This window comes from Oryctolagus cuniculus, chromosome 9 (genome assembly GCF_051225735.1).
Source record: "Oryctolagus cuniculus isolate XC-2025 breed Fujian yellow rabbit chromosome 9, ASM5122573v1, whole genome shotgun sequence".
Classification (NCBI taxonomy): Eukaryota; Metazoa; Chordata; class Mammalia; order Lagomorpha; family Leporidae; genus Oryctolagus; species Oryctolagus cuniculus.
Window position 1 is genome coordinate 77,759,902 of NC_142875.1, and position 72,089 is coordinate 77,831,990.

Consider the following 72,089-nt stretch of genomic DNA (forward strand, 5'->3'; position numbering starts at 1 on the left):
CAGCGCTTCCCACACACTGCATCTGATAATGCCTTGATCTTGGACATTTTAGTCTCCTGACTGTGGAGAAGTAAAATTTCTGTTGTTTATAAGCCACCATTCTGTGACAGTTGTGTAGCAGCTAGAACAGTTTAGGGCACCATCTAACGCCTTTCCTCCATATTGTAACTCTCTTTTAGAAGCATGATAATGCAGATTGTTCTGCTTGACTTCATTCCCTAGTATCTGGGGTCTCTCATTATTAGAATCAGATGCAATGAAAATCTGGTTCCCATTCACGAAGAAAATGCTCAAAGCTCCCCCAGTTCACACCCCACCCCAGTGTTTGGGCACGACTCCACCATTGCCCTGTGGTGGTGAACAAACCCACTGCTTTACAGACATTTTTCTAGATGTTCAATTCCTGATTCATCACACAATAAAGAAGCAAAATTCGTTTTTATTAAAATGTGTGCATTGACTCCCAAAAATAATGCAGAATGATCCCGTTAGAAATTTATCGGTACTGTTTCCTTATATCAAAAGCACGGAGAACCGCAGCAATGTTTTTGCATTGCTCTCATGATCTAAATCGGGTTCCCGAAAGGCAGCAGCTGCTGCCACACCAGGAGGCTTGCCCAGAAATGACCCACCTGCCGTCGCGTTTCCCCCAGAGCACTTAAGTAGCCAGTGTTCAAGTGAGATCAAGTTTCTTACCACCACACTGCCAGCGGTGGAAAAATCGCCGCCATGTTACAGACAGGAGAAGGGAAGGATCCCTCACCAGTCCTGGTGCTCAATAGATCTAAGCGTTTAATGAAAGCTCAACAGAGGGCCTACAACAGTAGCCACCGGAATTCTTCCTTATTGTCTTACTTTCTCAGTTGAGAAAACAGCAAGATATTTGTGACACTACGGGACAAAACGAATGCTTCGAAAGTGCTTAATTCCTTAGTGGTTTAGAAAAAAAGCGCCAGGACAGCTTTTCTCTTCCCCATCCTATACGTGTTTGTCTAGGAAAGGGGAAAAAAATCCTAAGGGTTCGCTAATTCTTAACCTTTGAACTTAAAAGACTGCCCCTAAATAAGTATAAGCCCCAGGCTTCCCCAGGGAGGGGTGGTGGCGATTCTGAGTCCTAGTGCTTTGTGAACTTGGGGTGGGCAAAGTGCAAATGCCATGGTCTGCTAAGGCCCTGGGAGCACATTTGCTAGGCACACTGGGAAAAGCCCCCTCAGGCAGAGATCAGGCCAGCTCCTCAGAGGGTCCCAGAGCTGCCCTGGGTGCCCGGTCCCGAGGCGAGGAGAGGCAAGGCCACTTTAAGGGGCGTGCACTCCCACAGCTGCAGCCATTAGCGCGGAGGGCGCGCTCGCGGAGGACGCGGCGGGCTGCCGAGCTCCTCCTGTGGGGAGGCTGCCCCAGGACCCAGCACGTGCGCAGCGCGCCATGGCGGCCTCAATTATCAGCCCAGAGCTCGGCCCGCTTTCAGACCAGGTAAGAGGCGCAGGAGGAAGAAGGGGAGGCAGCTGCGTTTATAAACCCGCGGGCAGGCGCTGGGTTCTGGCGCCTCTACCCTCGAAAGCTGGCCTCAGGTAGCTCCCATCGAGGGGCCCGCCAGAGGGCGGCTTCCAGGCTCTGGCAAGGCCTCCCTGCCCAGGTGCCCTGAGCTGGCCATTTGCGAACGCGGCTCCAGAGAGGCCATCCGGAGGACCCGGCCTCCGGCCTCCAGGGCCTTGAGGTTGGAAGCCGGGCTAAATTACCTCAGCAAAAGAGGCCAAGGCAGAAAGTGAGCTAAGCTGTTCTATGAAAGAAATCCTCCTCCCTGCTCTTGATCCTGGTCGTCTTTCAAGCAGAAGGCCACTTGGAGAGCATTGGACAGCCACTTCTGGACAAAACGTGAATCGTCGTTTTTACTATGGGAAGTTTAATATGCATTCCTGTCGCTGCACGGATTGGCAAGTTCATGTTTTTTTTTTTTTTCACCCACTAGCAGCGTGTCGCCGAGTGTCCTTCCTGGAGCGGCCACCTAATCAGGCAGCTCTGTGCAGAGAAGGGCGCTCTCCGCACGGCCCTCCCACCGCCCTGAAAATCAGCAAGCTCGCTGGCCTCTTCTGAAAGCACTTGTCACCCGCTTAGCTAGGCGCAGGTTGGCGTTGTTACGCTTCTAGGTAAAAAACCAACGGTGAATACTACCGCGCTAGGAAGAAAGGGAAAGCAAAACTCGCCCAGCCCGGAGGCCAGGCCCGCTGGCCTTCATCGGCTTCCTCTTATCGAGGGTTTCTTCCGGGCGGGTGTGAGGGGAAGCCTCGCGTGCTGAGTGCCGTTTTGTTGCCCCGACAAGGCTGTGGGTGTTTAATCTCGAGAACAAGCTTTCCAGAACGGAATCATCACCACCTTGAAGTGGACCTGTGTGGCAGATTTTTCTCTTAATTTCCTTAAGATGCAGAAACTGATTTTAACTCTTCAGGAGAAATATTATGGTACAGGATTAAGCAAAACTGCACAAAATGGAATTCCGAATAAAACAGCTGATTATGTAGTAGTACGTAGGTAATTATGGTCTCCTGCCCGTGAGAGTCAGAGCCCCGGCTGAACCTTTTGTGTGCCTTTGCTGGAAGAGCAGCTTGCTGGATGTTAAATCCCTGGGCTCCTGGGGAAACTGCAGGCCCACCGTGGCCCTGTGCGAGCAGCGGCCCATGCAGCTGCTCCTGATTGTCGGAGGCGCTGCTCCCGGTGATAAGAGTGACATAAATAACAACTCACTAAAATGTGGGAGTGATTTGCTTTAAGCGCTTTAGCACCTGCTGTTACTAATTAAGGATTTAGCCTGCCACAGATTGCAAATGGAAATCCAGTGTTTTAAAGTGCCTTGTGTGTCTGTGACCATGGAAATCAAACAGAATGGATAAGGAATGTTGGTGATGATGATGTCACATTAGTAAAAACTGCCTATACTTAAGGGAGATACCGCAAGGTATTAGCAGTCCTTATTCCTGAGTGGTGGAATTACAGATGTTTTTTATTTTCACTTTAGGCTTTTTAAAATTTCCTAGTATTTCCCAATGAATCTGTATTGCTTTTGTTTAAAAAATAAAAGTTACAGTAAGCAATCTGAATGGAAGAAGCTTTTCTGTCAGAGGAAGCCTACTGTCCTCCAATTGTGCTCACAGGTGAAAATCTTAGATGTACTAAAAGGCAGCTTTACAAAGAAGGAGGTACTGGAAACATATTTTATCAATAGGTCCTTCTTACTACTCATGTTCTTATTACAATTCCAATAAGGTATTTTTAACTGAATTAATATTCAGATTTTTGTTGTTTGTAAAGGTATTTGGTACTCAGTGAATTTGTTACCTTTGGAAAGTGCACTGGAGCAAAGCTCTGATTTGATGGTTGACATTCTGTGTGTGCAATGGCACTGAATTTGTAGGGCAGGGAAAGAAGCCTGTGGCAAGAGAACAAATCAGCTCTGTGCAGAACCACTTTATTTTGTACTCCCTCTGTGCCGTGGCACAAGGCACTGTGCAGAAACTTCAGATTCCTGGGCAGGGCGGCAGGGTCATGATGCTTGTGCCTCCCATCCCTTTCTGGATCTCTTTCCCACCTCTTACAGCTTTCTCCCTACTTCCCAGAACCCACGTTCTACCCCATGTAGCTCACTCTTGACTTTTCTCCACGAGACAGACAGATTCTGGCAAGACACTAGGAGTCAGATCAGCAGGTGCCTGCTGGGAAAGGACTTTAGGCAGGCAGCTGATTACTGCTCTTGCAAGCTTACCGTTTGCTCTGCAAGACACCCTCTTTGCTGAACTCTGTGACTCAAGCAATGCAGGGAGCAGTTCCGATTAGAGCTATTATTACTGCCTGGGCATGGGCCCATTCCCACCCCCCTACCAGTTCTATCCCCCCCACCTCACATCTCTCTTTCTGTCTGGTAGACCTGATGTTTTCTGTGTTCTTTGTGCACAGGTTTGGTGGTGTTTGAGAGAGCATGGCAATGACCTCCTTTAGAGCATTTGTACAAACATTGCTCCTTCTAACAGTCTCATAGTGTAAGCCCAGATGAGGATCACAGCAGTATTTTCTTCAAAGCCACTAGTAGGTGCCTGAGCTAAGTGACAGACACTGGTCTTTCTGCCCTCTCTGCACTGCGTCAGACTGTTAGCAGAGATCAGTTAACAGCTTTGGTGGAACTGAAGCTTGTACCCTCTTCTGTGTTGCAGTGATTCAAAGTCATGCTTTCTGAAAGTGGAGAATAAAAGCCCCATGAGGGCAGGGACCTTGCCTGTTTGTTCACCGTTTATTCCTGGCGTTCAGCACTGTGTGTCCTGTAGTATGGTTCAGTGAATACCTGTGTATGGAATAAATATCAACCATGTTTAAGCAGACACGCGAAGTATTAGGGTTTTTAAAGGAGAAAAATAAACTCTTCTAATGGAAAGGTTTACAAGCCATTCATAGTCCAGGAAACCTTGATTTATAGATATTATATTAGTGTAGTTATCAATAGCATTCCTTTTCATTCTCAAAAGTATATCAGTTTGGAAGATAAATTATATGGCCATTCCATCCATGCTAGGTGGGTTCTTTTGTGGACATTTGTAAGTTGCCTCTATTAGCCAGGTTAATTAAAAAAGAAACCCATAATCACTCCTGTTATGTCCACTTGTTACTGACTGTTCCAGTGCTTGGCTTTGAAGAAGGCAATGTAAGAGAAGAGAAGAATATCATGTATTACAGTGGAGATGTGCAGACGATCTGCACTGGCGAGCAGCACCGTGGGTTAAGGTCCCGTGTTGCTGGAAGAGAGGGATGTTTATGAAACAAAACCACACTAAGGCCCCAGTGTGCTCTGGTGTGGTGCAAAATTCATATGAAAATGTTATGCTGAGAATGAGGGTGTTTGAGGGAAGCAGAAGGAAACAAGCTCAGGTAGGTAGACATCAGGCTATAAAAGGCCGTGCTAAAAAGTTCATGTTTTTTATTTTTATTAAGGTCACTGGGGGCAGGTGAGCGAGACTGGCTCATGGTGGTGGATTGAGCACACATGTCAACCTCCCTGTCTATCCCAAACCCCTTAGCAGGAGATCATTTTAGATGGAATGATACCTTTAGGACATAAATATGGAAAAATAAAGTGATGGGTTAGTATTCTGAAAAGTCCAATGAGACATAATAACAAAATGCAATACCTAGTCCCTAATGGGAGCTTGGTTCGAACAAAGCAGTTTTTCTCTAAACATTAAAAAAAATAAATAAATACACAGGGCAACTTGTAATTTAAAAAGCAGATGGGATCAAAATGCTAGTGTAATAAAAGTAGAAAAACTACATCTTACTAGATGTGAGGAGAAGAAATGCAGAGGCAACACAATTTTAGGGATAGTCTAGGCTCAATGAGACACAAAGATGGAAGGTGTTCACGTCCTATTGAATTAGCTGGATGTACCGCACCTGGGCCAGCAGGCGCCTCCTCCTGGGACTCTCTCAGTTCCTCCTACTGTGGGGGCAACAGTACTTTTAACCCTAGGACAAAAGCCAGGACTGCTTTGTAAAGAAAATGAACTGTGTATGGGACAAGGGCTCCAGGTGTGGGGGATTTCCAGACCTATTTCATTAGCAAGAAAGAGAAAAGGGAAGATGGCTGTCTGCTCAGGAGGGAAGTAAACCAAATTGCTTGGCTTTCGGAGTAAACCTGCCTTTATTTCAAAAAACGTGCTGGCACTATAAGAAGGACGTGTTGTGTCTGTGGGGTTCCTCCCCAAATCCATGATCCCAGTGTAATCATGAGAAAATGTCAGACAAGTCCAAGTATTGGGGTATTCTACGGAATACTTGACCAGCACTCTTGAAAAAATCAGGAAAAAGTGGAAAATCATTACAGATTAGAGGAGACTCAGAGACATGAAGGCTAAATATAACTTGTTGTCCTGGATGGGGATCTAGGACTTGAGTAGAAAAATTAGTGAGACCCAAATAAAGGCTTTCAAATAGCACTGTTTTGATATTAAATTCTTAGTTTTTTAAAAAAGATTTTTGTAAGAACTGCAATTTTTTTTTTAGTTTTAATTAAAATGCATGGTGTGTAAGACGTTCTGAGAGAAGCCGGATGGAGAGGTTATGACAACTCAGCATACTCTTTGTGGCTCATCTGTAAATCTGAAACTATTTCAAAACACAAAGACAATTAGCTACTTAAAAGATAGAACTCTAAGGGATTTAATTTGCAAAGCATTTATAGGAGGGGCAGGATGGGAAAAAATTGATCAGCATACGGAAGACATGGGAGAAAAAAAATATAGTAAATGGGAAACCTGAAATAACAAATGAAAGGAATAAAAGCGTTTTACATTGTTATACATGTTTACCAATTAATTGGCTATTTAATCATATTTGATGTCCTGTAATTATATTCTTCCATTAAAAACTAAAAACTCAAATGGTGGAAAAAAATAAAAAATTCTATATATTATTTTAAAAAGTCACACAAAATGAAAATGAATGGAAAGTTTCAAAATATAGAGATACGAAAAATTAAGAGCTATATTTAGACAAAATAAAATCCCAAATGTATTAAAAAGGGCAATGATGTATATTTTATATGTATATATAATATATATGTTTTTTCTATATGTGATTATCAATTTGTAGTATGTAACATGCCAAATAGTCATTATAAATCATTATATAGTATGTTTTAAATATTATCACTTGATATTAGTTTAAATGTGTATAATTATGAACCTTTATAACATAATTAAAAATAGAACCTATAGTTAGAGAAATTGATAAATTGACAAGACCATAATTTAAGGAGATTTTAACATAACTGTCTCATAAACTGAAAGTTAAAGTGAATTAACGAAGAAAAAATTAAGTTTGCTCTGAAAGACGTATAATAGACCTTTTTGCCCTACAGAAAATAAGCATTATTCTTAAATACCCATTGTACATTACCAAAAATTGACAGTGTTTTAGATTGTGAATAAAATATCAACAAATACTAAAAAGTACATTGTTTTTATGCAGGACACATTCACTGTGGATGATGAATTGAAATAAGAAATGAACTAATGAATAACCAAAAAAATTAAAAACCAAAAGCAAACATACTCTCCTCTTGAAAATTAAATATGCCTATTCATAGTTAATAAACTCTTCAGTTAAAATGGAAATATAAATAGAAGGTGTATACTCTTTAGTAGTGAATGAACATAAATGTACTCTTATGTCAACATCTATGGGATATGCTGTCCAATGGAACTTTCTGCAATGATGAAAATGTTCTGTTATTATGCTGTCTGATTACTACATGTGGATATTATGCTGTCTAACTAATTACATGTAGACAAAATTTCTGATTTATATAATTATAATTAACAAAAGTTTAAATTTAGTCACATATAACTACCAATTATATAACATATAATTGGATCAAATGGCTCTGTTTTCTCCAATAATACATTATCAGCAAAGATAGATTAAAAAATTAAATATTCATTTCTAGTTAGAAACTTTAACTCAATAACAGTAATAAATCTTACATATATTTCAAAGTTATGCATTTTTTCAAAGTTATGGATTTTTTAAAATATACATGAGCAAAATTCACTTCAGGAAAGGCTGAAAATGTTAATTTACCAATAATCACTAAGGAATTGTAAAAGTTAATCAAATTCCCATGTTTATAAATGCCTTCAGGATAAGGTTTTGTAGTCATGTTTTATCTAAACTTCAAGAAGCAGGTAACTCTGTATAAAAGTATTCAAGACCATGGGATCATATTGAAGTGGTCTGTTTCACTATTCAAGCCTGGCATATCCCTGATACCTAAAGCAGGTAAGACAATAAAACAAAATTATAAGCAATTTAATCTATGATCATAGATGTAGAAATCTAAAAATGAATAACTTGAATCCATTACATGCCATGAATAGGTTTATCCCAACATTACAATGAGGGCTTGGCATTGGGAAATCTGTTAATGTAATTCACTACCTAACAGATTAAAGGATAAAAAATAATATAATGTCAATACTGTAAAACCATTTGAAAAATCTGGGGCTCATTTATGATTTATAATTCTTGGTCTTTAAAGAGAAAAAATTTAATTTAATAAAGGATGTTGACCAGAAACCTTCAGTATCATATTTGGTAAGAAAAGTATTTGAAATATTCCCACCAAAAGAACAAGGAAAGAATGTACACTGTCACTCCTGCTATTCATTGTTTTGGATGGTCTAGCCAATTCTTTAAGATCATTTAAAAAAGCCTCAAAAACTCTATGAACAGATATAAAAATGTTATTTTCTTTTTCAAGACAGCATGATTGGAGGCAATACCAGTATTTCATGGGTGCCAGTTTGAGTCCTGGCTGCTCCACTTTCAATCCAGCTCCCTGCTAAAACACCTGGAAGAGTAGCAAAAGATGGCCCCAGTGCTTGGGCTCCTGCACCCACAGGGGAGACCCTAATGAATCTCCTGGTTCTTAGCTTCAACCTAGTCCTGCCCCAGCTATTGCAGCCATTTGAGAAGTGAACCAGTGGATCAAAGATATCTCTCTCTGCCCCTCCCTCCCTCTTTCTCTAACTCTGCCTTTCAAATAAATAAATCTTTTTTTTTAAAAAGTATTATTTTCTACCTAAGAAATTGAGAAGAATCAAAATGTATTGGAACTAAATAGAGAGTACTATAAAGGACATAAAACAAGTTCCTTATATAGAAATCAGTAGCCTCTCTATATGTCAGCTATAATCAGTCAGAAAATATAATGAGGGAGAAAATATATCCCCTCATAATCACTTCCAATGTTGAAATACCTAGAAAGAAAAATGCAAGAACGTAAGCAAAAACTATATGAAAATAACTATAAAACTGAAGAATATTAATAAAACCAAATTCTCTGAGTCATCCTCCTTAATTGGGAGATTTACTACAGAATATTTTCTAGTTAACCTTTAAATTATGTCCAACCATAATCAAAACTTAATAGGGTTCCTGGACAAACTAATGCTAAAATTCTGTTGGAAGAAAAATTGTGAGAGAATATCTAAGAACCAAACTGACAAATAACAAGAAGGAAACAATATTAATATTCTTCAAAAGATTCGCGGAAATGTGTATTATGAAAAGACCATGCATGTCTTTCCAAATTTCTTCATTCTAAAATAAACTCATACTAAATTGTTATAGCATGTCTGAATAGGAGGATATATTTTGAGGCACTAAAAATAAGACAGCAGTTTGAAAAGAGCCTTACAAGAGCAAGATGAATTCTGTTAAAATTGAAGCAAGAACAAATATCAGATTTGTGTTGATGGTTAGGTGGAAGAATAGTGAAATCACTGGTGCTTTATGAAAAGTTTATGGGGACAGTGCCCAACAGGAATCATTAGTTTATAAAGGAATAATTCATTTGAAGAAGGGATGTAATGATGTTGAAAATGTAGCCCCCAGCAGCAGACCATCCATATCAATATGCAAGGAAAAAACACTGTTTTTGTGGCCTAAGGAGGACCAATGATTAACAGCAGAATCAATAGACAAGACCACAGAGTACTCAATTAGTTCCATTTACACAATTCTGACTGAAAAAGTGGAATAAACAGTTGTGCCTGGGTCAGCTGCAGACAAGGGCAGAGCTTTCAATGGAAATTTTAAACAGTTTAGATCCTAAAGCATTTATTTGAAAAATTATGGCAGGAGATGAAATGTGGCTTCACCAGTGTGATCTTGAAGACAAAGCACATTCCAGGAAATGACTACCAAGAAGTAGAAGTGGTCCAGTCAAAGCCAAAACAGTGGCCAAGAGCAAGGTTCATGGCAACAGTTTTGGGGGACATATGCAAAGCATTTTGCTTGTTGACTTCTGTTTATTCTGAGGGTGTTTTGACAAAGCCAAAGGTTTAGTAGAAAAACACTCATGAAAGCTTCCCCAGAGAGTTCTCTCTTCCATGACAGCTACTGCTCACTCCTCTCATCAGACAAGGGCAATTTCATGTGTTTCTCTGAGAAAACATGAGACATCCACCTCACAGTCCTCACCTGGCTCCTCTAACTTTTTTTGCTTCTTAATCTTAAAAGAGTCTTCAAAGAACATGTGTGTCTCTTCAGTAATGTAAATATGGCTTCATTAACGTTATATTCCTGGTACCCTCAATTCTTTAGGGATAGACTGAATGGCTGGTACTATCAATCATAAAAATGTCTTGAACTTAATGGAGCTTATGTTGAGAAATAAATTTTGCATATTTTTATCTCTTAATTCCACTTTTTCATGCAGTTTGAAGTGCCCTCATATGCTCTATCAAATATGATATGCATTGAAAGAACTAGTAATTAGCCATCATATTGTACAGAAATAAATTCATAGATCAGTGGTTCAGAATGAAGTCTAGAAACAGATGGACACACACATTCTATGGTGGCGCTTGAAAACACTGAGAGAGAGCCTGTTCAGTAATGCCTTTGGCACAGTTATATCTACATGTGAAAAAGATGAAATCATATATACCCACCTCATGTTAATTGCCAAATAATTCCCAGATGGCAAAGTTAAATAAAAAATCATTAGAATATACTATCAAGGAATATTTGAACATAAACAGTTGACTGTGAAAACAAGACAGAATTCACCAAAGTCATAAACAAATGCTACATTCATTACTAAATATACTTTTTAAAGATTGATTTATTTGAAAGGCAGAGTTATGAGAGGGAGAGACAGATCCTCCATCTACTGATTCACTCCTCAAATGGCCACAACGGTACTGGGGCAGGTTGAAATAAGGATCCTGGAACTGGATCCAGGTCTCCCAGGTGGGTGGCTTGGGCCCCTTGGGCTGCCCTCCACTGCTTTCCCAGGCACATGAACAGGGAACTGGATCGGAAGTGGAGCAGCCAGGACCTAAGCTGGAACTCATTTGGGGTGCCAGCCTCACAGGCAGTGGCTTAACCTGCTGTGCCCAACATTAGCTCCTGTTACAAATATTAAACATTTATGAGTAACAAGATACCTTATAATCAAAATTGAAGGCCAAATGACAAATTGGAAAAGCAAGTAGTTAACTAATATCCAAAATATTTAAGCTCCCTAACAATAGTAAGAAAAAGACAAGCCTTGCAAAGGAGAGTAGACAAAGGTAGTAAGTGAGCATGTATAATAAGTACAATATGCAATAAATAGAAATACAGATTTACCACTAAGATTAAAAGGTACTCAATTTCACCATTATTTTGAAAACATGCCAATGAGGGAAAATTAGGTGTTTCTTTTTTCCTCACAATACTGGCAAAATTTTTAAAAGAGCAAAGATAATCAGTAAGGGTTTGTGGGAATGGGTACTGAAATATACTGTTGGTGGGGACATGAGTTTTGTATCTTTCACGAACAATTTGACAATAACAAAGTTCAAAAACTGTTGTAGTTTTGACTTTAAGATATATGCTTATTTGCATAAGATTTATTTACAAATGTACAATAGTATCATAGCATTATATTAACATCAAAATCCAGCATTAAGAGAATGGCTTGATCGATTATTATAGAAATGAGGACAGGATTGGCTCCTGGCTTTGACCTGGCCCGGCCCTGACCATTGTGGCCTTCTGGGGAGTGAGCCAACAGATGGAAGATTTCTCTCCCTCTTTCTCTCTTTACCTCTCTTTCTATAGCTGACTTTCAAATAAATAAATAAATCTTTTAAAAAAATGAAATGAGGACAGGATTAAGATTACAGATCACATCACTCTTGATTCTCCCAAAATGATAGGCAACATTTTGAAGAGAATAAATCTACAACAACCTGGAAAATAAAAATATTTCCAGTGAGCCAGAATTTTCAAGACATTGTCAAGCTACATTTTTAAGTGAAAAAAAGCAACTCACCTTTTAAGAATGTAATATCCCATTTATTAAAAAAGCTATAGTTATGTATTATATGTTTGTGAAAATTGTCTGGAAAGATAGACACCAAACTGTGGATAGTGGTTGCTTCTAGGGAAGAGAGTATATTAAGGTTTGACAAGGAAAAGGAGAAGGAGAAAGGAAGGAAGGATGATAACTGGAATGTGAGCTGATAGAAGTGCAGAAGTTTTGCTTACTTTAAATTCTTGCTTAATTTCCTGTAACTCACCCGTTCTTTCTTGTTCCCCTTGGGAAGCCCCACTGTGGACCATCTCCCTTTCTCTCTCTCTCTCTCTTCTTTCCTTCTCTCTCTCTCTCTCGTCTTGCTTGCTTGTTTGCTTGCTTGCTTGCTTTCCTTCTTTTCTTAAGATTTATTTATTTATTTGAAAGTCAGAGTTACACAGAGAGAAGGAGAGGTAGAGAGACAGAGAAAGAGGTCTTCCTTCTTTCTTTCTCTCTCTCTCTTTCTTTCTTTTCTTAAGATTTATTTATTTATTTGAAAGTCAGAGTTACTCAGAGAGAAGGAGAGGTAGAGAGACAGAGAAAGAGGTCTTCCATCCACTGGTTCACTCCTCAATTGAAGCCTCAACTGCCAGAGCTGCACCAATCTGAAGCCAGGAACCAGGATTTTCTTCTGGGTCTCCCATGCAAAAACAGGGGCCCAAGGATTTGGGCCATCTTTTAATTTCCCAGGCCATAGCAGAGAACTGGATCGGAAGTGGAGCAGCCAGGACTTGAACTGGCACTGATATGGGATGCCAGCACTGCAGGCAGTGGCTTTACCCACTATGCCACAGTGCCATCCCCTCTTGGCCGTTTTCAAGGAGTTTTCTTCATTAGTTAAAAGAATGAAACAGAAATAAAAAGTGAGCTTAGGAATGCTATTTTTTCCCAATTGCATGTAGTTGAAAATACCCTCTAGTTGGAATAGTCTTTTGGATTCCTAATATTGGGATTTGAATAGCATGTGTATTCCATTCAAAGGACTTTGTTTCTATAGGATTTAGGAATTTAGATCTTTCTCTGTCCTCTGGAATGTGTATTTCACCAAAATAAATATGCAGGAGAGATACAAGTTTGGTTTTCTCTTCAAAAAGAAAAAAAAAACATTTTCTGGTGGGACAGGCGATTGGGAGTCACAAGAATGTTATCTGTTGATAAATACAAATCTGCAGGAAGATAGGAGTAGAATAGCAGTGATAAGCAAAACTTTTGAAAATAGCATTAAATCTGTCTACCACCCTAGGTGCTGAAGACATGCAATTCATAGCCCTCTCCTTGAGGTGCTTTCAGCCGACCAGCTGTGCAGCAGTCTTTGCATTTGGAGCCTTTATTTATTTGATGTCTGCTATGTGACATTTTGTGCATGCCCAGATACTAATGATGTGGCACGTCTGCTTTCTTCCTTCTCATTCAGGCAAACATCGACCTGTTGTTTGTGGGAGATGTCACTGTGGGCTGCCTGGCAGATAGTGTGCAGCAGTTCTTTTCAAACACAGCAGACGTCACCATCACCATCAGTGACGTGAAGAAGGCAGCCGTGCTCTTGGATGAGTGCACCTTCAACATGGTTTTCCTGAAGATGACGCCTTTCCTAACTGCTGAGGAGCTGGAAGCTCTCAAGTTAATTAGGTAAGGTTGAAAACCCTCGATTCTGGAAAACCTAGTTCTATAAAAATCCTGCAAAGATATATTTCTACTTTAATTTTTAAGAGTAGGGATATCTTCATGGGCAAAATCTATACACTGGTTGTTTTTATTGCCACTTTGGCTACTATTATAGGAATTATGATTTCAACTTGAAAAGTATTAGGTATAAGTGAGAATGGAGAATTAATTAATTGTTCATTGAAATTTATTTGGTTTACAATGCTTACATTATTCCCATAGGTAAGCCTTTTAAATAATCATTAGAATGACACATCTTTTTCAGAGTTCGCTAACTTTATTACAGAGGATTCTAAAGCAAGTGAGTCCTCTCAGCTTTATGTCATGCTGCTTGTAGACCAAAGGTGTCTCTTGGAGAGCCACAGCATTTTTTGGATCCATTGAGTCTGGACACTACCACCTCCAATACTCTTGTAGTTCAAAGCAGTTCTGCTTCTTTCCAACCTACTCCAGCTCCAGAGACCTGGAGTCCGCTGGCAGAAGAGTTAGGTTCTTCTTTGCCTGGGTCTACAGGATTTTGAGGCACTTAGGATGTATTTAAACAAGGTTCTCTTTCTTTAGAAAGATTTGATAGAAAAGTGGAGTTGCAAATAACATTGGAATATATGAGTGCCTGACAAAATTAGGACAGGTCTCTCTAGGCTAAAGGAGAAAATTTGGAGACAGTATGGTGATCCCAAAAATGGGGGTGGGGGGGCATTACTCCTGGGATTTCTTAGAACTTCTGCATTTCTTCTGGCTTTCTACTGGAGCATGAACTGTGGACAAATCAGGCAAACTGTCCAGGTGGATTTCACTTCCAAAACATTGTGAAATGTCCTTCTTGTGAGAATATGCCTATTTTAATTCATATCTTTAAAAAAATTCTATTAGGGTTTGGACATTGATCTAGCATTTAAGACACCCATGTCCCACTTCAGCATTCTATTCCTGCTCTGGATCCTAACTACGACTCCTGTTAACGTAGACCCTTGGGAAGCAGTGATGCAGACTCAAGTAACTGGGTACTTGCCACGCACATGGGAGACCTGGATTGAGGTCCCAGCTCCTGGCTTCTGCCACAGCCCAGAAGATGGAAAGGCTTGCTCTCACTCTCTCTCTCTGCCTCTCAAATAACTTTTGTTTTTTATTTTTATAAAGATTTATTTATTTATTTTGAAAGAGAGAGAAAATAAGATCTTCCAAATGCTGGTTTACTCCCCAATGGCCAGTGCTGGGGCAGACCGAAGCCAGGAGCCAGGAGCTTCATTCAGGTCTCCTACACGGTTGGCAGGGGCTCAAGCACTTGGGCCATCCTCTGCTGCCTTTCCCAGGCCATGAGCAGGGAGCTGGATTGGAAGTGGAGCAGCTAGAACACTAACCAACATGGCGTTGCAGGCGATGGCTTTACCTGCCATGGTACAATGCCAGCCCCTAACTTTGTTTTTTAATTTTAGAAAATCTATAGATAGGGTTCCCCTGGTTAGGAACTCATCATAATATCTCCTTTATATAGTGCAGTTTTCATTATATAATTAGGAAAATTACAACAGGCATGTACGGTGGGTAGAGCAGAATTACTGATTGAGCCCACTTGACAGATGAGAAAGCTGAGGCTGAAATGACGTGCCTGAGACCACGTGGCTTGCTTTTATAATACTGAGACTAAAACTCTAAACTTTTCACTTTAGCTTTTTTCTAGAAGTGTCAAGTTTTTAATGTTTGTATTGAAGCCACCTTATTTACACCTCTGAGAGTCAGTATATACCAAACTCAGTATACACCAAACAGATCCGTGGTGATGGACGAACACCGGCAGATCGGAATGGTGGGTCTCTCTTCATTTCAAGAGTAGGACCCTAGCAGTGCCTCTCTGAATAACATTTTTTATTTGCTCATTACTGAAGCTACTTTTGAACAGGGTAAAAATAAACTTCAGCTTAAGAAGAAGGTTTATGCTTAGCATTAGTTATTAAAATCTAGGAAATCAAAAGAGAGAATTTGCTGATACTCTCATATCTGTAGATTTTCCTCATTTCGGCTTCTGTTACTCCAAATAACTAATATTTCTTAGCAGGGAAAAGAAGGTCGATGAGGAAATGAAGTGTACAGATACGGTAGTTCTATTTTGTTGCAAAAGTATTGTTTGAAAAGAAAAAAAGAGGTAATTTGTGGAATATACTTGGATTTGTTTTTCCTGTGGCACTGTTCCCCAAACCATAGGTATTGACTGGTAGATAGCAGGTGTTTTCTCTCTTGCTGTAGGCCTGAATAAATGACAGTGTGGATGAGAGGGAGGGATTCCCTACTGGGGTGGACACTGTATCCTAGCTTTTGTATTCCTCCCTGAAAGAGGGGTAATATTGTCTTTTGGAAGCTTTGTTTGTGTGATGTTGGCTTCAGAAGCTAGGAAAGTCTCTAAATTTCACTTTTCTGCCCTCAGGACTTACAGGGTTATGATATAGGAATTATTTAAACCCTATGGAGCATGTTTATAGTTTTCAACCTATGTTTTTTCATGGAGCAATGAGTCCAGTATGCATACTGCCCCATTTACATAAACTGTTTAAACCTTCATCTTTTCTAAATCACTGTGTCTTTTGATTTGGGGATAACATTTAATGACTAAACCAAAATGAAAAGTCTAGCTTAGTTTTTCTTATCCTGTATTTCAGATTACCCCCCAAGTTTTTGTTGGTGTTTTGTATAATATCTCAGAATTTGGATAGGTACAGGAGAATGTACAATTGCTTAGCTTAATTGTGTCTTTCTGTCCCCTGCCATTGAATGATGAACTTGCTATTGAGTACAAGTGCCCATATTTATTTTTAATATTGGAACACATGACCATAGATCTTATATATGACATACAGATATTTATTGAAAATAAGTGTAAAGCTTAGCTTCTTTACTGTAACATTAGATTTGTTTTAGAATAAGATGAAATCATTCCCCTTAAAAGATTCTTAAATTTTTTCTTACAAAAGAACTATTTAAAGCTTGATGCTACTCACTGATCAACTTTCATCATTCATTTCATCATAAAATATTGATATTTTATGGACTGACATTCTCAAGAATTAGGGCACATTGCAATTGTAGGTTAACATTCCTGATTGTATCCCCTAATTTGTTTTCAACTCATGAATACATTAAAAGAATGTATTTTTATTGAGCCAGATGAGCACATGCATTACCCAGTGGTAAAATATTTTAAAATAACCTTAAGATTCATAAACTTGGCTCCAGAATCCCAGGATACTTCTCTTTGGCTTAGGTCAGTTTTCAAAATTGAGGCGCACTCAATATGCAGGTATTTTATAATTCCTTCAGACACATTTTGGTACTTTATTTTCCAAAGGCAGGTACAGGAAATTAAACTGTTTCAAACCCATCAGTAATGTATGGATCCTTTCTGGGACTGTGGTTTTTCTTTTCCATGAAATAGCTCCGCAGTTCTTCAAATTCCATAATCCTCTTGAGCTGTGAGCCCTTCAGGCACTAGAGAGGAATGCAGAATGTTGTTCCATCTCCCCAGTCTAGAAGTCAAGTTTGGATCTGATTTCATTTTTCCCCATGTAGTTTCAATTGTCTGAGCAGTTAATTTCTCATTTCACAAGAAAGCCCAGTCTTGTATGAGCCACAGGGATCTAAAAGTTGTCCTTTTATGTCCCAAACTCCAAAATGTCCCTGGTTTGACAGTGCAATGAGATAAATTTTATAGGCTACTTTGCATGAATTAGTCCTCTGAATAGCTGACAATAAACACAACAGTAAAACATCTAAGAGGGTTTTCTGAAACCTTTTTCCTACAGATTGGTTGTGCATGTGAATTAGAGTTGAGGAAAATTCAGGTCTTTCTGACTTCTAGTGCCTCATGACACAGTAAAGCTGATTTAGGAGGTCCAAGGAGGAACTCTTGACCAGCACGGCTGGCGCAGGGCCCACCAGTTTTCACTGTGTTTACTGCATCTTAATACAGATGCTGTGTTAATAGCAAGTGAGCTCATTGTTTTCACAGCATAGTAGAAGTCCCAGTTTTCTTACTTAGGGTGGTGGTTTTAATAACAAAACACAGTATTTGTTTTGAATCTCAAATAGACCACAGCAGGTTAGTTTGGCTACTTTTGGCCAATGAACATCATAATGGATAACTGCACTCAAGATGATCACAACCCCAACAGGACACTGGCTTTTGTCCCTTGAAGTCCTTCTGGCTCTAAATGAAATGAATTTAGGAATTTTCTCCAGCTTCATATGGACTTGGAAGATAACTTCTAGAAGCCAGAGCTTTTCAGAGATTCTTTGGTCAGTGCAGTGTGCAACTCAGCTCAAAACACTTATATGAGGTCCCCCCACCACCACCACCAGGGGACAGACATGGGGCTGGGGGAAAGACAGGGTGGGTACTGCTGCAGTGTGAGCAGCTGGCCGGCTTCTGCTCCAGAGAACGCTGGAGTCACGTACAGGAATGGAAAGTAGAATTGGCAGTATCCAATCTCATAGGTGGGTATAGTCTCAGGAACTGCCTTGACATTTAAGTTGTATGATCTGTGAAGTGTGAGGAGGAATGAACTGTCCCCAAGTGAACGGCAGAATTTTAAATCAAGAGACTTCAACTGAGAAGGTCCTTATAAGGCCCCATGCTTGCAGTTTGTTTTTTGGTAGATGGAAGAAGTGATATTAGTTGGGGGTGAATAAAAGAGAGATTGTTTTGTTTTGTTTTGTTTTGCTTTTGTGTTGCTTAGTTTTGCTTAAAGAACATTCATTCATTAGAAGGAAGATATTTTCTTGGTGATCCTGGAAACTAGAAACTCTTTAGCTTATTGGTTTGTATAGAACGTGAATGAGAAGCTGAGTTGGAGACCAGAGCAGTGGGTCAATTTCTGGAGTCCCTGTCCAGCTCTACAATTAGGGTTTCACTAGCAGGTGGAGCATTTGGGTTGGTCACTGGTTCCATGCTAATGACAAAGCCCAGGAATTCTAACTCTATTGAATGAAAAACTTGAAAGTCACCCAGATATACAAATCTGTATATCCAAGTCTAACATATTTTAGTGTCAGATTGACTTATGTTTTCAAAAATGGACACAGGACTGTTTCTAAAAGCAAAGAACTTTTTTTTTTTAAAAATTCTCTAATTCTAGAGTAGTCTAACTTACGGTAATGTCTTCTGTGAGTGTGATTTTGTGTTTCAATAGTTGGACTACTCAGTAAGCTTCTTTCAGTGGTCCTGTCTACTCAGTCCATTTTTCCCTTCCACCTCTCTCTTCTCATCCTCTTGTCCACTCCTCCATTATATTTCCACACTTTCTTATCACTTAAAAAACTCGTATGGAGTTCTTGCACTGTGGCTGGCAGGCATCGGTTCTGACCACCCTCATTCCCACCGGGACCCACGCCCTGCCACACCAGTACACATACCTTTCTTACCTCTACATTCAGATCCTATCTTTCCTCCCTTCCATACCTGTTTTTGGAATAGACCGTCTCATTTTTTAATAGAAGCCATTTATTCATTCTTTTCTTCCATCGCAGACTCTTCAGATTTCACAGGATGAGATCAAGCCTGAATAAATCTCAGTTGGATGAAAGTTACATTTTAGCAAGAGTCCTGCTTGTCTAAAGTAATTGACTTAGAAAATAATCTGAATTATTCCTCAGATATGCCTGCTTTCTGCACCATAAGCTCTTGCCTGGATAACTGCAATGTGGTCTCTTATTTATTTATTTTTTAAAGATTTATTTATTTATTTGAAATGCAGAATTACAGAAGTGGGCAGGGGGATCGTCCATCTACTTGTTCACTCCCTAAATTGTTGCAATGGCCTAGGCTAGGTCAGGCCAGGGCAAAACCAGAAGCCTGGAACTCCATCCAGTTCTCCCCTGTGAGTGGCAGGGGCCCAAGCACTTGGGCCATGTTCCACTGCTTTCCCAAGTACATTAGCAGGGAGCTGAATTGGAAGTGAAGCAGCCAGAAACTTGACCCAGCGCTCATATGAGTTGCCAGCAGGTGTCGGCTTAACCCACTGCACCATAACACCAACCCCTGCGATGTGTTTGCCCTTTTTTTCCCAAACTGGCCTGTGCCACAGCCATCAATGCACCCCAACTTAGGCAGCATAGTCTTTTGAAAATGCAAATATAATCATTTTGCTCCCAAGTTTAATAGCTTTCCCTTGCCCCCCCGCCTCCCCCTTAAAGATGTGTTTGTTTATCTGAAAGTCAGTTAGAGAGGTAAGAGTCAGAGATCTTCCATCTACTGATTCACTCCCCAAATGGCTGCAATGGCCTAGGCTGGGCCAGGCTGAAACCAGGGCCTCCATCCAGCTCTCTCAGGTGGGTTACTGGCACCTAAGCCCTGAGACCATCTCTCACTGCTTTCCCAGGTATTAGCAGGGTAATATATCAGAAGTAGATAGAAGGTAATATCAGAAGTAGAACATCTGTTACTCAGATTGGCACCCATATGGGATGCTGGTGAAATCAGGAAAAGACCCCCTAAAATCTACACTGAAATGTGGCCCCTTAAAGTTCTCTATAAATGCTATTCAGGGTGCCACATGTGCTACCGGAATTTGGGGTGCCTTACGATTTCATCACGGGCTTATTACTAAATCCCCGATATTAATAAGCCCAAGAGGGTTCTTGCCTAATATTTAGAGAATTCTAAATACCGGCACAGATAAATGAGGCAGCATGGTACGTTTTAAGCTTTTATTTAGTGAGAAAGATGCATAGGAGAGTGAGAGCTTTATTTAATAAGAGAGAGAGGTAAATAGGGGTTCATACCGAGCACCAGGAACCAGCCACATGGAAGAGCATCTAGGCCTGTATCTGGGCCAGGAAGCCTAGAGCACAAGGCCTGAAGGCCATGCGCCCTGGAGGCACAGTGCTACAGCAAGCCCCCTCCTGGCAAGAGGCCAGGGAAGAAGAGCAAGCTGGACACATTGTGTCCTGGGCTTTTAACCCACTTCCAAAGGGGAGTGGTTAATCAACCTGATTGGCTGGTGGGCACCCAAGTGTGGCCAGGTAGGGGGATGAGGTCACACAGGGGTGTGGCAGAGGTATCAGGTAGGGCGTGAGGTCACACAGGGGCGTGGTGAAGGCGTGGTCTTCCAGCTCACAAACCTAATCGATTTTAACCTATATGCCTGCCCACTTCACTGGCAATGCAGGTGACAGCTTAACCCCCTGAGCCAACAATGGCTGTCTGACACCCCCCCCCCCCGCCCTATCACACCCCTGCCCATTTTAATGAAATACCAAACCTTTCCTTTTGCCTAAAAGGCCTGCTGTGATCAGAGCCCAGCCCTCCTTTCCTCTCTGGTCTCCTCCAGCTTTTCTGCCTCCAGTGTCCTGTGCTAGGGCCAGCTGGGCTTGCTTTACCTTTTCAAGCTCCCCTTGTCCTCCCCGACCCCAGGGCAGGTGCATTGGCTGCTGTTCCACCTCCTTGTCCCCCAGCTTTCCTGTCACTGACTCCTAGCCAGCTGCACAGGAACATCATCTGTTTATTTATCATGATATCTTCCTGTGCCTAGCAGAGAGTCTGGCACATGGTACATTCTCAGTGTGTTCGACTCAGAAATATATAGACTGATTTGAAACATAGAATAATACATACTTATTTCAAATGCATATATCAGATAAACAAGACTGTTCATAGGATTCTTCCAGTTCTTGTTTTAATGAAGAAATAATAACCATGTGTAATTACATATGGTACTAATAAATGAAATTTTTAAGTATTTAAGAATGGTTTATTTTTCTTAGGAACTTTTAACTATTCTCTTAAAAGTCTGATTCACACTAATACTGTCTTTGGAAAATTTTATTTCCAAAATATCTGTCAATTTATCATCAGTATCCATCAATTTATCAGATAGTCTGACTTATATACATTCCTAAGCTTTTTAGCTACAATGCCATGATTTTTTTTTTAAGTTTTATGTTGAAAAATTTCAAGCACATAAAAGTAGAGAAGAGTATAATGAAATTTCATGCTCCCTTTTTAGAACTTCTGGCCAGTCTTGGTTCATTTCTGTTCTCTCCCAGTCTCTTCTTGCCACCCTCCCTCCTTGTCCACTGTGGGTTATTTTAAAGCAAATCCACGACATCATTTCAGTTGATCTAAAGCTGCTTTAATATGGCTCTCTAGGATAAGAACTCTTAAAAGTAGCATAATACCACCCTCACTAGGCTAATCCTCCACCTGTGGCATCGGCACTCTGGGTTCTAGTCCTGGTTGGGGTGCCGATTCTGTCCCGGTTACTCCTCTTCCAGTCCAGCTCTCTGCTGTGGCCCGGGAAGACAGTGGAGGATGCCCAAGTCTTTGGGCCCTGCACCCGCATGGGAGACCAGGAGAAGCACCTGGCTCCTGGCTTCGGATCGGCGCAGTGCGTCAGCCGTGATAGCCATTTGGAGGGTGACCCAACGGAAGGAAGACCTTTCTCTCTGTCTCTCTCTCACTGTCTAACTCTGCCTGTCAAGAAAAAGAAAAAAAGAAAAAGAAAAAGAAGAAGAAAAGAAAAGAAAAGAAAAGAATTAGCATAATACCAATATTATACTTGAAAACTAATAACAGTTCTTTAGCATTATTTTATTTTATTTTATTTTTTAATTTTTTGACAGGCAGAGTGGACAGTGAGAGAGAGACAGAGAGAAAGGCCTTCCTTTGCTGTTGGTTCACCCTCCAATGGCCGCCGTGGCCTGCGCACTGCACTGATCGGATGGCAGGAGCCAGGTGCTTCTCCTGGTCTCCCATGGGGTGCAGGGCCCAAGCACTTGGGCCATCCTCCTCTGCACTCCCGGGCCACAGCAGAGAGCTGGCCTGGAAGAGGGGCAACCGGGACTAGAACCCGGTGTGCCGGCGCTGCAAGGCGGAGGATTAGCCTAGTGAGCCGCAGCACCGGCAGCATTATTGATTACTAATCAGTGTTCAAAGTTTCTTTGCTATCTTAGTTAAAAAAAAAACTATACAGATCAGGATTCAACCTTCTCTTTCCTCTTTTTTTAACTTGCTCTTTAATTTATATGTGTATTTTTAAAAGGAATCATTTGTCTTATGGAGAACTTCCCATATTCTATATTTTGCTGATTTCATCCCTATAGTGTTCTTTAAAATGTCCCTCTTTTTTTTTCCAAATTTCTTATAAATGTGATCAGATAAAAAAAATCGGAATAAGGTTTAGGTTCTTTTTTTTTTAATAAATAGAGGTCCATCTTTTCCATCAGTGATTTGAGATGCTATCTTTACTAAGTTTCCATGTTAATGCTATCATCTCAAATTCAAACAAAATAAAACCATTGTTTTTTAGTTCTTAATAAGAAAAATTCTTGAATCCCAATGTCTAAAATGATGATTTTGCTTCACTTTAACATTTTTACCCCCTTCAGATTTGGCAAGAAGAGGAATGCACATGTGCTCTTTATTTTTATAGTCCCTGAAAACTGTAAAGGTATGTACCCGCTAAATATAGTATTTGTTATTTTCTCCAGATAGGAATCATAAGGTCAATATTTAACACAAAGATTCTTAGGTTGTATTTCAGGGCATGGAGCTGATATTACTTTAACTGAACCACTAACAATGGAAAAAATGAATATTGTGGTAAAATACTGGAAAACATATTTCTCCAATACAGGTGAGTGAAAAATAAATTTCCAAAGGTTTGAAAAATTATGGCTAAAATTCTATAAAAATTGTATGTACATTTTTAATTGGTCTTCCACTTTTTATTTGAATATCAGCTGTTTGCTGTCTACAATAAAGAACATGTAATTTTGATTATCATAGTCATAAGAAAGTAGAGAAATACTTGTTTTTTACCTGAGAGGAAAAAATTTACATCTTTAGAGATTTAAAACATGTTGTTCAAGGACACATACAGTGCTTTGGTAGGCACAGGGCTCCCCCACTCCCTTTGGTAGCAAAATTCTGTTACTTTTTTTTTCTGATAGCCAACCTACCATTATTTCTTTGTCATTAAAATGAAATGAATCATGCTGTGTCATTGTATGAATGTCTAAAAGCCAGGGTCACTAGCTTTGGATTCTAATACTACTTTCTGCTTTGCAAAACACTTGCATATAAATTAGTTTACTTTTTCAAGTCAATAGAGTGGTTACCCTTTTCTTTTAGACTTTTAGACAGGGAATTAGTGCCAGTGCTTCCATTAGACCTCACTTTCTTAATCTCTTTACCTTTTGTATTATGTGTATCACTGGCATCTGTACATTTCATTAAATGAGCTTTGCTTGCAAAAGAACAGATTCCAACTTCTGAAAGTAAATTCTGTGAGAATCATTGTTAGACAATGACTATTTTTGGTCTTTTTCAGCCTGGGATATTAGCTACAAAATCTTTTAGAAACTAAAATGATTTTCAGCAGGGAGATATTGATGAAGAGGTGTAAAGTTTAGCTATGTAAGATAAATGATTTATGGAGGACTAATATATAACATGCTGACTATAGTTAACAGTACTGTACTTACTATGTACTTGAAATTTGCCAAAAGGGCAGATCTCGAGTGTTCCCACCGCAAAGAATAAAAAGAAAAAAAGGAAGAAAAAAGTAACTAGGTGAGGTGATGGGCATGTTAATTAAATTGATGGTGGTGATTTTTTCACAATGAATGCATTCATCAGCTCAAGTTGTACTGCGTAAGTATATACAATTTTGAAATCTCAATAAAGCTGGAAATATTTTAAAAATAAAATCAGTATATTTTTTAAATGGGCCTGAAAGGTATCTTCAATTATCCTATATAAACTCATATTCCATAGACACAAGATGAAATGCATCTCCTTTTTTTTTTCTCTCTCTTTTTGTAATGTTCTTTTTAGGATAGATCAGTGAGTCTGTTTTGTAACATTCCAGAGGCTCCTAGCCCTTGCACTTTCAGAGTTCTTCCTGGAAATGGTAACCAAGGTGGCCAAGGGCCTCTCTGCAACCTCTCTTACTTGATCCTCCGTGGAGATAGTGCAGCTGCTCATCACCTGTCCAGCGGCCCTCTGTTGGTCATGGCCATGTCTGCTTCTGCTTGTCTCAGCTTTACTCTGAGGAGGAACAGCTGCAGGACAGTTCCTTTTTCCCAGATGCCATATTTTGACAATGCAGCTGTTGTTGAAGACTCATGCGTATTTTCTGTCTCTTAACATTTACCTATAAATAGAAACTTGGTACACTCAGTGGAATATGTTTTATGCATACTTGTCATTAAATTACTAGAATCTGGTTGAAAGAGGGTATCCAGGGATAAATAATATATAGTATTTTAATTTTGCTTTATAACCTGGGTACTTCTATGCTTCACAAAGAAAAATCTGTGAATTGCTTTCTATTTGAAAAATGCTGCTTTGTAACGTCCACTGAGTAAAAAGTGACACTGCTTTAAAGATTAGAGTTTGTGTGCTCAGCATCATCCTGTGACTCAAATGGTCCCTTTCAAAATGTTCAGTTAGGACTGAAAGTGCTAAGAGGCCTGAAGAGTCTGGATTGCCTCTGAAGAGATCCTGCAGTGAACACCTGGGATATTTTTCTACAGATCTGTTCACCTGGTTAGTTTCTTCTGTATTTGTGTAGAATAGCAGTTTTTACTATATATTTCATAAAAGAATTCTGGAGAACTTATTGATTGTACTAGAGGTGATGATAAAGAAAGAAGAGGCTATTTTGTAGAAGAGGAATGCAACATTTTCTGTATTTCAGAATTCTGAGCTTTGACTAGGGGGATACATAACAAAAGTGTTCAAATGGATATAAGAAAGCATTTCATAAGTTGTTATGTAGGGTTGACCACAGGACAGCAGATCAATTTGTAAAGAGTAAGCTCCCCATCATTGGGGAACTTTATCAATGTTGAAGTAGATTTTGAGTTATCACTCATCAAAGTTAAATAAGAGTAGTGGTGGTCAAACTTTTTAAAAACAGTAGTTTTCTCTTCAAGTAAAATATGTGAAATCCCAATATTAAACAAACAAAGGCAACCTTACCTTATCTATCATTCAGCTATTTAATTTAAATTTTTATTAGTTTTTTTATTAATGTGATTTGTAGATATAGTTCTGTTTTTTTAAGATGTACTTATTTATATTTACTTATTTATTTGAAAGTCAAAGTTACACAGAGAGAGAAGGTGAGGCAGAGAGAGAGTCTTCCATCTGCTAGTTCACTCCCCAATTGGCTGCAATGACCAAAGCTGCGCCAATCTGAAGCCAGGAGCCAGGAGCTTCTTCTGGGTCTCCATGTGGGTGCAGGGGCCTAAGGACTTGGGCCATCTTCTACTGCTTTCCCAGGCCATAGTAGAGAGCTGGATTGGAAGTGGAGCTGCTGGGACTCAAACCGGCACCTATATGGGATGCTGACACTGCAGGTGGCGGCTTTCCCCGCTGTGCTACAGTGCGCGCCGGCCCCTGTAGATATAATTCTAAGAACATAATGATATGCCCTTCCTCACTCCCTCCCCCCTGTCATTCTCACCTTCTTTCTTCACCCTTTCTTTTGTTGTTGTTGTTTTTGAGATAACATATTTTAAATTTACTTTACAGTAAACAGCCTTGATATTTCACCAAATGAGGATTTTAACAAGTAAAAGGCAAAAAGACCATAGTTTAGTGGGAATATAGACAATAGCTATCAATAATAATTGAATGGAAAAATGACCATTTCCCCCACATACAGTAAACTTTAAGATATCCACAGACCATTACAACTATAGTAGTATAACAGTCTTAACCATTTGGTTTGACAAAAGTATAAAACAAAGTTTTACAAAACTATTTACAGCAGTACTGATATACACAGGCATTTCTTTCTTTCTTTCTTTTTTTTTTTTTTGTTTGTGTTTTAAATTTCTCCCACATAAAAGGGAGAACAAGCGGTATTTGTATTTCTGGATCTGGCTTTTTTCATTCAACATGATGTCTACCAGTTGCATCCATTTTGCTGAAATGGCAGAATTTCGTTCTTTTTTATAGCTGAGTAATATTCCATTATGTATGTATACCACATATTCTTTATCCATTCATCTGATGATGGAAACCTTGGTTGATTCCAAATTTTGGCTGCTATAAACATGGTAGTACAGAATACACTGTATTCAAGTCTTATAGGTATATACCCAATAGTGGGATTTAAGTTTTTTTTTTTCTTGAACTCATGAACTTATCTCACCAATTATTGGCAACCACCCTTAAAAGAGGATTTAGATCTTCTTTTACATACTTCATATAGCTTTTATTTTTTTTAAAATTTGTATTTACTCACAAGAAAAAGAGAGCATGCGCTTATACTTCTATATCCACTGCTTCATTCCCCAAATGCCCCACAACAGCTCCAGGATGAGAGCCAAAGCAGGGAGCTGGGAATTCAGTCCAAGTCTTCCCCTGTGATTGGCGGGGACCCAGCTGCTTGTGCTGTCACCATTGCTTCCCAGGGTCTATATTTTAGTAGGAAGCTGATATGGAACATGGGTGGCTAACCACTAGTCCAAACACCTACCCTTTAGGTAGCTTTTAGATTAATCTTGTTAGGATATAAGGCAAGATTTAGTGTGTCTCTCTTTGTGTCTTTGTATCTGTCACTCTCCATCAGAGATGTTAGAACTGGCATTCAAACCCGCTTTGGATAGGGAGTTGAACTAGGGGTCAGACCCTGTCAATAATAACATTGAAGTTATAAAAATTCAATTTTTGTTAATGTCTTCCCTGTAAGATGATTTTTAAGGAAGTTTAAATATAGTATGGGGCTATACAGAATGGACATAACTGCTGAGGTCATCAGTTGTGGTGATGGTGAGAATTTCAGATCAGTCATCTGGAATTTGTAGAATGTGGTCATCTACTATTTTGAACAAGGAAGGGACTTGACAGCTAATAAGTGTAATTAAGCCAAGATGACATCACTTAAGTTACACAGAAAAATCAATAGCCTTCTTAACCTTATTTAACATTTAACCTCAAACATTTACTGTATCTGGAATATGATCCCTTCTTTAGAGTTTGAGGTTGAGAAAGGTTTTAGAAGATTTCATGATATTTTTGTATTCTTTGCAACTGTTTTTCAATCTCCACACATCTTGAATCTTTGTCTTTTGTTAAAATGCTACTACTATAAGTAAAATTTCAAACCAAGTCATTCCCTTCGCGATAAAGGAAATAGGATTAGTCTGCAAGTTTCTTAGGTTAATATTTTCTAAAAATCAACCAAAATGCCTAGAGAAGTTTTAAAAACATCGGGTCCAGCATTGTAACACAGCAGGTTAAACTGCTGTTTGGATGCCATTATTTCATATGAACATCTGTTTGAATCCCAGCTGTTCTACTTCTGATCTAGCCCCCTATGCTAATGTGCCTGGGAAAGCAATGGAAGATGGTCCATATATTTGGGCCCCTGGCACTCGCATGGGAAACCTGAATGGACTTCCAGGCTCCTGGATTTGACCAGCAGATGAAAGGTTCTCCCTCCCTCCCTCCCTCCCTCCCTCCCTCCCTCCCTCTCTCCCTCTCTCCCTCCCTCTCTCTCTCTCTCTCTCTCCCTCTCTCCCCCCTTCCTCTCTCTCTCTCTTTCTCTCCACCTCCTTCTCTCTCTCCCTCTCTCTGTGTGTATATATCTGTAACTCTACCTCTCACATAAATAAATCTAGAAAAAATAGTAGAGCCAGAATATGTACATTAAATGACAATTTTTAAAATGGAAGAAACTTGCTCTTTGCTGATCAAGTTTGATAGAATAGTGAATCTTGGCCTTTTAATTCTGTTTTTTTCATGTAATGTACTTTACTTCTCAAGGGCAGATACAGTTTGGGTAATCATGAACAATGAGGTCAGAATTTTTAATCCTGCTGTTATTTGTTATTCTTTATCAGTATATTTTAGAATTTTGATTAGTCATTGAATTTATGAGGATTTTGATGAATTCTTTTGAAACTTTGAAATAATTTGCATGAAATTTGTAAGGTAAAGTGCTTTGATATTTATTGCCTCATTGAATGAAGCAAAGGAGTTAGGGGGAGCATCCTTTAATTTGTGTATTGATGTTTATTCTTTTATATTGCCTGATAATTTTCTTCTTTATATATGCTATTATTTTCTCTCATTTCTAGCTCTGAACCTCTAAGAATTGATACTGAACTCGAGTTAAAGACTCCGTTGTCAGATTTCGAGAAAAACAAAAAGATTTCTTTTCTTCATTCAAGCAAAGAAAAGCTGAGAAGGTGAATTTTGATACATCCCCTTTTTAGCATTAATCCTTTGTAGGGAGAAATAGCATTTATGGATTTAATTCTTTGAAAAATGCAATCAAAAGTATAAATTAAACTAGTAATTTTGGCAACTGAATAGATGCTACTCACTAGTGCAGCCATTTAGTCATTCAATAGATATGTGAGTATGTAGTTTGTGCAAGAATTTTCTTGCAGAACTGAGAGAAAAAAATAAATGCCCATCTTCAAAGGAGGCTTCAGTCTGTTGCTGAGACAGACTTCTAAATGGGCTTTAAAGTAAAAAATTGTGTTTTAATAAATGTCACAATAGAGAATAACACTGAGTAGGTACACTAGGAAAATTATCTAAGACAGAATGAGGAGGAAGGGAAGGCTTTCTTGAGGAGGTGATAGCTAAACTGAGCTTATGATAAAAGGTCACTGTTAATTTATTTTAGAAGTCTGAGTAGGATGATTTCTATGGAGAAAATGGTGGGTAGAGAATATAGTGAGTGTACAGAACTATAGTTGCTTACATATGATTGACTTTCAGGCCCAGGTGGGAAGAGGCAAGAGGTGCAAGGTGGAAGGAGTAGACTGGGGGGTGTCATACTGAGGAATTGAACTGTGGAGAAGCCACTATGGTATTTGTACCTTAGAATAAACACTCTAGCAGGATGTTAGGGAATTGACTCTAGGAGGTCACAGAAGGAGTCTGCAATAGGAAATGATGGCGGTCCTAAGCTATTGGAAATGGCACAGAGAGGGAAAAGCCAATTCTAGATGTATGAAGTAGAATTAGTTCGAGAATGACTAAAAGAGGGGTCAAGTGTAATCCCCAGGTAGATGGAGGAATCATTGACTGACTAGGAGGTATAGTAGGTTGGTAGTATAAGGGTGTAAGATGAACATTCTTTTATTTTTTTTTCTTGTTTAATTCTGATGCCTCCAGATTTAAATGGAATAAGGAGTTGACTTCTTGATTTTAGAGAATAGTCGAGGTTAGACATATTAGAAATATATACATAAAGGAATCAGGGCAAAGCGTGTCTTTGAAGCAGTAGATATAGGGAGGGAGATAAGATGACTGAAAACATGCATGGGAAAGTCAAGTGGAGAGGGAACCTTGGGGAAGTCTCAATACAGAAAGTACAAGCAGCAGACTAGGAGTCAAGAGGAAAAGAGGGGCCGGCGCCATGGCTCATTTGGTTAATCCTCTGCCTGCGGCGCCGGCATCCCATATGGGTGCCGGGTTCTAGTCTCGGTTGTTCCTCTTCTAGTCCAGCTCTCTGCTGTGGCCCAGGAAGGCAGTGGAGGATGGCCCAAGTGCCTGGGCCCCTGCACCAGGAGGAAGCACCTGGCTCCTGGCTTCAGATCGGTGCAGCGCTGGCCATAGTGAACATTTAGGGGCTGAACCAACAGAAGGAAGACCTTTCTCTCTGTCTCTCTCACTATCTATAACTCTACCTGTCAAATAAATAAATAAAAAGTAAAAAAAGAGGAAAAGAAAGAGAAACCAGTACAATAAGAATAAAAGCAAGAAGGAGACATATTGAGGATAGCAGGAGAGAAAAGTTTCCTAGGGAATGAGTGTTCAGGAGTATCACACGACCCAGAGAGATGGAATAAGTTAAGAACTGATAACAGACTGTATTTAGGAAAACCCAGACATTGCTGATGTTGACAGATTATTTCATTGGCATGGTTAAAAAGGAGGTACCTTTGTAAAAAAATGGAAAGTGAAAAATGGGCACAGACATGAAATGAAAGAGGAGATGAAGGTGTGTGGTATTGAAAGGGGGACCTAGAGATTTTGTTAAGACTGGGGCAGACTTGAATATGTTTATATTACAAAAGAAAATAGCTTGAAGAGAAAGAGAGCGCTTGGGTGAGTGAACTTGGTCATGAAGATACTCATGTTCTGGTTTTCTGTGGCTGAATCTACAGTTAAATGAAAATGTGTTGACTTGAAACAGCAACCGTTTTATTCTGTTTCCTGGTTTTATGGATTAGCAGTTTGAGCAGGGTTCAGCCAGGCAATTATTTTGCCTCTATGATATTACCTGAGGTCACTTAGTATTTTTCAGCTGGTGGATGGTCCAGTCAGGAGGGTCCATGGCATCACATGTCTGGAACCCTTACAGGGAAGGGCTTAGCTGGGACTGTCAATGGAAATACCGCTACCCCCCAACCAAACCCCCAACCAACATAGTGTTTTGGGTTTGTAGTCTTAAATGGCAGCTCAAGACTCCTAGAGAGATTACTCCAAGACACAGAAGGTGGAAGCAAGCAGGTTCTTAATGCCTAGACTCAGAAACTGGCCTATAGGTAATTGGTCAAAGCAATCATGGAGCCTACCCAGTTCCAAGAAGAGAGGACATAGACTCTTCTTTTCAAGGAGAGGAATGTCAGGGAAGGGGGGCCACAGCTGTTTGTGATGGATTTACCTTCCCTCAAGGGGCAGAAGGCTGTGGAATCCAGAAGCAACTGGAAGAATACCTTTTCCTCTGAAAATGTAGAGGAAGAATTAAGGCTCCGATGTGTGTGTGTGTGTTTGTGTGTGTGTGTGTTTGTGTGTGTGTGTGTATTTTAAAGGAGAAAATACGACATGAAGTTGAGCAGAAAAGTTTCCATTATTGGCTGAAGATCTTGGAAAGTTGGTGGGTTTTGGGGCTTGATGAAATGGGCTGATGAATGGGGCTAGTTTGGTTCAAATGGGCTTCGCTCATGTTTGCTGCAATGGTCAGGTACAGACTTAGGACCTATTGACCTATTGGCCTGTTCTGTCCCATAGATTTCACTGATTTGCAGCAAAATGAAAGAATTAGAGTGTACTGAGTATTTTTATTATTCAGTTTATATCCTGACATTGCATTATTCATCCTTTATTTTGTATTAAACTCATGGTGATATTAGTAAATGGTTACAACAAAACAATATTAGGAGATAGTACTTTTTTTCATGTCCATCTCTGATGTTGGAATCCTTCTTTGGTCCCCCAATATTATGTATCAGGTTTTTTTTTTTTTTACTTTAATGGTTGATGCACATTACAGTCTAAGAACCTTTTATCTGGTAGATTAAAAAGATGCCTAGGGAGAGGTCACTCCTGTGACATTATTTGAAGAACTAGAAATCTTTATTTCCCAAAAAGAAAATCTGTGCCAGGACCTTTCCTCTCCTCTCTAATGAGCTGCTAGGGAGATGCCAGGAGGCACACAGCCATTCATATGCCTCTCCCTCCTCTTGACCCTTGTGTCCATGCCTGTGAATCTTAATGCAACTGCTCCTGGTCTACCTCCCTTCCTCCTCTTCCTCCTCTTCCTCCTCCTCCTCCTCCTCCTCCTCCTCCTCCTCCTCCTCCTCCTCCTCTTCCCAACCGGCTGCTTTTTGTTTTTAAGTAGCATCGGGGAATGTGATGTTTGCTGACATTAAGGAAATAATGTGTCTGGGAAATGGTTTTAAATATTTGCATATGAGATTTTTTTTTCTTTTTAACATTGCTAACATCCCACTTAATTCTTTATTATATTAACAACAATTACCTAATTCTAATATTCTTAGTGGACTACCTTTCATTAAATACTTAAGACATACAAATATGTCTTTATCTTGTGAAATGTGCGTGTTTCCAAGGGAGGCTGACATTTTTTGTGTCCACGAGTCTGACACGACTGGGGTGTAACAGTTTTCAGGGTGTCTTCTCACTTGAACAGAAATGAAAGTGAGCTGTGCTGTAGTCTTCCACAAATGGAGGCTTGTCCATAACTGGCCACGTCATAAAAATTCAAGAAAGGGGGGACGGGAAATTCTCAGAGGGCTCCTAGTTTTGTCCAGCTCAGAGGCTTCTCCCTGTGTGTTGTTGTTTGCTTGAGATACATTTGTACACAGGAGAGACTCAAGGACTTTGGACCTTAATTCCCTTCAGCCTCTAAAATCACTCTTAACTGGGGAACAATAAAATTAGATTGGTTCTTTTCCTGATTTATTAGAATTGGGTCATAAACAAAGTGGCTTCTTGTTGTTGTTGGTTGTTTTTTTTTTTTTTTTTTTTTTTTTTTTTTTTTTTTTTTTTTGACAGGCAGAGTGGACAGTGAGAGAGAGAGACAGAGGACAGAGAGAAAGGTCTTCCTTTGCCGTTGGTTCACCCTCCACCTCACCACGCCTATCCAAAGGCAGGAGCCAGGTGCTTCTCCTGGTCTCCCATGGGGTGCAGGGCCCAAGCACTTGGGCCATCCTCCAGTGCACTCCCTGGCCACAGCAGAGAGTTGGCCTGGAAGAGGGGCGACCGGGACTAGAACCCAGGCAAGGCGGAGGATTAGCCTTCTGAGCTGCGGCGCCGGCCCAAAGTGGCTTCTGTAGTAGATGACAAATACAGATATGTCCTTTGATTCATTATTGCCTATTGCTGCTTCATACAAAAGGCAGAAAAGAAAAGTGGTATTATCATATGAAGACCCTGTCACTCTGCTTTGGGCCAATATTTGTTTCCATCAAAAAGGTGTCACTGTTTCCTATTCAAGTCTTTTCTATTTTTGTTGTTAGCTTAAAAAGTGACATAATTAACATACAATGCAATGGAAATGGAATGACATGCAATGAAATGGAAATGACATACAATGAAATCTTAAATGTGTGGTTTGATGAAAACATGGTTATATAGTTTGCCGCTCATAGTACCATGGAGGAGGTCACAGCATGTTATATAGGGCTGTCTGGGGAAGCACTAGGTTTGGTCAAGAGGCAGAAAAATATATACACCTGTCTAAACCACAATATTTCCATTGTGTTATCTGTTATATTAAGCATGTCTTTTTATTATGAAATGTTGACATCTGGGACCTTATTGACTGTGGAAAGACTGGAGAAGACTATGGAGAGTCCTCCATGGGATCAGTTCCTAGAGATAATAAGATAATAAATGACTCAGCTGTAAGTGCACTTTGCATATGCAAACTAACCAGTCCTGGGCCTGTACTCCCTCCCTCCACCCCAGCTGCCTCTTTGGAGCTTTCATACTCACAGCCAGTATTCCCCTCCCTTAATCACCACCGGCCAGGTACCAGACAACTTGCGATAGCCTTGCATCCCAGAGTCTGCTGAAGTTACTCACACTAGCCTAACTGTGAGCTTACAAAGCCTACGTCAGCAGTTTCTGCCCAGAGAAACAATAAGGAAGGCTCTCACATTTTCCTCCTGCTCCTGCCTCAGTAGTTCACCCTGCTACTTCCCCATGTGGCTCAGCGCAGTGTGTAGGTTCCCTTTAGTAATCCTGAGTAACCAACCAGGTTTGCAACCTCTTGATCTGTTGGCCTAATTATACCTGAATAATAATAAAAACTACATTTTAAAACGCCTTGGGCCCCTTCCTTGTCTATCCTTTGCCATCCCCCCCAGAGACAACTACTGCTCTGGTTTCCATCACCATGGGTCAGGTTTGCTTGTTATGTAAATAGAATTGTCAGTATGTGCACTTGCATCTGACTTCTTCCACTCAGCTGTTATGATATTTATGAATGTTGCTATGTGTTTGTTCCTTTTTATTGTTGAGGAGTATTCCATGAACATACCACATTTTGATTATTCATCCTTTGGATTTTGCCTGTTCAGGATAAAACTGTTGTGAACATTCTTTTAGATATGTTTTTTCCATTTCTCTTACTACAAAACTAAGAATGAAGCATACCACAGAGTGATATGTGATATGCTTATATTCTTAGGGGACTTCCAAGTGGATTTCTAAAACTGTAACACTGTTTTGCCTTCTCACCAACATTTGATATTGTGAGTCTTTCCTATTTTAGCCTTTCTAGTAAAGTATGATCTGATTTGAAGTTTGCATTTCCTGATAACTAGTGAAGTTGAGCACCTTTTTGCGTGTTTTTACTCATTTGTATATCTTCTATTAAGAATCTATTGAAAGCTTTTACCCATTAAAAGTAGATTATTTGTATTTTTATTGAATCCTAGGAATTCTGTATAGATTCTGAATTCAAACCCTTTGGCATATTTATGCATTGAAGTATTTCCTCTCATTCTGTGGACCAACATTCATTTTTATAACAGTGTCTTTTGAAGAGTAAAAGTGTTTGTTTTAAATTTTGATGACTTTTATTATTTAAAAATGAGTCACATTTTATGTCTTATAAACCATTGCCTCCACCCAGTTGCAATGATTTTCCCGTGTGTTGTCTACAAGAAGCATGGTAGTTTTAACCTTTATGATTCTTTTATTGGCATGAGATGTGTTAGGGGTTTTTTGGCAGATGGGTATTTTGAACATTTTATTGAAAAGGCTTTGCATTCGCCACTGCATTGCTTTTGCACAGTCATAGAAATCAATAACCATATAATAACCAGCATATTTCTAGACTTCCTATTCTATCCCTCTGATCTACTTACTCATTTTTTTCACTCCAAAGTTACATTGTTGTGATCATTTTACCTTTACAAAGGATTTTAAAATCAGATAAAGTCTTTAACTTTATTCTTCATTTTCTTTCTTTTTTTTTTTTAAGATTTGTTTATTTATTTGAAAGTCAGAATTACACAGAGAGAGGAGAGGCAAAGAGAAAGAGGTCTTTCATCCGCTGGTTCACTCCCCAACTGCCTGCAAAGGTCAGAGCTGGGCAGATTTGAAGCCAGGAGCCAGGAGCTTCCTCCTGGTGCAGGAGCCCAAGGACTTGGGCCATCTTCTACTGCTTTCCCAGGCCATAGCACAGAGCTGGATGGGAAGTGGAGCAGCTGGGACTTGACCGGCACCCACATGGGATGCTGGTGCTTCAGGCCAGGGCGTTAGCCTGCTGCGCCACAGTGTTAGACCCTATTCTTCATTTTCAAATTGTCTTGGATAATGAAGATTTTTTTGATTTTTTGTTGGAATTTTACAATAAACTTGCCAATTTCTTTTTTTAAAAAAATCCTCCTAAGAGGCTGTTTATGATTGTGTTCGGTAAATACATCAATTTGTGGCAGAATTGATATAACAAAACCAATACATCTCTCCATTTTTAGGAAGATTTTCATTAATTTATTTTAGCAGCACTTTTTAGTTTGTTGAATTTATCCATGAATGTTTTGAGGATTTTAAAATATTATTGTAAACAATACTTTTTTTCTCATTTGTATTACCTAAACTTTCATTCCTAGCCTATGGAAAATATTTAGTTAATATGTTGGCCTGGTACTCTGCAACTTTGCTTGTCTATTAATCAATCCTAGTAATTTTGTGGAAGGTTTCTTATCATATTTTTATTGTACACAATTATGTCATCTGTGAATAAAAACAGTTTACTTCTTCCTTTCCAGTCTCTGTGTTAAAGCTCTGGCTACATCTACCAGTGAAGTTTTTGAATTGGAAATGACATGAGTAGCATCCTTGCCTTCTTTCTAATCTTAGAGGCAAAGTGTTAAATCTTTTGCTATTACATATTGTTTATGCTACAGATTTTTGTAAAAGTTTTTTTATTAACTAAAGATAATTTCCTGGTAGTCCTACTTCAGGGTTTTTTTTTTTTTTTTATCAAGAATGGATGTAAAATTTTCTCATTTTTTTCTTTGTGAAGGTCATTATATGATTTTTTCTTCTTGTCTTTTAATGTGGCAATTGCATTGATTTTTTTAAAATGCTGAACTCTATCTTAATGTGGTACCATTTTTATTTATTACAAGATTACATTTGCTAATATTTTGTTAACAATAGTTGTATATATCTTCATGAATATATGTGAATATACTCTAGTTTTCTTATAATACTTTTGTCTGATTTCTTTATCAGGAAAATGCTGACCTCAGATGAAATGAAAGTTTACTTTTTGAAAAAAATTTATATAGGGGTGATATACTTGAAAGAAATCAACAGTGAACTCATATAGGCTTGGAATTTTCTTTGTGGGATGGGAAGGTTTTAATTACACATTCAGTTTCTTTAATATTTATAGGATTACACTTTCTATCTTCTCCTGTATTGGTTGGTGTTAATTTATGACTTTTAAAAAATTTGTGCTTTAATCTAGGTTGTCAAATTTATTGAAAAGCTTTATGTTTGTAATATTCTCATATTATCATATTAACATGTGTAGGTCTGTGGCTGATGGCTTCTTTTATTCCTGGTGTTGACAATTTGTGTTTTCTTTTTCCTTGATCATTCTAGCAAGGATTTTATTACGTTTGTTGATTTTTTTCAATTAAACAGATATTCATTCCTTGATTTTCTCTGTTCATCCAGTTTACATTTCATTTATTTCTGTTCTTTGTCATTTCCTTCTTTCAATTCTTTGTTGTTTTTATCTGTATCCTTATATATGCTTGGATATTAATTTCAAGCTTTTATTTTATAATATAACATTTTAAAACTAAAGAATTTCCTTTGTAAAAGTTTTTCTTTAAGCAGTGCCTTCGCTATATTTTACAAATTTTGGTATATTTTCATTATTCAGTTCAAAATATTGTTTCATATCCCTTGTAATGTTTTATTTCACCAGTGACTGGACGTATCTAACTTCTAGTTTCCACATATATGGAGATTTTTCCAGTTACTGATTTATACTTTAATTATATTGTCTTCTGTGATGATCTATCCTTTGATATTTTCTAAGACTTGTTTTATGGCCTGAAATACAGTCTCACTTGATGAATGTCCCATGTGCATTTGAAAAGAGTGTGTACTGTGATGGTTTGGGGTATAGTGTTATATAAATATTAATTAGGTAGAATTGATTGATAGTATTTTTTCATGTATTTTTGTACACTTGTTGATTTTTTGAGAGTTAAATTCTTCAGTTATGACTATTAGTCTATTTTCCTCTTTATCCCTGACAGTTTTTCCAACATACATTTTGAAGCTTTATTGTTGGGTGCCTGATTCTTGATAAATTGGTCCATTTATCATTAACAAATGACAATGCGAATATTTATAGTATACTTTCCTTGTCTTACAGTCTTCTTTGATATTGATGTAACTGTCTAGTGTTTAGGGTTTACATGGTTTTTTTGCAATCTTTGTAGGTTTTTATATTTAAAAATGTCTCATATAAATAGCATGTCATTGATTCTTGTCTTATTTTTTATTGGCCCAATTTGACAGTTTCTGTTGTTGAATTAGACTATTTAGTCCATTTACATATAATTACTATTAAGTTTGATTTTAGGTTCATAATTTTTCTATTTGTTTTTGCTAGTCCAATCTGTTTTCTATTTTCAAATTGCCTGGCTTCTTTTGGATTCATCAAATATATTTTAACATTCCTTTTTAACTTCTTTATTGGAATTTCAGCTAGAACTATTTTTATTGGTTTATCTAAGGATTACAATATGTATGCTTAATGTATCATAATTTACCTTGAGTGAATATTATGTCCTTAACATATTACAATATATTTCCACTTACTATCTCCCACTTTTTGTTATTGACACACATTTTACTTTTGTATATGTTATTAAGCCTGCATTAATATTAGTGTTGCTTTAAACAGTAACCTATTGTTCCAATTATCTATCACTATATAATAAACTACCCCAAAATTTTGTGTCTTAAAAGAACATTTTATGGGTCATCGATTTGGGCAGAGCTTGGCTCCAGGATTCTTTTCCACATGGCATTCATGGTAGTCATGCCAGAGTTCAGACTGTAGATGACCTCTCTGTAGAGAATCCAGCACAGTCTCATCCTCACATAGGGTTTGCAAGTGGGGAGATGGTTATAGGTGTGCTCAGACGGGCTGCTGTCTTATTTGGATTTTAGTACTTCTCTATATGGTCTCTCCTGGAAGCTAGACAGACCTCTTACGTGACAACTCAAGATTCCATGAGTCCATTGTCAAATGCTAGTTTCAGAGATGTTACAGAGTCACTTTTCCAAATATTTTTTGGTTAAAGCAAGCATAAGCTAGCGAGCTTCAAAGGGAGGAAAAATATACCCTACCTCCTCACTGGAGAAATGATAAATAATTTTCAGTCACTTAAGTTTGTAAATATTTTTAAATTCATTTTAGACTATTATTTTATGGAAATCAAACATGCTGTTCCCTATTTGCAAAGTCACTTCTGAGTTGCAAAAATTCTCCATGTATTTCCCTGTATAACCATGTTCACTCCTGCTCCCCCCAACCCCCATTCATTCTTGGCTGCGATAATCAGAGGGACAAAAAGTACAAGGACACTTTTTTCTTGCATCTGTAGGGGAAATTTAATCAGTGGACATCGCTGCTGCAGACCTGCCAAGTAGATGCATACTATTGGTTTTTTAAATGTTAATAAATTAGAAAGCTAGCATTTTATATATACCACCACATTTATCATGTCTTCAAATGTCAACTATTTTTCTTCACTTTATTGTGTAAATACTATTCCTACCAGCTATCAATTCCCAACAGAAAATAGTGAGATAAGTGCATTTTCAGATAAAAGACAACTTGGAGATTTTGATACCAGCAGATCTGCAGAGTAAGAAAGCTAAAGGAAATTCTTCAGGCTGAAAGGAAGTAATACCGACTGGAAACTCAAATTGCTGGGAAGGACTGAATGGCTCCAGAAATGATAGATATTTAAGTAAATATTTTGAAAATTTCCTTTTCATTTATTTAAAGTGATGAAGAGTGTTATAAGCTAAAATTGTAGCATTGCATGGTGAGGTCTGTTACAGGTATAGATTTAATGAATATGACAACTATAGCATGAAGACTGAGTAGGAAAGTGTACCTACAGCCTTTAAATTTTTATATGATGTCATGAAATATATAAATAGCCTGTGAAAGATTCAGAGACATATTCTAATCCCTAGAACATTCCTAAAGAGTTATGAAAAAAACATAGTTATGAGGCCAAAAGATAAAATTGATTTTAAAAACTATTCAAAAATTAATTGTTTTTGTTACTTAATTAAAATTAAGGCAGTAAAGTAAGAAGAGAAAAAAACCCTAAGAATACTAAAGGGAAAATATTAGACTTTTATCCAACTATCTCCAGTTTATATGCAGAGATTTTCAGAAAAGGTAAAAAGAAACAAAAACAAAGACCTATCTGTCTGTAAGAGAACAGCTTTAAATATGAAGGCATAATAAAGTAAATTAATAGAAAAATATAACCTTAGAAATAATAAGTTATAAGAAAACCAGATGGGTTATATTGATACACAATATAGTAGACTTGAAGATAAATGCTATCACTTTAGGTAAAGAAGGTCATAACGTAATGATAAAAGTGTGAACTTATCAGATATAAAAATTATTAATTTGTGCTTATTTACAGAATTAAAGAGACAAGTAATAATTCTGTGACTATTTGATGTTTAACTCTTACAATAGTTTATACAACTAGACATGAGAAAATCAGTAAGGTATAGATATGAACACTATTAACCACTTTATTCTGATGGATGCTTATGGAACTACACCCAACAACAGCAGACTCCCTTTCAGGGGCAGAGGACAGTCACTGAGATTATGTGCTGAGGTATAAAAGAAGTCTCACTGCATTGAAAACAGTTGAATTCATTGTGAATGTAATTTCTAACCACAACAAAATTAAATTAGACATTAATAAGAATAACATTTAAAGAGGAGCCCTATATATAGAACTTAAAAAAAATTTCCAGATAATCCATAATTAAAAGGAAACAAATCAAAAGGAAAATTAGAAAGCATTTTAAAGTGAATGACTAAGAATATAGCCCAATGTGTGGGATACAGCTAAAGCAAAGCCTAGGGAAGACACTCTGGCTTTAAATGCTTACACTGGAGAAGGTAGAAAGCCTAAAAATCCGTGATTTAAGGTTCCATCTTAGGAAGATTGAAAAGGTAAAGTACCCACAGTAGGCAGGAACTGAGGGCTATAAGGCAGAATCAAAGTAATTGATCAATATCATAGATGAAAGAGGAATTATTATGCGTCCTGTTAATCTTTAAATATAATGTAGGCATATACTTTGAGAAATTTTATTTCATTCTTAAAAAATATAATTTACCAGAAACTAATACCAGATGAAGCAGAAAAATCTGAGTAGTCTCATATTAAAGAAGTTGAACTTCTTAGCAAAGGTTACTTCAGAAACCTTACCAAATAGAAAACATCAGGTCTACATGGTTTTACAAGAGAATTTTATTGAGCATTTAATGAAATAATTCCAATCTCCAACATATTCTTACAGGAAATGGGAGAGCACTTTTAACCCGTTCATGGAACCAGCAAAACTCTAACTCTGGCAAACACATTATTAAAAAAAAAAAGAAAAGAAAGAAATTGCAGACTACTACTCCTGGTGAACATAGGCACATAAATATTTACATGATTTTATGAAGTCAAACTAAGAAATATACAAAGATATAATGTATCATGACCACATCTGGGTTCTCCTAGAAAAAGTGAGGCTGCTGTAACATTAAAAAGTTGTTCAATGTAATTTACTACATTTATTGAATACAAGAGAAAGGCCACATGATTAACAGATTCAGTAAAATACTTGACAATATTCAATATCTTTGAAGAATTAAAAAAAAATCTTTCAGCAAATGGATATGGAATAGAATCTCCTCAAACTACTAAAGGACATTTATAAAAAACTTAATGATATCCTTTTGATTGTTCCTTAAGAGGATCAGGGACAAAGGAAGAATGCCCATTCTTACCTTGTCTGTTCTTTGTCAGATAAATAGTTTCACCCCTTGCAATAATTAAAGCAAAAGAAATAGACATACAGATTAAAAAGAAAGTAGCAAAGCTTCCTTACTTATAGATGGTATAATTTTTGTGTGTGTGTGTGTATAAAGTCCTCAGACATTTTAAAAAAATTAGAACTAAAAATTAGAATGTAGCAGGGTTGCAGGATATAAGGTCAATGTACAAAAATTAATTGTATTTTATATGTTAACAGAAAACAATGGGAAATTAAAAATTATGACAAAAATGTAGTCACAGATAACATTGTATGTTTTATCATGTATGATATGGTGTTTTGAAGTATATATACATTGTGGAATAGTTAATTCTAGCTAATAAATGTTTAACTTTACACGGTTACCATTTGTTGTGGTGAAAGCACATAGTATCTACTCTCTTTACATTTTTTTGAGAGTATGTCTTCCTTAATGACAGTTACTTTGCTGTACATCTCTTGAAATTTATTCCTCCTCTTCACCTTAATTGTGCATCCATTTATCAACATCCACCTGCCATCCCTTTCCCTTAATTCCTCTAGTCTCTGGTAATCAAACACCACTATAGTTTCTGTTTCTGTGAGATTGTTTTTTTAGTTTCCGCATATGAATGAGATCATGCAGTATTTATCTTTCTGTGCCTAGTTCTCTTAAAATAATGTCCTCCAGTTTCATCCGTGTTATCACAAATGACTAAATTTCCTTCTTAAATGTTGAATAGTATTCCATTGCACATATGTACCACATTTCCTTATTCCATATTTTGGCTATCATGGAGAGTGCTGCAATGAACATGAGTGCAGATAACTCTTTGAAAGACTGATTTCATTTCCTTTGGATATATGTATATCCAGTGCTGGATCATATGATAATTCTATTTTTAAGTTTTGAGGACACTCCATACTAGTCTCCATAGAGGCTATACTAATTATCATTTCCACCAACACTATGCAAGCGTTCCCTTTGCTTCACATCCTTACCAATACTTGTTACCTTTTTTTCTTTTTGATGATAACCATTCTAACTAGAGTGAAGCACCACTTTATTATAATTTTGATTTGCATTTCCCTTATGATTAATGATGATGGAAAAAAATAACTTTGGCCTTTTATCTCGTACTATATAAAAGTCATTTAGGAAGGATAATAATCTAAAGATATAAAGCTTAAATTGACCTTCAGTAGGACTTTCTTCAGTGTTAGAAAGTGCTTATGCTTGCATCATCCAATACAGTAACCAGTTGTGACATGTAGTTACTGAATATATGAAATGCAGCTATGCAGCTATTGCAGCTTAGAAACTTTAAACTCAGGTGGCCCCTGTCTACAGTATTGGACAGTACCATTCTCTAAGAACACAGGAGAAAATCTTCATGTACTAAATGTAGACAGATGTTCTTTAGTTGGGACACAAATATATTAATATTTGAACCCTAGAAGAGGCCGGTGCCGCGGCTCACTAGGCTAATCCTCTGCCTTGTGGCGTCGGCACACCGGCTTCTAGTCCTGGTCCGGGCACCAGATTCTGTCCCTGTTGCCCCTCTTCCAGGCCAGCTCTCTGCTGTGGCCCGGGAGTGCAGTGGAGGATGGCCCAAGTCCTTGGGCCCTGCACCCCATGGGAGGCCAGGATAAGTACCTGGCTCCTGCCATCAGATCAGCACAGTGCGCCGGCCACAGAGCGCTGGCCGCGGCGGCCATTGGTGGGTGAACCAACGGCAAAAGGAAGACCTTTCTCTCTGTCTCTCTCACTGTCCACTCTGCCTGTCAAAAAAAATAAATAAGTAAATAAATAAAGATAACCCTAGAAGAGAGAATCTATAAATTGTGTTAATCAAAATTGGAAATTTTTGCTATCAAAAGACACCTTTAAGAAAATAAATAGAATTCAGACTGGGAGAAAATATTTGCAAAACAGACACCTGACAAACACTGGTGACCACCTTGTGTTAAAAAACTCTTAAGCCTCAATACTAAAGACCTGCAATCTAATTAAAATATAGATAAAATATTTGATTAGACATTTTAGAAAATAATGTGTGCAAGTGCTCAATAAGCACAGGAAACTGCTGAACATTATGTTAGTTGTCAGGGAAATGCAAATTAAAGCATAATGAGATACTACACCTATGAACCTTGACAGGCAAAAATGCTAAAATTAAAAGCACTGGCAATATGAAATAATATCCAAAATTTGGAAGTACAAGAAATCTCAGACACTAGTAATGGAAGTGTAAAATTGTACTACCTGATAAATGTTCTGCTGTCTTTATTTTTTTTTATCAAATGACCTATCCTATTTCTAGATATTTACACAAAAGAAGTTAAAACATGCTTTCACAAAAACTATTACATAGCAACTTTATTCATGATTACCAAAAACAGGAAAAAGCCAAAATCTTCATCAATAAGAGAATGGATAAGTAAACAGTATCATATTTACCCTTTGGAACACTATGACTCAGTAAAAAGGAACAAAGTGATAGGCCATCACATAGACAAATCTTAAAAACATCGTGCTGGGTGGAAGAAGGCTTCTCAATGAGCATGTGCTGTATGATTTGATGTACATTTGTTTGCTGTTTGGGATGGCAGAAGTGCCATGGGGTGGAAGACTGTTAGAAATGTCATTACTTATTATGGGGATAGGGTAGCATTGCCTGGAAGGAACCTCGGGAACTTGCTGGGGTTGGGATAATGTTGTTATGGAGTTCCAAGTGTTTGTTCATCTCACGAATGAGATGCTTAAGATTTGTATGGTTATTTAGTCTAACTTTTACGGGAAAATAAAATAATTTGAGCTTTAGCTCTTCAGAGAGTAGTATAACAATGCCTACAGCTTAGTTGGAAATGTTTCAGTAAAATGAGCTGAGGTGGGAACAGTAGGGTGATACATGAATGATAAAGCAATTACAAGCAGTGGTATTTGTAGACTCTTGGGGGTATGTGGATGTTTACAGTATAATTCTTTTAAATTTTCTATAAAATTTGAACATTTTGCCAATGAAGGTTAGAAAACATGTTTAATAGGATTTTTAATCATGAAAATGATATATGCTTAACAAAACTTCTTGGAAAACAGAAAATAACAGGAATCAATGTTTATCCATTGTCTAATCATCCAGAAGCTTATAATGGTTAGGATCAAATTTTATATGCTGTTTATATCTCACTTCTTTCCCAATAAACTTTATACCATGTCACTTCTACTACCAGAGGATATTCTTCTGAGCTAATACAAAATAGCTTACTAAAACATCCTCCCCATATTGTGTGCTTAGATTGTTTTCCATGTTTTTCTAATGCACTGCTATAATTGGTATCTTTGTACAAAAATTTTTGCTATATGTTTCAGATTATCTCAATAGGCTGGATCTTCATAAATGAAAACACCTTATCAAACGGTGTGAAAAGTTTCAAAGTTCTTCATAGGTACCATCAAATTGTTGACTCTGCCATCTTTTTCTTTCCAGAATAGTTCCTGAGATACCTCTGCAGAACAATGAAAACACCACTGATCTAAAATGTTCAAGTCACTCACTGACATATATAAAAATAGATTTTTTGTTTAACTTCTGTGTCATCCCAAGGTTCAAGGAGGTTTAGTAATTAGCCCAAGGCCCCAGCTAGTGAGAAGCAGAGCCAACATTTTGACCTGTATATGTTGAGGTAGCATCCAGGACAGAAAGATGCTTAATAATGTTTATTAGGCCGGCGCCTTGGTTCACTAGGCTAATCCTCTGCCTGCGGCACCGGCGCCCCGGGTTCTAGTCCCAGTTGGGGCACCAGATTCTTTCCCGGTTGCTCCTCTTCCAGTCCAGCTCTCTGCTGTGGCCCGGGAAGGCAGTGGAGGATGACCCAAGTGCTTGGGCCCTGCACCCGCATGGGAGACGAGGAGGAAGCACCTGGCTCCTGGCTTCAGATAGGCACAGCACGCCGGCCGTAGCAGCCTGTGACCCAGTGGAAGGAAGACCTTTCTCTCTCTCTCTCTCTCTCTCTCTCTCTCTCTCTAACTCTGCCTGTCAAAAAAAAATAATAAAAATTTAAAAAATAAAAAAATTATTAAATGAACATGTAGATAAATGAAGGCACCAAGAACTTAAATCCATTAGAGCATTACATTACATTACATTACAATCCATTAGAGCAAATACACATTTCCTGTGTATTTACCTTCAGAACTTCCCAGAGCTTCTTGTTGATATTAACTTGGATGTTGCTGTCCTTTGTCTACTGGTTTGTTTCCTCTGTCCATCCCTACCTCATGTACAAGAAACAGCCTTGTGTTTTCCTGTGGCTCAGGCCCCAGAGCTGAATGTGAAGCTGATGTGTTACACATTGTTACTGGTCTACTGTTGGAAATGTGGCCCAGATCCCAATAACATGAATATCCTGACTGCTCTTAGCTTGTGAGCCTCTGGTGGTATTTGCTGAAGGATCTGTATATAGCATGTGATTCTCTCCTCCGAGGGCAGAGTGGGCTGTAGACTTCTACAGGTGGAGATGAGAGGGGCTTATGCTTTTCCCTAGTGTCTCCTGCAGCAGGCCTGGGGCGAGGGTACTGGGACTGTGCAGGCAGCAGCTCCCTAGTGCCTGGCATCATCTCCTGCAGCAGGCCTGGGGCGAGGGTACTGGGACTGTGCAGGCAGCAGCTCCCTAGTGCCTGGCATCATCTCCTGCAGCAGGCCTGGGGCGAGGGTACTGGGACTGTGCAGGCAGCAGCTCCCTAGTGCCTGGGCATCGTCTCCTGCAGCAGGCCTGGGGTGCGGGTACTGGGACTGTAGAGGCAGCAACTCCCTAGTGCCTGGGCATCATCTCCTGCAGCAGGTCTGGGGCGGGGGTACTGGGACTGTGAAGGCAGCAGTTCCTCTGTGATTCCAGAGGCTGAGAGGGTGGCTGGCGGATTAGGATGTGGCCTTTTTCTAGATGAGACTAGATGAGGAGAGGGTCACTTCTTGTACAATCAAATCCAGGAGGAGGTTTATTTGTCTTTGTTTATAAGGAAGGAAATGAGACTAAGGAGTCCTTATTTGTTACAATTCTCTGATCAGAGAAAGAATCAAGTATTGCTGTGAGCAGCTGCGCACTCTCTTGCCGTATATAAAAGGGAGAAAGAATGATGCGGCTTCAATTCTGGAGGCGACAGTTGATTACGTGAAGTATGTCCGGGAGAAGATCCCTCCAGCCATTTTGGGCCAGGTATTCTGTTCCTGAAGCCTTGACTTTCTCCTTATAGACTATACCGTCATGCTACAATTTTTGTTTTTATCATTGTAAATGTGTCTTTTTAGATAATGTAAAAATATTCATCGCTATCTAAATCTATTTCTGTCTATCCATCTTTGTATTTTTAGATTACAGAAGCACTTCAGAGCAATAAGAGGTTTTCTAAGAAGCAACAAGTGACCACTCAGCTCTCCTTCCCAGGCACAGTCATGGCACAGAGGTATGATCAAGGCCCCTGGGAATCTGAGGTCTGCTCGTCATTTTCCTCCTGCCATTGCTAGATGTGCAGATAGGAACTGAGCGAACCACAGTGAAAGCTCGGATATTAACAGTGCGCTTTTCCCATTGCAGATGTGTGTAATTCACTACAGTGACACACCCTCAGATCCACAGGCCTCTCATCATTTTTTATTTTATTTCAGAATAGTTTTAAATTTACAAAACAAAAAGTATGAGGCTGTAATACAAGCAGTTCCTATATATCGCTCATCACGTTTCCCCTATCAATATCTCATGTTATTGTATTTATCACATTAATGAACCACATCTAATTTCCCCTATATTTTTTAATTCAAACTCCTTTATCCCTGCTACCCCTCTAAGCCTTTAGTAATCATCCTGTGTTCAGTTGAGTTGTTTGTGCTACACAGTATTTGTCTTTCTGTGACTGGCTTATTTCACTCAACATGATGTCCTCCAGTTCCATTCATTTTTGCAGCAAATTTCAGGATTTTATTCTTTTTTTAATAGCTGACTAATGTTCCATTATATGTATATACACCACCTGTTTTAAAGATAGATTTATTTGTTTATTTATTTGAAATGCAGAATTATAGAGAGAGGAGAGACAAAGATCTTCCAAACACTAGTTCACTCCCCAAATGGCCGTAACAGCAAGGTCTGAGCCAGGCTGAAGCCAGGAACTCCATCCAGGTCACCCACATAAGTGTAGGAACCCAAGGACTTGGGCCGTCTTCTACAGGCACATTAGCAGGGAGCTGGATGGGAAGTGAACCAATTGGGACTCAAACCAGTGCCCATGTAGGATTGCAGGTGGCAGCTTAACCTACTACACCACAATGCTGGCCCTAGTAAACCACATCTTCTTTATCCATTTATCTGATGATGGGCACCTTGGTCAATTCCCTGTCTTAGCAATTGTGAGGAGTGTTGCTATAAATATAGTGGAACAAATATCTCTTCAATGATGAATGCACATATTTTGAGTAAATAACCATTAGTGGGATTTCTAGATCATGTGGCAGTTGCATTTCTAATTTTTTAAGAAATCTCCATTTTTTTTATAGTGGCTGTACTAATTTACATTCCAACCAACAGTGTATGGGAATTCCCTTTTTCCAATCTTTGCCAGCACTTATTGCTCTTTGTCTTTTAGATAATAGCTGTTCTGACAGGTTTGAGGTGATATCTCAATGTGATTTTGATTTGCTTTTTTCTAATGGATAGTGATATTGAGCATTTTTTTCATATATTTGTTGGCCATTTATATTTCTTCTTTTGAGAACTGTCTATTGAGGTCCTTTGCCCATTTCTTAACTGGATTGGTTGTTTTTCTGTTGTCAAATTATTTTTTTTTTGTTACTGATATATTCTGGATATTAGTCTTTTGTTAGATAATGAGCTTGCAAATATTTTCTCCCATTCTGTCAAATGGGAGAAAATGTCTACACTCTGTTGATTATTTCCTTTACTTTGCAGAAACTTCTAAATTTGATATAATGCCATTTGATTAGTTTTTCTTCTGTTGCCACTGGTTTTGGGGTCTTATCCAGGAAGTCATCAGCTGGATCAATGTCTTGAGGTGCTTCCCCTATGTTTTTTCCTACAAGTTTCATAGTTCCCTGTCTTACATTTAGGCCTTTGATCCATCTTGAGTTGATTTTTATATATGATGAGAGGCAGGGATTTTTTTTTTAAAGATTTATTTTATTTATTTGAAAGGGTAACAGAGAGAGGTAGAGACAGAGAGGTCTTCCATCTGATGGTTCCCTCCCCAGATGACTGCAATGGCTGGAGCTGCGCCGATCCGAAGTCAGGAGCCAGGAGCTTCTTCCGAGTCTTCCACATGATGCAGGAGCCCAAGAACTTGGGCCACTTCTACTGTTTTCCCAGCCCATAACAGAGAGCTAGATCGGAAGAGGAGCAGCCAGGACTATAACCGGCGCCCATATGGAATGCCGACACTGCAGGCCAGGGTGTTAACCTGCTGCGCCACAGCGCTGGCCCCTAGAGAGGCAGGGATTTAATTTCATTTTTCTACATGTGTATTTCCAGTTTTGCCAGTGCCATTTATTGAAAATACAGTTTTTTCCTTCAATGTATGTTCTTGGCACCTTTGTGAAAAATCAGTTGGCTGTATATATGTGGTTTAATTTCTGGGCTCTCTGCTCTGTTCCACTGATCAATGTGATGTTTTTATGCCAGCACCATGTTTGTTTTTTTTTAATATTTATTTATTTATTTGAAAGGAGAGAGAGAGTCTTCCATCTGCTGGTTAACTCCCCAGATGGCTGCAATGGCCAGAGCTTTGCCAATCTGAAGCCAGGAGCCAGGAGCCTCCTCCAGGTCTCCCAAGCGGAGCACCATGCTTTTTTAATTACTGTAGCTTTCTGGTGTGTTTTGAAATCAGGTGTTGTGATGGCATCAGCTTTTTCTTGTTTTGTTTTGTTTTTGGCTCAAGATCACTTTAACTATTCTGGGTCTTTTATTATTCTATTTGAATCTTAGGATTACTTTTAATTCTATAAAGAATGTAATTGGTTTTTTGATAGCAGTTGCATTGAATCTGTAGATTGCTTTAGGTAATATAGAGAGTTTAATTACCTTAATTATAAGAAGGAAAAATTTTCCATTTTTTGTGTTTTTTAAAAATTTTTAGAATTTATATAGGGTTTTTGTGTGTGTTTTTTTTTTTTTTTTTTTTTTTTTTTTGACAGGCAGAGTGGACAGTGAGAGAGAGAGACAGAGAGAAAGGTCTTCCTTTTGCCGTTGGTTCACCCTCCAATGGCCGCCGCGGCCGGCGCGCTGCGGCCGGCGCACTGTGCTGATCCGATGGCAGGAGCCAGGAGCCAGGTGCTTTTCCTGGTCTCCCATGGGGTGCAGGGCCCAAGCACCTGGGCCATCCTCCACTGCACTCCCTGGCCACAGCAGAGAGCTGGCCTGGAAGAGGGGCAACCGGGACAGAATCCGGCGCCCCTACCGGGACTAGAACCCGGTGTGCTGGCGCCACTAGGCGGAGGATTAGCCTAGTGAGCCGCGGCGCCGGCGGGTGTTTGTGTTTTTAATAATTTCTTTCATCAATGTTTTATAATTTTCATTGGAGACATCTTTTACTTCTTTGTTGAAATTTATTCCTAAATATTTTATTTTTTGGTAGCTATCATGAATAGAATTAATTTCTTGATTTCTGTTTCAGCAAGCTAATGATTGATGTATAAAAATGCTACTGTTTTTATATATTTATTTTGTATCCTGCCACCTTACTGGTTTATCAATAAGGTGGAGTATTATGATTTTTCCATGTATAACATCATATCATATGCAAACATGGATACGACTTTTTTCCTTTCCAATTTCGATTCCCTTTCTTTCTCCTCCCTAATTGCTCTTGTTAAGACTTCCAGTGCTATATTGAAGAAGAGTGGTGACAATGGACATCCTTGTCTTGTTCCAGATTCACCCTTACTTCTCTGTTTGTTATTTCTGAGGCTCTTAAAATGAGGCCTCGCTGCTCATGACTATAGTGATAGGAAATCCACTTTGGCACTGTATTCCTGTGTCCAAGGAGTTGTAGTCGCTGGAGCATCCAGCTCTAGTTCAGTTAGCAGTCCTTAGACTCCTTAGTCCAGTGTGGTGTGCCCAGTAATTGCTTACTTATTTAGATGTATTGGAATATGTACATAAAGAAAAACTCTTGTTCTGATGCATCCTTAACAAATCATCATGAATCCTGTTCAGCCCTGCATTCTCATACTTAAGTAGTATCTAGTTGAGGCTCTGCCTGTGTTGTTGAGAACGTAAATGGGAGAAAAACAGCTGAAGTCAGAGATACTCATATTGTCTTCCCAGAGAATTATGCAAAGTATTTTTTATGTCTTTTCAAGGGACAGCAGTGTATTGACAAGCAATTACTCACCTATGAGAGGCATCAAATTCCTGGCAAATAAGTGCCTGAATGTGTATCCTGTTCCTGCTGCAGGGAGCTCCTTGGATGAAGCTGTGAGAGGTGAGTGCTGCCTGATGCTTGCATCACTCACAGGGGTGTGTGGGCCTGCAAGGATGCCCTGCTCACACCTGGGTTCCTATGCATTCTCTGATAACCTGGAAAATTATATCGTGAGGCCTGTTGACTGTCAGCTTGAAGCACACAGGTGTCATGGACATTTGGTTAGTGTCATCCCAGAAATGGGCCCCAAGTGAACCATGATCCCAGAGAGTTCATCCTAATAATAGATGAGAAGCTCGCTGGTGACTTTCCAAAATGAATAGAATCTAAAGGAGACAAAGGTATAGTCATCTATCAGCCTAGGGATGGTTCTAGGACACCCTTCCCTAGATACCACACTCCACGGACGTTCAGATCCCTTGTATGCAGTGGTGTAGGACTTGTGTATAACCTACACACATCTACCTGTATGTTCTACATCATCTCTAGAGTACTTAGGCATCTAAAACAATGCAAATGCTGTGCAGAGAGTAGTTATTTAGGGATAATGACAAGAGGAAGAAGTCCATCCATATTCAGTGTAAGGTACAGTCCCCCCCACCCTCCCCCCCCCCCGAGAATTGTTGGTCTGCAGTTTCTTACATCTCTGGTGTGTGCAGAGAGTTGACTGTATTCCTGTTAGTTTAGTACTGCCTGTGGTGGACATTAACATGTTAACTTATTTAGCTCCTTAAATGTCACCTTCTCAGTGAGTCCTTCTCAGCTACCTAGTGACAACAGCACTCCTCCCCACCACACATGTAGTGCACTCCATAATTTCACCCACTTTCCTCTGCTGTATTTGTCTTCATAGCCCCTAACACCTGCTAATATTCCTCATATATTTTGCTTATTACCTCTTCTCTCTCATCAGAATGTCAGCTCCATGACAGCAGTCATTTTCCCTATACTGGTCATTGCTGTAGTTGTAATACGAAAAGCTCTAACCAGCACATAATAGGTACTCAAGAAATACTCATTATGCAGTATTCCTTATGGAACACGTTCACTCACCAAGAGGCATTTTTTGTCAAATGGGTTATATAAGCCTAGGATGCTTATGTACTTACAAGAAATAAGAACGGGGGCTAACTAGAACCAGAAGGAAAAAACAGTGACCAATGTGTGACTTTTGCATTTCTGAAGGTTACTCGCCATTGAGAAGCCATAAGATATGGCCCTCCTAGCCTGAGTGTTAGATGCTAGATGACAGGAAAGCCTATCTCTTCAGCCTGTTAGTCTTAAGTGACCCATGACCAACTTCCTCCAGGGATTCTGCCCTCACTCAACACTGCCCCAGTGCAGGGAATGCCATTCCTTACATCTTTTCCCCCGCTGATGTCAAGTCCACTCCCTTGTTCCCAGCTTCAGTGTCCCTGCTCAAAGATGATGACACAAGGGTGAATAAGATGCAGTTCTCATTCTTACAGAGCTCCTAAGTTAGTGGCAGAGTCACAGAAGCCAAACATGGTCCACACAGTATTTTCAGTTCTATGGTAAAGGTGCAATGCGTGTTTGGGAAAACAGTTGGAGCCACAGGAAGAAATGAGGTTTCTAGGGTTGGTGTCTGAAGTCAGCAGAGAAAGCCAAAAACAGAACAACACAGCTTCCTTTTTCATATAATCAAATAAGCCTCGAGTTGTTTTATTACTACATTTAGACTTTTTTCCTGACCTATGCAAGAAGGGAGGATAGAAAAAAGTTGCCATGAGCCTTGGTTAAACTACTTTATGTAGCTATGGCTGAATATAACATGGGATGATCAAATCAACCCTGATTAAATCAGATGCGGCTCAGGCCACAGGCATATGCCTGTCAAAGGTATTTCTTGTACATCCAGTGCTATTTATACTCTTGAGAAACTCTGAAACATCCTGATCATGGCAGTGAGTTCAGGCTTTTGCATGCCTCAGTGTCTTATGGCATTGCATCAGCTGAAGAGATAACTCTTGGGAAGAATCAAATATACTGGGACCACAGACTTATGGCTTGTTCAAAACAAAGGAGACCTTGGAGGTCAATGCCTCTAACCTTCCATTTCATTTTTTAAAATCTTTTAGAAAAAATTTTATTTATACAAATGGGACAAATTTTATGTACAGTTTTAAGAACAGAATGAGGGCCAGCCCCGTGGCTCACTTGGTTAATCCTCCGCCTGCGGCGCTGGCATCCCATGTGGGCGCTGGGTTCTAGTCCTGGTTGCTCCTCTTCCAGTCCAGCTCTCTGCTTTGGCCCAGGAGGGCAGTGGAGGATGGCCCAAGTGTGTGGGCCCCTGCACCCGCATGGGAGACCAGGAGGAAGCTCCTGGCTCCTGGTTTCAGATCAGTGCAGGGCTGGCCTTGGTGGCCATTTGGGGAGTGAACCAACAGAAGGAAGACCTTTCTCTCTCTCTCTCTCTCTCTCTCTCACTGTCTATAACTCTACCTGTTAAAAAAAAAGAATATAATGATACTGCCAACCCTATCCCTATCACTCTCCCCCTCCCTTTTTTGTTTGTCTTTTAATTTTTGCAATGACATATTTTCAGTTTACTTTATAATCACAAATGTAATCCTCTGCTAAATAAATAATTCAATAAGTAGTAACTAGTAAAACCATTGTTCCTCAGGAGTATAGACAAGGACTATAAACAATAATCAAATGCCAGAATGTCAATTTCACTCATATATATTAAATTTTTTGTACTCTGAATGGTGGAGTTAGAAACGTGCCAGGGGATTCCAATACAATCTCATCAAGGTGGCATGTACCAATGCCATCTCACTAGTCCAAGTGATCAATTTCTGTTCACAGTTGATCACACTGATAGGTCTAAGAGTCAAAGGGATCACACAAACAAGACTAGTGTCTGCTAATACTAGCTGATAGAATAAAAAAGGGAGAGAACGATCCAACATGGGAAGCGAGATACACAGCAGACTCATAGAATGGCAGATGTCCTTAATAGCACTCTGGCCTCAGAATCAGCCCTTAAGGCATTCGGATCTGGCTGAAGAGCCCATGAGAGTATTTTAGGCATGGAAAGCCAAGACACTCTGGAAAAAAAAAAAAAAGACGACCTAAATGAAAGATCTCTGCGAGTGAGATCCCAGTGGAAAGAACGGGCCATCAAAGAAGGAGGTACCTTTCTCTGAAGGGAGGAGAGAACTTCCACTTTGACTATGACCCTGTCGGAACTGTCAGAATAAGATTGAAGTCGGCGAACTCAAAAGGCTTCCATAGCCTTGGCAACTCATGACTAGAGCCTAGGGAGATTACTGACGCCATAAACAAGAGTGTCAAATTGTTAAGTCAACAACAGGAGTCACTGTGTACTTACTTCTCATGTGGGATCTGACCTTAGTGTGTTGTCCAATGTGAAGTAATGCTATAACTAGTACTGAAACAGTATTTTACACTTTGTGTTTCTGTGTGGGTGCAAACTGATGAAATTTTTACTTAATATATACTAAATCGATCTTCTGTATATAAAGATAATTGAAAATGAATCTTGATGTGAATGGAATGGGAGAGGGAGTGGGAGATGGGAGAGGTGCGAGTGGGAGGGAAGTTATGGGGCGGGGGAAGCCATTGTAATCCATAAACTGTACTTTGGAAATTTATATTTACTAAATTAAAAAAGAAAAAGAAAAAAAAATTTTTGTACTCTGTGTATTAGTTACCACAAATCATGGAAAACTTGATAGTTTTCTTTTCGGGACTGGCTTATTTCACTAAGCCTAATGGTCTCCAACTACATTTATTTTGTCGTGAATATACATTTTTCCATTTGAAAAGCAGAATGGATCCTTTACTGACCCTGGTAAGCTAATCCTTGTGTTCGTTTTGCATTTCCTTCATGTCTTTTTCCGGTTTATGTTTTCCTATATTGGCAACCTTATGTAGACATCTTGTTTTGTCTACTGATGCTTTTACTTTATGTCATATGTACTTTAAGTTGTGAATCCCTCCTCACCATTTTAATGGTTTTAATAGTTTATCACATGATTTAGTAATTTCCTTAACTATCCAATTGCTATATATAGCAGTTTGAGGGGAGAGTGAGTTTGTTTATCATGTGATTGGAAATACTTTCCTATATATAGTTTCTTCTATTTTGGACTTTTCCTCGGGCTGGATTGTGAGTAGTCTGTGAGTGAGTTAGAGAACAGAAAACATGAGCATATATATATATATATAGAGCTCTTAATGCATGTTGCCAAATTGATTTTGAAAGATCAGAAGAGTTGCAATCAGCTTAAGTCTTCCAAACTTCACTTTCACTACCCAGATCAGAAAACTGCAGGGTGGGGAAACTAAATGACCACCCAAAGTCCCAAGGATTCTGCATTAAGCCTGATCTGTAACACAGATAAGTTTAGACTTCATCAGCTTGCTCATCTGTGTTCTTTCCTGTAAATCCCTAACATACTTGCTTAAGCTGTTTTTCACAAATATTCTAGAGACATTAGTATTTAAAGTACACATAAAATTCTGTTATTTTGCTTGCATTATTACTCATGCCTGAAAGAAAATAGTTATTCAGTGTTTCTTGAGATTATATTGTTAACATTGTACATTTAAAGTTGTGTTGTCTTCTAGTTATTATGCAGAATTTAGATGTATAATGGTATAACCCACTTCAGTGATGATCAACCAAATGTTACTCATGACTAAACTGAGTTGTTCTTTGCAAAATTCTTCCTTGTGTCATAGGATGCTCCATTTTGACGATAAGGAAAGCCAGACACATGCACACACACACACACACACACACACACTCCGTATATAGCCCAAAGGGCATAGAGATCTGCTCTGCTAAAAAACCTCTTTTATGACACAGGAGCACTGAGTTACAGTGTGTGTATTGCACTACATGTCACCACTACACCATTCAGCTTGTTTTCCTATCAGCATTTGGGTATAGCTATGGTACAGGTATTAACATAAGTAAATGAAATAGAGAACAATTTATCTCAAATGCAGTAGTCCAGAGTTATAGAATTGTGTATACAGTACTGACAGATATTTATTTTCTTTCTTTTGAAAGGTCAGTCTAGCTCCACTTCAGAGAATGCCGTTGGTGATCTTCGTAAAGCAGCGCTCTCTCTCAATTCCTTCCATGCTGTCAGTTACTATTCTAAAGTCATCCCTTCCTATGATGCAGCTGCCGTAACGAATCAGAACATTTCAATTCATTTGCCACCGGCCGTCCCCAAAGTCTCAACATTTATTCCTCAGCACTGCAATTCCATGTTGGACCAAACGCGCACAACCCATCCCAACTGTCTGGTAAGTATTCAGGAGTCCCTGGGTCAGACTGGACCCTTTTACAGAATGTATTGGGTTTCATTAATACTCTGCTGGGAAGGCTCTTAGACTGGGACCAAGAGCTGTGCTGGTTCCTAAGATTTCGTACCAGGTGCAGCTCACCCAGGCTCTCATTCCTCACGCTGCAGGGCTGCTTTCTAGCGATCCAGAATATCCAGAACCCATGAGTCTGGTGTGACTCTGCTGGGCCTTCCGTGACCAGATGCAGGCTGATTTCCTGTGGAGCTGATTGCCTTTCCTGTCCATCTGCCTGCTGTTACTCAGAGCTTCTCGGATACTACATCTTATTTCACCACCATCATCCCCAGCTGGCCTCAGAACTGGCTGCTGCTTTATCTCTCCGACTGGCAATAGTCCTCACACAAGATCAAAAGCTATTTTTCCAATCACCAACCTGGCTGACTGGGGACAGCAGACATCCTCACGCAGCAGTGTTTATTGAGCACCCACTACGTTCTGGCACTGTGCTCACTCATTGTGCTAAGAATGTAGTCTGAAGACACTCACATGATTCTTGCCTTCAGAAAGTGTGATGAAGTTGCAGACATAGAAGCTGGTGATTGGGATTTGGACTGGAGCACGTAGAAGGAACTTGGGGAAGATTGGAGACTGGTTACCCCAGAAGATGTGCTGACTAAATAAAAATCTAAAGATGAATAATTATCCAGATAGAAGATTCAGAGTCACAGGTAGGGAGGGCAACAGCATCGCAGGCTGATTGATTAGTGTATATAAACGGAGGCATCTTAGTTCTCTGTTAGAACTGTGTAATTCTAGTGGAAGATCCAAACCAGATTGGCTTGCTTACAGTGAATTTCCGATAGCCTTAATATAGTTGCTAATACTTTTGGATATTAATAATAGCTAACATGTTTTGAGCACTCAATAAGTAATATGCCAAATACTTTATGTACTTAATGTGGCTGATCTAAATGAATTCCTCAAGCAATGCTTTGGAGGTAGGTACTGTTATTATCTCCATATGACATCTATAAAATGAGAATAATAGTTATTCCCAAAAACATTCATGAGAAAAATATTGAAAATAGAATATAAGGAAATGTTAAAACATGATGTTTCAGATTTTAACTTTTATTCATTTTTTTTTTCATTTTTAATTGAAAGACTGATGGAGAGAAATAGAGAGACAGACAGAGGTCTTCCACCTTCTGGTTCACTTCCCAGATGCTCACAATAGCTATGGCTGGGCCAGCCTGAAGCCAGGACCTAAAACTCAGTTCAGGTCTCCCACGTGTGTGGCAGGGGTACAACCATTTGAGCCATCATCTTCTGTTTCCATGGTACACATTAGCAGGAAGCTGCTGGATCTGAAGTAAATAGCTGGCACTTGAACCAGGCACTGTGATGTGGGATGCAGGCTTCTCCAGCAGCAACTTAACCACTGTACCAAACACCTGCCCCTCGACAGATAGTGTAATGCTGCTAATGATCACCAGTATTCCTGCAGACAGACTAGGGTAAATGTAAGAAAAGGTTAAAACCTTGTTTTTTAAATTGTTGATCCATCCTTACTTTGTGTGGTTTTTGTTGCAGAATTGTTGTGAGGAAATAATCACTTTAATAATAATAAATAACATGTTTTTATGGCCTGAAGGTTTATTCACCGGCAGATTCCACATGATTTTATAAATCATTTTATATTGTTTTAGGACCTGGAAAATACACTTGTGACATTAGAGCAATAGGCCAGGATTCAATTAATGTGGTTTGTTTTTCCTCCTTTGCAGCAACAGTTTTGGGCATATTAATAGCACATGTTTTAAATTCACACTCTAGTCCCCCTGCTGGGTGCAGCTTGACAACACTGGAAGAGTGGAACAAAGAATGAGTTTGAAAGCTATACCCAGAGACCTAATATCAAAAGAGTTGGCCTTGTGTGGCTTCTGATAAATGTGTGAAAAGCTCCTACAGATGGAAAGACAGGTGGCAAAAGTGCTAGCGGTGCACTGTCACTTATCTTCATACATGCTTGCATCTCCCCCAACCTGAGAGCAGCAAGAACAAATGGCCTCAGTGACCCTCACTCCTTTGTGTCCTCGAAAAATATTCCACATGTTATGAAAAAAGCATACTAATGAAGACCCATGTGGACTTGATAAAGTGATAAGATTGGGAAGGTACATTGATAAGCCTGTGTCACAGAGTACAGGTGCTGCCATGTGATTCTTATTTTTAGTATCCCCGTGAATTGCTGCCACTTATTTCTAGGTGATATCTTTTGTAGATTGGACATTTTAGAGAGCTTCCTTCTTTATTCACCATCCACACTGAGGTATCTAGAGAGACTCTGAAGGAGGTGATTACCTCCTCACTTGACTACTAGAGAATAAATTGATGTGTTTACTTTTGCATTTCACCATCCTTTGCTTGAAATGACACCTAACAGATACATTTTGCTTTGAATCTTTGGTGGCAGACTTGCTTTCTTTATTTTTCTCCTTGCCCTCCCTGTGAATACTATGTTAAAAATAAGGGGAGAAAAATGTTTGTTTTATATTTCACTAAAATATTCTTATGCATAAGTTTTATTGTTAAAGCAAATACTACTGTTTTGACTGTGAAAATGGTAATCCATTTTTGTTTAATAAACATGTGTTCCCTCTTTTAGTAGGACTATGTAGAGAATTTACTAACTTTTTGTTTGAGAAAGTTAATTACTTTAGGCTTATCCTAATTTTCAGATTAAATTATATAACTTTTCTTTGAGGGTGCCAAGATGATGGAACCTGTAGATACTTACCGTACTTTATAACGGAACTAGAAGTTCCCAACTAATGTTCAATGCTTAGTACTGCCAATGGGTGTCGATTCTTCATGTGCTGGGCTGTAGGAGTCATTATTTTGACACTGGAAGCAAACCTACTGGAATATTTTGGAAACTGGGACTACAGCCTGTGTTCTCAGCTGGTCTCAATTGCTGCTGGGACATTGCATCCCGATTTCTCTAGATCCACATGTGGACTGGGAAAGACACCTGTGGCCAGGAATTCCTCAAAAGAGAACCTAGAGAGTGTGACCCCTAGAGCCATCTGTTTATTTGCTAAACTCAGAACCCTTTTATTTTTTGAACATGAAAAAGAGGCTACCAGATCCATTGTTAAAACTGTTTATTCACGGTCAGTTACCACAATCCTGTATGCCATGCAAGTGTTCAAATTCATTTTTAAGATGTGGATTTAGTTTATAATAAATTATTCTCTTCCAAGTAAACTCAACTTTCAGCCAAGGAGGAGAGCTTAACCGGGCCTCAGCCCATAGAAATAGAGCAGGATTTTCTTTATAAAATCAAATTTGTTGGTCATGCATAATGAAAATGATATAGGAACCTTGCCTTGAAAATGTGACAGCTTATGTGATTAACACTGGTGGTAGCAGAGTTAGCACGACTTGGCAGCTGATTCAGTGTTGGAGTTGTTAGAAAGGGCCAAGAGCTAACAATGACAGCAAGGTTGCTGGCTTCAGTAGCTGAATGGATAGACTTGATATTTGCTCAGAAAACACAAGGAAATGAGCACTTTGTGGGATTGCACTAGAAGATGATAATTTTATCTGGGGACATGTTGCAGTAGAGACGTTTGTTGGATATCCTAGTAAAGGTAGCCAAATACATTCAGGTATGAACAGCACAGGCAGGAGGTCTGGATGATGATGTGATTTGGGATGTCATCAGCCCTGGGAGGGGATGCTGAAGTAAGGGATTCAAACATTAAATGGTGGTAGGGCCCAGATAACCCAGTAAGACTTTGTAATCCTGAATTCTGCTTTGCTATGTGGATCATTATCTTCTTCATGTAATTGGGTGCCCAAGGACACATGACTTTGCAACTTACCAGAGACTAGGAGCTTATGGGTAAAACCCTCAAAGGCAGAGCACACAAGTTTCCATTGGTAGCTGTGGTTGTTGACTTTTTTTTTAATTATGAGAAATTAAATTTCTCTGAATTTCTAGCTCCTGAAAAATCCAAAACATAGGCATTACTGGATCTTGTTTCTAGGATGACAAAATAGCAACAACCTTCTCAGGCTGAGGATTGCCTACACAGGTTATCAGTTTCCATTTGGTCACTCCTCTCACAAGCCTGCCTCACGCATTGAAATGACTCACCTGGTCCCTGTGGATATTCCAGTTTAACTCCTGATAGGACAGTAGTTCTCCTATACAGGGAGGAGGAAACTTGTTAAAAATACAACTTCTTAGTCCTACCCACAGGTTCAGATTTGGTAGACCTCACTGGCCTGGTACCTAGGAATTTGCATGTTAACATATGCTGCAAGATGTATTTGTGGATATCTAATTATCCTGCTTAAAAACACCTAATGCACATAAGTGGCTAAAACTATCCATAGGGGACAGAAAACCAAAATAGAAACAAACTAAAGCCATATACCATTGACTTCCAAAACTGACAGTGCATCAGAAGTACTTGTACATTTATTAAAACCATACATTTCAGTTCTCTCTACCCCACTGATACAGACTCTGTAGTTAGAATGGGGCCCAGTATGCTGCATAGAATGATTCTGATGTAAAATCATGTTTGGGAGCCACTGTTGCACTTGTGACAGGCTAATCAAGTGCATATTGAGGACTGAAGTCAGGAGGAGGCGAAGCATGAACCCAGCCCTCCTAAATTGAGGGACACGGTGGAGAAAAGATTGGCTTCCACATGGCAGATGCAGAAGCTTCTGCTACGAAAGTGAGTTGCAGAAATCATCTTGGGGATTTATACAATGAGGTAGCACCATCGGGGGAAATTCCTGGGTGGGTGTGGATGCAGGGCGTTTTGAGTAGGTATACCTAAGAAGCGTGAAAACCAGGTACGTTTATCTAGAAAGCAGTGGAAACCTTATGATATAAGGAGGTACTCTTGATTTTTATTAGATATTTTATGTTTTGTAAAATTTCTCTAAAGGTATTACTGAAATAGAATGCCACTTAATGTAGAATAATGAGCACTGGGTATATCATTTCTATGAAGGGCATTGCCATAGCAAAATCTGGCAATCATAACCCAAGCCTCCTGGCATTTTTCTGTCTGCCTATCAAGTGTGCCAATGGTCTCCCCTTTCCTTCTGTGCATCTCTCTGTTACATGGAATGAGGAAGCAGGAAGCCCACAGATCACCTTGGTTAATCTGGTATCAAGAGCCCTTTTCATCACCATGGAAACATGACACTCCTATGGAAGACAGAGAAGTTTCTTATCTCTGTATTATTCAAGATTGTTTTTACATCAAAGAATAATGTTCCTTCTGAAAACAACACACACACACATGATTGTATTACCTAATATCACATGTTGCTGTGTTTTATTCCCCAGACTCTGGTAAAAATATTTGTTAAATTTTTTCTCTAGAAGATGACAAAATAGGTGGGCTTGAGTGCTGCTGGTAGAAATTCCCTGGTTAGCATGTGAAAAATGGTCTGCTAAACTGTATCCCAAGAAATCGTTTCTGCTTCTTTCTTTCCCAAGCAATCCTTGGGAAGGCTATGTGAGGTATTGGGAGTGATGGTATTGTATAAAAAAACATAATTTTGCCTCTTGTCTCAGGCCATTTCCTCATGTCACTCAAAAGAATAGCCAATTTTTTTTAAATGTCATAGCTTGAGGCTTATGAGATCCTATGCCACTTTTACACTCAGTGACAGGTACCAACATTGCAAGCAACTTGCAGATTGTTTTCCCCGTGGACCTGAATTTGAAGTCAATTTTGAACTGGAAATTTATGCACAGAAAAAAACCTTGCCTATGTGCATACTGGGGGAGGTGCACCGAAATGAGCTTACTGATTTTTTTTTCCCCTACTGCTTTGCATCCTACTGGTTCTCTCATGTTGTGGTACTCTAAGACTCCTGAACCCATTTTATAGAGCTTTAAGGAAGGGGTAGAAAAAAACCCACAGGATTTATATCCCTGGAGTAACTACTTGTTTCTTTAATACTTTAGATTTTATATACTATAATCAGAAAGGTGGCCAATACTGTTGATTTTTATCTCCTAACAGAACACTGTAATTTACCTAGCCCCTATAACCTTCAACTAGTAAAATGATTTTGAATATTTTACTAAAGGAGACATTCTTTAGTACAATAGGAAGTTATACTCTTTTGTAGGGTTAGTGCATCAGGAGCTGGACAGAAATGCCTATAAGCCTTTGATAGAGTTAAGGGAATGGGAGATATTTCAATTAAACTGTTTTTTCTTTAGAAGCAAAAGATGATGTTTGGAAAAATTTGGATATGTACAGGTTGTCTCAGTGGAAGGGGACTTTATAAAGGATTAATCCTAATCTTAGAGAACTGAAAAAGTTCCTCAGGATTAACTCTGAGCACAGAGCACTCTTTTATTGTCTTGAGTCATGTGAGAGAATTGTATATGGGGAAGGGAATTCCTTTCTTGACCATCAGTGCCCTCACCCTGTGAATAAAGAGCCATGAGTTTCAATATAAATATTATTACTGGCCACAAGACCTCACAGCTCCTTAAAAAAAAAAAAAACATAGAATTTGACTGGCAGAGATTGTGTTTACACTTAGTATCACTATCAATTCTCCCTAAAATGGAAAATCTCCAACAAAGAAGGCAATAAAATACAGCTCTCTGGGGCAGGATTGTGTCAGCCTAAGGGGTAGTTACTGTGAGATCATGTTCAGGGATTTGCACTTACAACTTTGGCTCTGAGCCAGCCAAGGCTGGGAAAAATACTCCCTGTTCTCTACTCCAGCGGCCAATGATGTAAATTCACTCCACAAAGAGGCACGTCTGCTGGCCTGGCGTGGCAGAGGTGAATGGGGAGGTGCTTGTATAAATGGTTTTCTTGTTGAGGCCCAAAATAGTTTATGAAAAGGAGGGGCTTAACTAGTATTTTATCACAAGTTAACTGCATTGGAGAAATAGGGTTAAAATGCTAAATCTCAGCTATTAGACTTGGCTTCATGTCATTTGGGTATTTCCTTCAAATGCTAATGAAAGCTGAAGAATACTAATCAGATCCCACTGGCAAAGCCAAGCCATTCATGGCAAGCTTCCAGCTGAACATTATTTTTCACTGTCTACCCTTGGATATTCTGCTCCCACTTAAACAAAGGCAAGGCAAAATCATTGGTGACTGTGTTCTTGCCATGCCCAGGCCCAACCTCCCCAACATGTCCCAGATACCTCACTTTCACATTTCCCAGGCCCTTTGTTTCTGTGTTAAATACAGCCAGGCCTCCATATCATCAGTGCCTGATGCTTGTCCAGATGTTCCTTGTTCACTGTTCAGTGCTGGGCGTGGTGTACCTCACGCTTGGGCCCCCATGCTCCACAGAAGAGGCAGCTAAGTGTCCTGGAATGAGCATGAGGTTGGAAGTCAGAATGGTATCTTGGTATCCTCCATCACTCATTAGTTCCATGTATTTGGATAAATTATTTACCTCCTTGCACCTGCTTTCTGTAGCAGTTCAGATCCTGAAGATTAAAGATAGTGTTTAAAAAGTTCCTGGCATCTACCAAACCCTTACCAAATGATACCTGCCAGTTGCCACCTCCCCTTCCTGCAGTCTGTCTACTCACCGAGACCCTGCACAGAAGGAAAAAGGATCATGATGCTCTGTGCCGTTTTATGATACTCTTCCCCCTTCTGAAGGATCCTGAACAACGAGCATGTGTTGATTCCTCCCGCCTCCCTTCCTTTGTGCTCTCCAGTCAGCAGAGTAAGAACTTCTATGTGACACTCTCTCTCCACCTGCCACCCCTCCCCACAATTCCCGCCAAAGTCAGGCTTAAGCATTTTTGTAGCATAGAGAGAACGTACCCTTTCATAAGACCCTGCATTGCTGAGCATCCCACAGCTGGTTGGTAATCTCAGATTCTGGGCTTCCTCTTCAGCCATCTCACCCCCCTGCCTTATGTCAGAGGCAGTGTGGAAGATGTAGATCTGAATCCCATCTTCATTGCTTCTGGTCTTAACTCAGGACTTGTGAGCAATCATTTATCTGAGCTTCCTTTCTTCTTAACTGCAGGGTGAACATCTAGCTTACACTTTTGTTCTGTGGGTCACAGTAAATACACACAGCATGTTATTAGGGATGGAATGAGTCCTACAATATGGGAAATAAATGAGAAGACTTCTGAAAGCTCATGCTGCAAGAAGAAGATAGCAAGAAAGTAATGGCAGCTATGTTTGGTGAGAGTCTGGTGGATGCTAGGGAATTATGTTTTATAAAGAAATAATGCATATATTTCAAAACTATTGAACTGAAATAATTTTTTTTTTAAAAATTGACACATAAGAGCTACATATTTATAGGGTTTCGTGTGATATTTTGATGCAGGTGTCCATTGTGTAATGTTGAAATTAGGGTAAACATATCTATGTTCTCAAACATTTAACATTTTGTTTTTGTTAACAATCATATCTTCTATGTTTTTTGAAAAATATTTACTTATTTATTTATTTGAAATGCAAAGTGACAGAGAAGGAGAGAGAGAGAGATCTTCTGTTCACTCCCCAAATGGTAATGATGGCTAGGGTTGAGTTAGGTCAAAACCAAGAGCCCAGAATTCCATTTGTGTTTCCCACGCAAGTGGCAAGGGTTTAAGTACTTGGGCCATCTTCTGATGCTTTTCCGGGTGCATTAGCCCAGAGCTGGGTCAGAAGTGGAGCACCTGAGACTTGACCTGGCTCCCTAAGGTGAGATTCTAGCATGGACAGGTGGAAGCTTAACCTGCTGCATTGCTAACACTGGTCCCTGCTAGGGTTTTTCAAAATAGAGAAATGAATAATACATTATCTATATAGTCACCCTACTGTGGTGTAAAACCCCAGAACTTCTTTCCCGTACGTGACTATAATTTGCTACCCGTTAGTCTGCCTTTCCTGATCCCTCACTTCCCCCTTCCTTTCCCAATCTCTCATAACCACAATTATGTTTGTAACTTTTAAAAAAAAAATTATTTGAAAGGCAGAGCTACAGAGAGAGAGAGAGATGGGTCTTCCATCTGCTGATTCAGTCCCCAAGTGGCCATAATGGCTGGAGCTGAGCTGATCCAAAGCCAGGGGCCAAGAGCTTCTTCTGGGTCTCCCATGTGGGTGCAGGGACCCAAGGTCTTGGGCTTCTGTTGCTTTCCCAGGCCATAGCAACAGCTAGATCTGAAGTGGAGTAGCCAGGTCTCAAACCAGCGCCCTTATAGGATGCCGGCACTGCAAGTGGCAGCTTTACCCGCTGTGCCACAGCGCTGGCCCCTGTTTGTAACTTCTAAGAGATCACTTTTCCTTTAAATTCCACATACGAGTGAGATCATACATCATTTGTCTTTTCTGTGCTTGGCTTATTTTACTTAACATAATGACCTCCAGTTCCATTCTTGCTGTTGTGAATGCAAGGTTCCATCATTTTTATGACTTGAATAGTGGGACATTGTGTGTGTGTACCAGTGGATGGATGGACACTTAGGTTGTTTCCATTTCTTGGCTATTGTGTATAGTGCTGAGATAAGCATGGGAGTGCAGATATCTTCTTGACAGAATGATTTCATTTCCCTTAGATCGCTTAATCACATGGTAGTTGTATTTTTACTTTTTCAGGAACCTCCATACTATTTAATAATGACTGTATTAATTTACATTCCTGCCAATAATGTGCAAGGGTTCCTTTTTCTCTACATCCTCGCTAGCATTTGTTATCTTTCGTCTTTTCCATAATGGCCAGTCTAATGGGGTGTCATGATATCTTATTGTGATTTTGATTTGCATTTCCCTGATGATTAGAGATTTTGAGTGTTTTTGTTTGTTTGTTTGTTTGTTTGTTTGTTTTTGCTGTTGAGTTGCTTGTGTTCCTTATATATTCTGGTTATTAATCATTTGTCAGATATATATCTCATAAATATTTTCTCCCATTCAGTATGTTGTCTCTTTACTCTGTTGATTGTTTCCTTTACTGTGCAGGAGCACTTTAGTTTGATGAAATTCCATTTGTAGGGCCAGCGCTGTGGCTCAATAGGCTAATCCTCCACCTGCGGCGCCGGCATCCCAAGTTCTAGTCTTGGTTGTGGCGCCAGATTCTGTCCCGGTTGCTCCTCTTCCAGGCCAGCTCTCTGCTCTGGCCCAGGAGGGCAGTGGAGGATGGCCCAAGTCCTTGGGCCCTGCACCTGCATGGGAGACCAGGAGAAGCACCTGGCTCCTGGCTTCAGATCAGCCCGGTGCACTTGCCATGGCAGCCATTTTGGGGGTGAACCAACGGCAAAGGAAGGCCTTTCTCTTTGTCTCTCTCTCTCTCACTGTCTACTCTGCCTGTCAAAAAAAAAAAAAAAATTCCATTTCCATTTGTCTGCTTTTATTTTGGTTTCCACTGCTTGGAGGATTTGCTCCAAAAAAATCCTTTCCCATTCTAATGTCTCAAAACATTTCCTCAGTGTTTTGTTCTAGTAGTTTAAAAGTTTCCAGTCTTACATTTAGGACTTTAATCCATTTTTACTTGATTTTCATAAATAGAGATTGGTGGGATTAATTTTTTGGACATAGTGGAGAGACTCATTCTTCTACATGTGGCTATCTAGTTTCCTCAGCACCATTTACTGAAAAGACTATCCTTCTCCCAATGTGCATTCTTAGCACCTTTGACAGAAATCAGTTGGCTGCAGTTTAGTGAGCTTAATTCTAGATATGTAATCATTCCATTGGTGTATGTATCTGTCTTTATGCCAATATCATGCTCTCTTTAAAAAAAAATTATTTAGGCGGTGGAGTTGTGGCATAGCAGGTAAAAAAAAAATTAAGGGTTAGAGCTGTGGCATACAGGTAAAGACACCTCAGGCAGTGCCTGCATGCCATATGGGTGCAGTTTGAGACCTGGCTGCTGCACATCTGATCCAGCTCCCAGCTAATATGCCTGGGAAAGCAGCAGAGGATGGCCAAGTCCTTGGGCCCCTGCACCAACATGGGAGACCCAGAAGAAGCTCAAGGCTCCTGGCTTCATATTAGCCCAGCTCAGGCCATTGTGGCCATTTGTGGAGTGAACCAGTGGATGGAAGACCTCTCTCTCTCTGCCTCTGCCTCTCTATAACTCTGCCTTTCAAATAAATGAACTTTAAAAATTTATCTTTTAAAATATTATTTATTTGAAAGAGCAACACAGAGGGACACAGAGGGAGAAGGAAAGAGAGAGAGAAAGAAAGAGAGAGAGAGAGAGAGAAAGAAGTAAGAGAAATCGCATCTGCTGCTCCCAAAAGTCTTAACAGCTGGGCTGGGCCATCCTGAAGCCAGGATCCAGAAATTCTAAATCTCCCAAATGTGTGTCAGGAACCCAAGTATTTGGGCCATCAGGCACTGCATCCCAGGCACATTATTGGCAGGAAGCTGGTTTGGAATCAGAGTTGGGACTTGACTCCAAACACTCTAATATGGGATGGAGGTGTCCCAAGCAATGGCTTAACCCATGGTGCCACAAAGCCTGCCCACTATGCTATCTTAATTATTGTATATTTGTGACATATTTTAAAGTCAGGTAGTATCATGCCTCTGATTTATTGATTTTGCTCAGTATTGCTTTGGCTATTCAGTGTCTTTTATGGTTCCACACAGATTTTAGTAGCTTTTTTGTTCTAGTTCTATGAAAAATGTCATTAGTACTTTTCTATGGGTTACATTGAATCTGTAAATCATTTCGTGTAATGTGGACATTTAAGTGATATTGCTGCTTCTGACCCATGAACTTAGGATATGCTTCTATTTGTGTTCCCTGCAGTTGCTTTCATCAGTCACCCATGCTTCTCTTTCTCTATTGCATCTTTTTCAGTTTAGGAATTAAGGTGCTACTGGATTCATAGAAAGAATTTGGGAGGATTACCTCCCTTTGAATTGTTTTGAATAACTTGAGAAGAATTGGAGTCAGTTTTTCTTTAAATGTCTGGTAGATTTCAGAAGTAAAGCGCTCCTGTCCTGGGCTTTTCTTTGTTGGGAGGGTCTTTATTACTAATTCAATTTCCCTCTTGATTATGGGTCGGTTTAGGTTTTCTGTGTTTTATTGGCTCAGTTTAGGTAGGTTTTATATCTCCAGGAATCTATCCATTTTTTCTACGCTTCCCAGTTTGTTGGCATACAGCTCGTTGTATTAATTTCTGATGATTCTTTTTATTTCTGTGGTGTCTGATGTTATATTTCCTTTTTCATCTCTAGTGTTATCACTTTGAGTCTTTTATCTCTCTTTTTTTGATTATTTGGGCCAATGTTTGTCAGTTTTGTTTATGTTTTCAAAAAACCAGCTCTTCGTTTTGCTGATCTTTTTTTTTAATCAATTTGGTTATTTCTTCACTATTTTTTAATTGTTTCTTCTCTCCTACTAGGTTTTGGTTTGGTTTGCTGTTGTTTTTCTAGATCCTTGAGATGCATTGATAGCTCATTTATTTGGTGCTTTTACAATTTCTCGATGTAGGCACCATTTGCTATAAACTTTTCTCTCTTTTTTTTAGATAAATTTTTTTAACTTTTATTTAATGAATATAAATTTCCAAAGTACAGCTTATGGATTACAATGGCTTTCCCCCCATAACTTCCCTCCCACCCACAGCTCTCCCCTTTCCTGCTCCCTCTCCCCTTCCATTCACATCAAGATTCATTTTCAATTCTCTTTATATACAGAAGATCAGTTTAGCATATATTAAGTAAAGATTTCAACAGTTTGCACCCACATAGAAACACAAACTAAAAAATACTGTTTGAGTACTAGTTATAGCATTAAATCACAATGTATAGCACACTAAGGACAGAGATCCTACATGAGGAGTAAGTGCACAGTGACTCCTGTTGTTGACTTAACACATTGACACTCTTGTTTATGGCATCAGTAATCACCCTAGGCTCTTGTCATGAGTTGCCAAGGCTATGGAAGCCTTTTGAGTTCACCAACTCTGATCATATTTAGACAAGGTCATAGTCAAAGTGGAAGTTCTCTCCTCCCTTCAGAGAAAGGTACCTCCTTCTTTGATGACCTGTTCTTTCCACTGGGATCTCACTCGCAGAGATCTTTCATTTAGGTCATTTTTTTTTTTTTTTTTGCCAGAGTGTCTTGGCTTTCCATGCCTGAAATACTCTCATGGGCTTTTCAGCCGGATCCACATGCCTTAAGGGCTGATTCTGAGGCCAGAGTGCTGTTTAGGACATCCACCATTCTATGAGTCTGCTGTGTATCTCGCTTCCCATGTTGGATCGTTCTCTCCCTTTTTTATTCTATCGGTTAGTATTTGCAGACACTAGTCTTATTTGTGTGATCCCTTTTACTCTTAGACCTATCAGTGTGATCAACTGTGAACTGAAATTGATCACTTGGACTAGTGAGATGGCATTGGTACATGCCACCTTGATGGGATTGAATTGGAATCCCCTGGTATGTTTCCAACTCTACCGTTTGGAGCAAGTCATCTTAAGCATGTCCCAAATTGCACATCTCTTCCCTCTCTTATTCCCACTCTTATATTTAACAGTGATCATTTTTCCGTTAAGTATCAACACTTAAGAATAACTGTGTATTGATTACAGTATTCAACCAAAAGTAGTAAGTAGAACAAAGAAAAAAAATACTAGGAGGGATGTCCTAAATAGCACTCTGGCCTCAGAATCAGCCCTTAAGGCATGTGGATCTGGCTGAAAAGCCCATGAGAGTATTTCAGGCATGGAAAGCCAAGACACTCTGGCAAAAAAAAAAAAAAAAGACCTAAATGAAAGATCTCTGCGAGTGAGATCCCAGTGGAAAGAACAGGTCATCAAAGAAGGAGGTACCTTTCTCTGAAGGGAGGAGAGAACTTCCACTTTGACCATGACCTTGTCTAAATATGATCAGAGTCGGTGAACTCAAAAGGCTTCCATATCCTTGGCAACTCATGACAAGAGCCTAGGGTAGGGCCGGCTCCGCAGCTCACTAGGCTATTCCTCCGCCTTGCGGCGCTGGCACACTGGGTTCTAGTCCCGGTCAGGGCGCTGGATTCTGTCCCGGTTGCCCCTCTTCCAGGCCAGTTCTCTGCTGTGGCCAGGGAGTGCAGTGGAGGATGGCCCAAGTGCTTGGGCCCTGCACCCCATGGGAGACCAGCATAAGTACCTGGCTCCTGCCATCGGATCAGCGCGGTGCGCCGGCCGCAGTGCGCTGGCCGCGGTGGCCATTGGAGGTTGAACCAACGGCAAAGGAAGACCTTTCTCTCTGTCTGTCTCTCTCTCACTGTCCACTCTGCCTGTCAAAAAATAAAAAAATAAAAAAAAGAGCCTAGGGTGATTACTGACGCCATAAACAAGAGTGTCAATTGGTTAAGTCAACAACAGGAGTCACTGTGCACTTACTCCTCATGTAGGATCTCTGTCCTTAATGTGCTGTACATTGTGATTTAAAACTATAACTAGTACTCAAACATTATTTTTCACTTTGTGTTTCTATGGGGGTGCAAACCGTTGAAATCTTTACTTAATATATGCTAAACTGATCTTCTGTATATAAGAGAATTGGAAATGAATCTTGATGTGAATGGAAGGGGAGAGGGAGTGGGAAAGGGGAGGGTTGCGGGTGGGAGGGAAGTTATGGTGGGGAAGCCATTGTAATCCATAAGCTGTACTTTGGAAATTTATATTCATTAAATAAAAGTAAAAAAATAGAAAGTTCTGTAGATATCTATTAGATCCATTTGGGCAATAGTGTCAATTAAATCTGCTGTTTCCTTGTTGATCTTCTGTCCGGTTGATCTATTTCTGAGAGTGGAGTATTGAAGTCCCCCAGTACTATTGTATTGGAATCTAAGTCTCCCTTTAAGTCCTTTAACATACCTTTTAAATAAACCAGTGCCCTGTAATTAGGTGCATATGCATTTATAATAGTTACATCTTCCTATTTAATTGAACCCTTAATCATTATATAGTATCCCTCTTTGTCTCTCTTAACAGTTTTTGTGTTAAAGTTTGTCTGATATTAATATGGATACCCCTGCTTTTTTTTTCATTTCTGTTGGCATGTTATCTTTTCCAGCCTTTCACTTTCAGCCTGCGTGCATATTTGTTGGAAAGATGTGTTTCTTGTAGACAGCAAATAGATGGGTTTTGTTCCTTAATCCGTTCAGCCAGTCTGTGCCTTTTAACTGGAGAATTAAGTCCATTAACATTCAATGTGACTATTGATAAGTAGTGACTTTGCCCTGCCATTTTCCCAAACATATTTTCTAATATATGCTTTAAGCTTCCTATGGTCTTTTACTGGTAGGTTTTCTTCCTTTACCTTCTTTCATATAGATGGCTGTGTTTCTGTGTTTCTGTGTGTAGCACATCTTTAAGCATTTTTTGCAGGGCTGGACGAGTGGCGACAAATTCTTTCAATTTCTGTATGCTATGAAAAGTCTTTATTTCACCTTCATTCACAAATGAGAGCTTTGCAGAGTATAATATTCTGGGCTGGCAGTTTTTCTCTCTTAGTACCTGGGCTATGTCTCGCCATTCCCTCCTAGCTTGTAGTGTTTCTGATGAGAAGTCTGCTGTGAGTCTAATTGGAGATCCTCTGAGAAACTTTTCTCTTAACACTGCTTTTGCTGTATCCCATAGGTTTTGATATGTAGTAGTATTGTCTTCATTTGTTCTCAGAATTTTTTTTTATTTCTCTTTTGATTTCTTCTATGGCCACTGTTCATTCAAGAGCATATTGTTCAATCTCCATGTGTTTGAATGTGTTCTAGAGATTCCTGAGATTTTGATTTCCAACTTTATCCATTGTGGTCAGAGAAGATGCATGGTATGATTTCAGTTTTTTTTTTTTTGAATTTGATGAGACTTGCTTTATGGCCTAGCATGTGGTCAATCCTAGAGAAATTTGCATGCACTGGTGAGAAGAATGTATATTTTGTAGCTGTAGGGTGGAAAGTTCTGTAGATATCTGTTAGGTCCATTTGGGCAATAGTGTTGATTAACTATGTTGTTTCCCTG

At 39.3% G+C, this 72,089-nt stretch overlaps 1 protein-coding gene across 4 annotated transcripts; it reads left to right on the forward strand.

Annotated features, from left to right (window-relative positions):
• The first annotated feature begins 1,176 nt into the window (after positions 1-1,176).
• SOHLH2 (spermatogenesis and oogenesis specific basic helix-loop-helix 2) lies at positions 1,177-57,742 on the forward strand. 4 transcript variants are annotated; one of them, XM_008273548.5, is made up of 11 exons: positions 1,177-1,470; positions 13,299-13,513; positions 22,925-22,986; positions 23,068-23,172; positions 24,989-25,088; positions 28,634-28,744; positions 46,430-46,577; positions 46,733-46,824; positions 50,729-50,850; positions 55,859-56,100; positions 56,268-57,742. In XM_008273548.5, exons 1-11 carry the CDS (start codon positions 1,423-1,425, stop codon positions 56,304-56,306), a joined length of 1,284 nt encoding a protein of 427 aa, XP_008271770.4. In that variant the 5' UTR covers positions 1,177-1,422; the 3' UTR covers positions 56,307-57,742. The 4 variants fall into 4 exon arrangements, with proteins under 4 accessions (XP_008271770.4, XP_089159835.1, XP_089159836.1 ...); XM_089303709.1 differs by lacking the exons at positions 46,430-46,577; positions 46,733-46,824; positions 50,729-50,850; positions 55,859-56,100; positions 56,268-57,742 and adding an exon at positions 32,818-34,032 and having other exon boundaries at positions 1,180-1,470; XM_089303710.1 differs by lacking the exons at positions 46,430-46,577; positions 46,733-46,824; positions 50,729-50,850; positions 55,859-56,100; positions 56,268-57,742 and adding an exon at positions 36,510-36,665 and having other exon boundaries at positions 1,187-1,470.
• The last annotated feature ends 14,347 nt before the right edge of the window (positions 57,743-72,089 follow it).

Excerpts from the sequence above, each read along its gene's own strand:
- SOHLH2 (XM_008273548.5), top strand. The coding sequence starts at position 1,423 with ATGGCGGCCTCAATTATCAGCCCAGAGCTCGGCCCGCTTTCAGACCAG. Across the intron at positions 28,745-46,429 it reads AGCAAAGAAAAGCTGAGAAG|AGAAAGAATCAAGTATTGCT; the intron begins GTGAATTTTGAT and ends TTCTCTGATCAG. Across the intron at positions 46,825-50,728 it reads GGCACAGTCATGGCACAGAG|GGACAGCAGTGTATTGACAA; the intron begins GTATGATCAAGG and ends TGTCTTTTCAAG.